Raw genomic sequence first — 72,089 nt, 5'->3', positions numbered from 1 at the left:
ACAGAAAAACAAAATGCATTATTTAGATCCTTAGCAATAATGATCCTCTGCAGGGGCTCCTGCGTCTCAGCTTGTGAGACCATCTAATTACACCCTTCAAGTCACCTGGGGCTCCTGTTCCCTGCAGAGCTCTTAGTGCTACATGTTTTTTAGCCCTATGTGCAATGATGCACTGGAAGCTCCTCTTTCTGCTGTTGTTAAAGGTGGCTTTTAAACGTGCTCGGAGCAGCTGGCTGCAGCCTCTCTTCTCTGGCTTCCTTGGCTTTCCTTTTCTGTCCATGGGCAAAGGGATAAACTGATAACATGGGGGACAAAGCACTCTCCTCCCCTCTCCTTCCTGAGAGAGTTTTAATTTGCATTTCTATTGTATGTACTCATTACCACATTCCTGGCTTCAGCTTTAAACTGGTCATTCTTGTTACAAGCCCTTTAGGACACAGTGGTAAAACTTTTACACACCGTGTATTAGAGCAATTATTAATCACAGGTACCTTTCAGTGACTGAACTACAGCAGTTGCTACCAGTCTAAACACAACACTTAAACAGAAACAAATGACAAGGCTGCGAATGGGGGTACCTGGCTATGGTGACACTTTCTTAACCCCATTAGTTTTATAGGACCCTTTGGGGGCTCTATCACAACTGGGATGACTCCACAGGCCCACTGCATTTAGGCAAGCAGCAAAGTGCCTCCCAGGCAGCGCAGGTGCATTGGATGCTGTTATTAAGGAGAGCTACTGAATCAAGCAATGGCCAAAGCTAACGATTTGGAAAGTGGTTAGGGAATACTCCCCTAAAAAGCACAGGGCTGTCAGAAAACATTTACTGGTAGAGATGGAGATGGCTGTTATATAGAATTAGTGAAATACAGAGTAAGAAGGAAAGTAAGATTTTTTTTTTGATCCTTCTAGTTGCTGTAGTAATTAAACAATCTCATTAAGTTATATGATACTTGATTTTAATAAAACCACTTAGGTAGAGCCAAGAATTTAGGCAGCATTTCATGTGCATACAAACTAAAACACATCCCTCTTCAGTTATGCCTTCAGGAGAAATTAATAAGATCTATGTGACTATCTAAACCGAGTTTTAAAACTCTCTATAGTTATAATCTCCTTCACTGACAAAATGAATGACATAGACCAAGTGTCCTAATCGTGCAGCTTTAGGCATTTATGCTCTGATGCAGAAAAGTGCTTGACCGCATGCTTTGCCTTAAACAGTTAAGTGATCACACTGAACTTAACGGAACTACATTCAGACCCAAAAGAAAGCCGTCTCTCAAGTAATTTCTTTTAGGGCCTCTCTACTTGTTTATGTCAGTCAATAAATTTTCACTCTGAGCTAAAATTAGCCAAGATTTTGAGTTCAAGACAATAGGAGACCTCTGATTTCCAAGGGGTGGAGGCTTGGCAGCTTTGTATCTCAGCCTTGACGCTCAAGAAATAAGGCATGAAACCACCCATATATATCTTGAAACGCAGAGGAGAAAAACTCTGATCTCAGTTTGGCTGCCATGTAAACCCAGGGTGGCTCTGCTGAGAAAACCTCTTGACTGATCCCACTGAAATCCCTATACTTTAGATGATCTTTTTTCATTCCCTCTCTTTGACACATTCCCAGGGTCGGTGACATCGACCAGTGCACTCCGGACATGATTCAGACTGAAAGCTCTTATAGAATGTGAGATGTTTGCATGGTCAAAGCAAGTAACCCAGTGACAAGTATCTGCTGAGTCGAAGGCCAATTGCAATTTCCTTATCAGTTTACATTTGGAGAGGCTTCCTTTTAGCTGCATGATAGTTCAAACAATAAACTTGTTTTCTGTATCGAGTTATACAGTTGCTAGGTTAAAAAAAAATAAAGACATAATTTGGAAAAAAGAAAAACAGTAAAAACTGATGGAAATGGCACTTGGAACAAAAAATGCCTTTTGCAACACACCAATGGCAATAAAATCAGTCTGTACATTTGTGATCCTTACAACAGCTTGACATTGACACGCCAAGGTAGGAATTTATTTGTATTTGAAAGAAATGTACTGGTCTCAGGGAACTGCCAAAGTCAAGAATATTTGTCCTGGGGCTGTAACTACAGCTGTTTAGATTACTATTCCGGCCAAAATGTCCCGTGGACAGTTTTTCACTTTTATTTCCTTTGTCACTAGATGTCACTGTACACACAAGTGTGTGCCTGGGACTCCCGGCGCTCTGAGCACTGATGGCCTGAGGACATGGCAAGAAGTAAGGTCCTATTTAAGCACTGCTGCTTGTCTTTCACTTCTGTCATCCGCACTTGGGTCCATTTAAGTTTTCACTTAATTCCGGGGCAGAAGTGGTTTTCTTCACTTTTGCAGCAAACACTCCACAGTTCATTTGCTCATTTTATTAGACAAATCTTCCTCTCCTCTCCTCTCCTCTCCTCTCCTCTCCTCTCCTCTCCTCTCCTCTCCTCTCCTCTCCTCTCCTCTCCTCTCCTCTCCTCTCCTCTCCTCTCCTCTCCTCTCCTCTCCTCTCCTCTCCTCTCCTCTCCTCTCCTCTCCTCTCCTCTCCTCTCCTCTCCTCTCCTCTCCTCTCCTCTCCTCTCCTCTCCTCTCCTCTCCTCTCCTCTCCTCTCCTCTCCCCATGCTTTGCTGTAGTCCAACTTCACTGATTCCTCAGTGGGGCCAACCAGGCTTCCTCTATCAGAGTGGGAGCATCCAGCCTGCAGGCCAGTAGCCATGCAAGGACCTGATGGAAACTCTTGCTGGAGTTAACAGCAGTTATAGCAATGCAGAGAAGATGCCCGTAGCAGCATCCTGCACGTGGAAGCACTTGCGAGGCAGCTGGTCCAGCGGGTTCAAGCTCTGCAGTGCCCACATCCCAAGAGCAAAAGCTCAGTAGTGCAAAGCTTCTCTTCACCACCGAAACCCTGCAACCTTCGTGAGACAGCATTCGTATCTACTGTTCATGAGTGTCTTGGGAAGCATTTGACAATCTTTTGGCCACAAATGCATTTCAAAATTTTTGGGGACTGTCTTGTGAGACTGTTGACTAGTCACATAATTCATGTGCTCCCCGATAGAAAAGCAACATGAATAAGACAGTGAAAAATCAAAGTAATTTCAAGACAGCTGCACAAGTTTCCTCATTAAAAGTCATTTGAAAATAGCTGTGCGATTTTTATATTCTGGCGCATTTTTTTCTGGACAAAGTTCACATACTTAAACATTCACAGATATTAAATGACAAGAGTCACACAAGGAATTAAACCAAATGCACAGGGATAGATATTGGCTGTTGTAAATCAGCGTTCTCTAGAGATTTCTGATTTATATCAGTTAGGAATTTGACTAGCAGGTTCATAGATGATTTCCCATTCATCCAGATTTACTACAGCTTGTTAAAACTCTCTCAGTAATTTTACATAGGAAGCTCTATAAACCACTGACTTCATATCTTTTATATAAGAGATAATACATTTCAAAGAGTTTTTATGATTTCAAGATAGATTCAAGTATGGGAAATGCACTGAACAGCAAGGTAGACTAATGTAGCCTCTGTGCATCCTCAGCATCCACTGAATATGTAAAATTAAGTGGTGGTTAGTATTTTATAAGTCTAGATCTTTTACTTTAAGAGCTATATATAGTATCATTATTGATATAACAAACAATTAATACTGACATGCTAAAGAGGTAAAAACACTGGAAGAAAAAACAGTCCTCTTCACATTGAAGATGATCTGAAAAATTCTCAGCACTAAACTTCAAATTCCTAGTTTGTAGGCTGCTGAGAAAAAAGTTGGCTTTATTTCTGTCCTGTGACCAGAGGAGTGTATGAATATTTCCAGCTTCCTGAAAATGTTCGTAGGCTTACAATGTAGTGCACAAAAACATTTGTCCACATGGTTTTGACATTTGCTCTCAGGAAATACTTATACACAGCTATTCTGAAATATTGAGTGCTCCAAGAGAACATAAAAGAGAACCAGTCATGGTGAAATGCATTTGAAATGATATTCCAATATTTATGCATTATTTGCCCAGCTATGGACAGATTACATATTGTTAGCTAAGATGAATGAATGTCACCCTATTGCAAGACGTGTAAGACAAATGATAGCAGTGTCTATCTTTCTTATCTGATTGAAGATTCTATAGATGAAAAAAAAGTATAAAGTATAAAAATATATATTTGATGGAGAAAAGTCCAGATGCTTGTAGATGTTGCACATACTATTTCTGCACAATTTGCCAATGATTATTTTGCCATGCCCATCCCGGTTTACATCCCAAGCTAAATCACCTCTGTCCTTATTATCGTCATTTTAATAAGCCATTTCATTCTACAACAAGAAAAAATTAGCCTCTTACACACTGCACTCTTTTTTTCTGTGCCACCTTCACTCTGCTATGACTTAGTTCTGTGGCAGCTGACCAGCTCAATTCAGCAATATAATTAATTCAATTTCAGCAGCATGTAGGCCTAAATGAGAACAGTAGAGCAGAATAAATTCTTGAGTAAATCAGAACTTGTCAGAGTATTACTAAAAATGCTACAGAAGTATTATCCAATATTTAACAGTGTAGACTACCACTTCCGATCAGCTCCAAAATGGTATGTGCCCCTTTCTCATACTAAAACCTACTTAAGCAGTGTAAAAGTTTTCTAGCTGCATAGTTACCAGCTAGAAGTAATAGCAGTGGGAAAAAGTAAACCTAACAAGCCCCTTGTATAAACATCAGAGTTCTAAAATAGTGAAAATACTTCGGAATTTCCCTTATATAAAAGGAAAAAATGTATATTTTTGTACCATTTTGTATTTGGTAATTTCCTAACGAGGCTCTGAAAATAATTTGGGAAGCATTAAAAAAAATGAAATGGTGACAAGGTTGTCTCTGACCACTGTGCTCTCAGTCCTGCTACTGGCTCTTTCAGTGGTGGCCTCCAGATCTTGATCCCATCTTTTGGCAGGTATCTACCCACAAGTGACATTTAGTCCCTCTGCAGATCAACTCTGTGCTACACGTCCAGCGTGTTTGGGGAGGTGAATATTGGTTGGCCAGATGGTTCGATGGTAATTGGTATTTGGAAGCTGACTACATCCCCTCCCCAGCATCTTATAACTGAACTGTACACATTTCCACTGAAAAAAAATTGTCCCACTGGGAATTCTTGTGAGACTTTCAATAGTTTCAAAACGTCCACATATAATATATCTTCACACAGCCATCTGCAAAGTGCTGTATATGTACACGAAGGACAAATCCTAACCTATCCTTTTCCTCCAGGGCACTGCAAAACTCTAACCAGAGTGCAGCCTTTGGAGTCCCGCTGTAGGAAAGACCAGCCAGGAATAGAGAGGTAAAAGGGCTGTCTGTCCTTATGGACTGCAGCTAAGCCTGGCAGGGAAGGGAGCTGAGTGCCAGAGACGGGACAGGAGGGCTCCAGCTGATGTAACTGAAGACGAAGTAGATCCAGAGAACACAAAAATCCTTACTTTGTACAAACTGCACTTAGTTCTAGAGTCTAGTGACTGCATCCATTATTGGCTATGCCAGTAGACAGGCAGCTGAGCAGTGCGATGCTTCAATCTCGGACCCTGCATCTCTACGCGGCCTGTTTGTTTCAGCCATTTAGCAGTCCAGCCTCGGAGCTTAGAGGTAAACATGATGGCCCTGTAGACAGGGATCCCAGAAAATTTTCATACTTGCTTGAATGCATATAAAGAGGCAGGGACAGCTTGCTCATCCAGTAACTCTCCGGAAAGACTTCCCAGTTCATTCCAGCCTTACCCAGGCCTGAAGTCACCTCACACAGGACTGAGTTCAGCACCCTCAGGCATCCATGGACTTTGCCCCTGCCTTTACTGGGATCCTGCTGAAGATCCTTGCCACGCTCAGCCGACTAATGCTCTTCACTTCTTACAACTGCTTTTCTTGGGGAGGAAAAAGGCTAACGTTCTCTTTAAAACCAGTGCCAGCATATCCTGTTTTTGATGACTGTTATTCCCATCTAGACGTACTGGAAGCTAGGTGACGGTCCACCTGCCATCAACACATCAGGAACTCATTCAGTTTTTAGACTGCTTTCTTTCACTGTGCAATCACTGCCCTGTGGCACGTAAAATCATTCCTGAGCAGCTGGCCTGAGGCAATTAGTGGAACCCCTGCCCCTCAGGTAGAGAATAAATAAAGGATCTGTCACCACCAAATAAAGTGTGAAACAAAGCTCCAAGGACATTTGCTGAAGCAGGTGACCAAGAAACCAAAGTTGCTGAGCCACTAATGTACTGTGATGGAAATAAGCATATGATACAACTTGGCTGACAGCATCCTTAATTACAGGACATGGCATCATTTGATTCACAATGGAATAAATGGATATATTTATATATTTGGAGGTTTGAATGAGGATTTCCTGATTTCCTGATGAAGTCATTCCTTATTACAGCAGCACCTTTCGTGGCACTTGACACCTAAGGTCAAGTCACCACTTCCATTAAAAATATCAAACCTATTTTCAGGTTTTTATTATTACTCATTTATACAAAAAAGTCTGTACCGGATGAGACTTGGCATACAGGGCCTCAAACCAGGAAGAGGGAGATCGAGTTTTTTCTCTCTTCTCTTCTTTAAGTACACAAATAAATACACAAAAGCTATGTAGCAGTAAATTATGCCTTTTAAACACTAATAAATCCTGCACAAGCTTTTTCCTACAAACCCTAAAAACAGAATTCTGCACTGGAGTACATGGCGGGAGAATATTAGAAACTACTAAGCAATTTGATCTGGGAAAGTAACTGCTTCCCATGCGCAGTGGCTCCTTTTCCAAGTGTAGTTTTTACAACGCATTTTATTAACTGAAGACTGCATAATTAATACGGCAGACTGCAGACAAGGGCTCAGCCCAGCGAACGGAGCGAGAGCTTTGTCGCAGCCCGGCTCTTGCACTGATGTGAGCGCGGAGAGCTCCGCTCCGCTCCGCGCGGCACAACCGCACGGGCAGGCAGCCCCGGGAGCGCGGCCCCGGAGCCCTCAGCCAGGAGGCTGCAATGACTTCAAAGGGGCTGCCGTACTCTTTCATGGGAATCATCAGCATACAATGCCACCTTGTTTATCCAAAGGGCTCAGGTGACACTCAGGACCTCCCGATAAAAGGTGATGGGGATGAAGGAGCGAAGGGCTCAGATGGGCATAAAAGGATCCCTCTCCAGGGATCCAGAAGCATCTCCATTTGCTGAAATTCTGGATGACAGTTTTCACAAAGCCCTCTGGGCAACCCTCTCTGTACAGAAGACAGAGTTTTGGAATTCAACCCAGTCTTGAAAGACAGATCCAACCACAGCTGGCAGTAGTGGCACGGAGACAGCGTCCCTACAGAGATGTTTTCTCCTCATGCACATGGCACCCACGCAGAGATGACACTTGTCTGGGGCCTGTGCAACGTGTCACTGACCCCCCAATACCTCAGTGAGCACGTGATCATACCGAGCCCTACACTGGGTTTCTTCCACTCCATATCTCAAGGAATTAGGATGTACAAGGAGGCTCCCTGCACTCTGCCACATCCTCAAACTTTTTAGAAATGTTATGTTTCCAAGTCAGAGTCCTGCACTTCTAACATCCAGGGAGGGCAGAGGGAATTGAGTTGTCAGGAGGTTTGCAGGCTGATAATTTCATTTCTTTCTGCTCTTTTATTTGCTACACTTGGTCAGAGTCAAGCTTGATTTTGGTGGAGCTCTACAAATTTTTGCTTTGTTGAGCAGGACTCCTGGACTAGGGCAAAAACAGCAAAATACATTCATTGTTCCAAATCAATACATCATTTTCCTCTTCCTATTTAGGGACATGAAAGATGTTTGGCAAAAAGCAGTCTGATTGATAGAAGGAAGGTTAGCTGAACCGTTACTTGCTGTCTGTGACACGGTCACTCGCAAAGATGAGCTCACAAGCATTTCACTCCCAAGGAGGAGCTTTCTGGTATGACTCTCCTCTTGGCACTAGCCCTGCATCCACTAGGTCTAACACACTCCCTGGGCATGATGAACTCAGATTTACTGAAAGCTGGTCTAATGGAAATGGTGCTTTCAAAGCCTGTACATCAATGGGACCATTTCATGATGACATGCGGTAAAGATATGCGAGAAGCTACACGATGATTAACATCCAAAGCATTTCTAATACAGGCAGAGTCTAGGGTAATTCCTTTCCTTGTAGCACATTCAATACTGCCTGGCTAGGGATACTGCCTTTTCATCCAGAACAGTCCCATATGGCACAGCCAAACACGAGAAACAAGAATGGTTAAAACAGCTGTCACAGACCCCCAAATTCTACAAAAGTCTTGAATATCTGTTGCTTACTCAGACTCTAGTGTTCAACAGAAGAAACCTAAGTTGACCCTCAAAAAGCCAGAGCTGCTACAAAATGAGTTTGCATAGTGGTACAAAGCTCACAGTGAAGCAAGAATGCATCTCTGGTCGGCTCGGGTATGAGACACGGTTACGTGCTGCTGGAGGGGCTCTCCCAGCCAGCATCAGGACAAGACGGTCACAGCCCTCCACTAGGTCAGCACCTAAGACTCTGGCAGATTTTGTGTGCAGAATCCCTTGATACTTTTTGCACAAATCTACTTGTTTAAGTGGAATCAGAGAGAGCGAAACACTGAATATCTGCAACAAATGTTTCATGTTCACTAAGATGGATCAGAAGCCAACAATTCATGCACTCAATAACGCCATTGAATAGTACTAACCATTTACAAATGTTAACAGATTACTGCTGTCCATTCTACCTTAAGTACCTACCCTGCCAAGAATACAACCTTTCCAAAAAAGAATCTTTTAAGAAAATGGGGACAGCCACACAGGAGCAGGATTCTACCTAGCCTCAGAATTGATCCTGTCGCCAACAATGACCAGTAGCAAAGGCCTAGGGACAGAGTATAAAAAATAGAGCAATAATCTGAGTGTACTTGCTCAGCTTCCAGCAATAAGCAGCAATGTTTGACATGTGTAGACTTTAGGTAGACATAGAAGACTGAAGACACTGCTTGCTATTTGCACTTTGGAAACTTTATGTTCTCTTGGTAGAGTGACCTATAGAGTAAGGAATCCCTAAGAACTCATTAATAGGTGGTGTCTCATATAGCTCCACCGAGACTGAAAATGAGAAATAAAACGCAGACTTTTGGGAAGAGTTGCCTGTATATTTCACTGAAACATTTTAGATTTCCAAATGTTTCCTATTATTTATCATTTTATGTATTTGTTCTTTTGAATTCCAAGGTAATGGGCCAAGTCTAGGAAGACCAGAACAGCATCCAACCAAACCAGAAGAGAAAATTAAACAGTCACTTTGCTAAACATGACTCAAGACCACAAAAGCAAGAAAAAAATCAGTGTTAAGGCTCAGATGCCATCCTTGTCTCTGCCAGCCATCCTTCAAGGAGTCTCCGAGGCCGGGGTGATTTCACAGGTCACACACAGCGCCTGGGCACCACAAGATAGGTTAAGGAGGGAGTCCCAGCATTAACTCTGCATGTGGTTTCAAGTCAGACTCTCAGTGTTAGTACAACCTATTTTTTGTGGTTTAATAAATCACATACTTTAGCTTATGTAATGACTCAGAGTAAGTGATTGTATTCTCCTCTGGCCCAGAGGTGGTGTGATCATATCCCAGCTCTGTAAAGCAATGGAAATCAATGGTTGCTGCTGGATTCATTTCAGGCAGGCTGGGGTGTGTGGAGGTGGTAAGGGGCTGGCTCAGACCTTAAAAGTTTACTAGTTCCAGATGGAGTTGTTTACAAAAAATAAAACATTTTTGAATCAGTTTGTGGTTCAAATCTCCTTCCCGAGCTTCCCTTACCAAAACAGACTAAAAAGAGATGGCCGACTCCGTCTGCTGACTGACAGCCCCATTACACATTATCTAGTTTTCTCCTAGTTTTAAAACATTTTGCAAGTCCCACTACCTGCTGAAGCTTAAACATCCTTAAGAGCTGCATGGGGAGATGTGAAGTCACACACTGCTCCGTGCCAAGGTTTGCTCTCCTGCACATCGAGAAGTGAAATCTGAAGCTGCTCACCGCAGCACACATCCTCCTCATTAAAAGGCTTTCCCATTACACAAAACTCTCTTGCATGAAGAACACTGGCACCGTGATTGATGAAATCTCTTTGAAATCATCTCCCTTATAACACATCGATGCCGCTGGGAGGAAGGGGGAGGAGGGGAAGGAGAGGCTCTCCTTCCTTATAAACTTTTGTGCCGCGCTTCCGAGTAGCACAACGAGGAGAGGGGACAGCAAGCGAAGGGAAGCTGCGCGCGGGGGCCTCACTCTGCTGCCGCGGCTGGGGAGGGCTGGTTTGCACCAGCCGCCGCGCGGTGTCTGCAGCTGAGCTGGGAACCTGCTCCGGCCGACGCGCGGCGCTTCCCCTCAGTGACTAGCGGGTAGCAGGGACGTTGCTGCGGCAGCTCTGTTGAAGGCTCCTTCTCCTGGCAAACTTTGAGGACTTGGGACTCTGCCATATGCATTTACAGAAGTCACTGGTTTCTCATAAATAAGACTGCAGAGAATTTGTTACAGGAACCGTGTCTGAGAAATGTAAGCTAGTTTACAATTTGAGGGGCTTTTATTATTCTTTTTTTTTTTTTTTAGGAATCCAACCCATACATCACGCGTCTGGCATTGTTTGTACTCTGTGGGCAGCTTATAAGAAGCAAGCAACAAGCGCTGCTCTTCCCCACGCGGCTGCCCCGCTGTGATCCCCAGGAAGCCCCCTGCCCTCTTCAGAAGGCAGCCCTCCCCTTTGAAAACGTGGTGCAGCCTCCACGCACGTCACACGAGCAGTTCCGAGCCATCCCCACGCGTTCCCATGCAGAACATCTGCAAAAATACTACAGGGAAGACGGATTGTGAGAGGCCAGCAATAAAACAGCAACAAACTTTTGCATAAGCAGCTCTGGGGACTGAGGCACAAGTGGCAAATGTGCCAAGACAAGAAAAATAAAAAAAATTGCACAAGTCTTGTGGAGAAGAGAGAGAATTAATATATTTGCCCAGTGTAGCTTGTGTCAATTTTCCCAATTCGTAACCATGTGACTTCTGCGTTTGAAGACGGGGGAAACACAGGGTGAAAGCCATTTCCTTGTCCAAATCCCACATCTCCTGAGCCCAAGAAATAGAGAGTCCAAGCAAAAACCTTTTAAAGTAAAACTAGTTCTCTCCAAGTGCTCACAGGCTTCGAATGAAGCAGAAATGAGAGCTCATCCTTCTGGAGAATAATGGAAGCAGAAAAAAGAAAACTTCTAAGCCGCCTTGCTCCCGCGTCCTTCAGCAAGCGCTTCACATGTAACTTTTAGCTAGTGTTTCGCATGTCTGATTTTGAAGAGCATTTTCATATTTCCCTTTGAATTATTATGTTTTCCTTGGTTCTCATTATGGCAACGAGGGGACCCGAGAGCCTCCCTAATGAAAGGCAGAGCGAGCCGGAACAATGAGAGCTGCGACTTCCCACCAAAGCCTGCGGAAAAACAATTAGGATCCGATCCGAGGAATCCGAAAGCGGGACGGGGGGCCTCGGCAGCCACACCGGTTTACAGGGTCCGTGCCCACCCCGCGGGCTCGTTCCCAGCACCAAGTACAGCCTGAAGCCTCTTGGCTGTGACAGAGCAATAATTAGGGGGGCCACACTGTAAACTATGTCAGGGAGCTGATCCTGGGTTAAAAATAAACATGGGGAAAAAAAAAGAAAATAAAAAATGCCAAACCCAGATCAATTGGCTGATCCGATTTAACAAGGCCACATGAATGCCTGTCAGCCGGCACTGAAGACTTCAGTGGGCTGGGAATAAGCACCCGAAAGGAAAGTCTTTAACCAGAACTGCTGGTGACTTAGGGGCGAAGAGAAAAAAAATCCCTATGAGCTCACAGCTCTGTGGTGCAAGCCCTGTAAAGTTCTTCCAGCAGAAGAATTTTACAGCAGAAGACAGGGACCAAAGCACTGCTGACCTGTGAGCGACCACCTGCATCCACTGCTCTTCCTTCCCTCCCTGCCTCCCTCTCACCCCCTGCGCTCCTCTGCATTTCAGTAGTCTCCCTCTTAATTTTCTTTTGTATTTCAAATAAACCTTTTAAAGAGATATTTCCTTTCCAGTGTCATAGTACAACGTAGGCCGGGGTCTGCATTTGATTAGTAAATTCATCCCATGTTGATGTTTTTGTATTCTCAGTGTCATGTACATTTAATAAAATGCCATTCCCTTCTCTGTCCCCATGCTTTTTTCTGTTTGTTTGTTTTTCTTTTAGGGAAGATATGTGTTAAGATGTAGGAATATTCTTGAATGAGTGAGTCAGGGAAAGGAAAAGGAAGAAAGAAAAGGAAAAGAAAAAGGAAAACGATAAATAATTTGGAGGCAGTTAAAGTTATTAGCCAGAAGTTTCCTAAACAGTCTTCGGAACTGGCAGGCAGCAAGCACACAGGTCCTTAAGCACTTCTGTGCTTTCCAGCCATTCTCAAAGGCAGCAAGCATCTTTGCAGACAGACTGGACGCTTTCGGCTGCCCCTGAAACTGGGAGAAGGAGATGCTGTCGGTGTCTCCACTGCTGGAACAGGAGCCTTTCTTAGGGACCAGAGCCACCAATAACCCACAGGCCGCCGGCCAAGAGCAGGAAGGGAGCCTGTAGCTAACAGTGTTAATGCAGAGAGCCAGGAGCACTTCTACAGAGAAAGGACATCACAAGCAGAACTCCCCTTTCCTTCCCTCCAGAAAAGAAAAAAAAGAAAAAAAAAAACCCCAGGCACAGAAACAGGTGCACAAGAGTGCACCTATTGGCACAAATCAGGTGCTGGGGAAAGGTTGGGGATGGAGGTATGAAAGGCAGTGGGATGGGATGCACAGAAGAGCAGGGAAGAAGATGGCAGAGGGGCAGAGAGGGAAGTAGCCGAGAAGAGGAGACACAAACGGTGCTGTGCGTGGCTCACGATTTGTGTTGTGGTGCAGCTCCCTATGTTAAGGCTTGAGAACCTGCCCCCAAGTGTCGTGCAGGCAGGCAAGGAGGGGCACAGCCATCTCTGACAAAGCTCTTTGACTGCTCGTGTTGGATGGTTTGGAACTAAACACGGTATTGGAAGAGGATGAACAACTGCCACTGCTCACTGCTGATAACCCAGCTGCTACTTTTTGCCCCCTGGAAGCATTGGAGAACAGCCTGGGGCAGCACAGAGCACTAAGACATTGAACCTGCACCTTGCATTAGTTTTCCTGAAGAGCAAGGAGAGGCACAGGGTTATGCAGCCTGTGATGTGGCAATGCTAGTGGCTGACCTTACACCCCCCATGAAATGCAGCTCACAAGTTCCTCCATTCAGACTGGGTTGCATTCATCCCTTCACACTTGTGCCCTTCTGGCACAGGTCATGCTCAGCACCAATCTTAGCAGGACCATGAGGATCTCTAACATAAATTCAGAAACACCCAGACCCTACTGCTCGGAGGTAAAATGCCTCATGATTGTGTTCATGGATGGTGTAGACTGGGGCAGGTGGGAACAGGAGCTGATCTCTCCTAAAATGTGATCCAAAGGATAAAAACTCTGGGGAAACCTTGTTTCAGTCAAATTAGACATTCTGTCAGGATCTGTCAGCATCCTTTCCCCACATTTCCCTCAGCTCCCAGATTTAGCCCAGAGCTCAGACATGAACAATGAAATGTTAATCTGATCCATTGCAGTCAGCGATTTTAAAAAAACATCCCAGAAGTCACCTCTTCTGCAAACATACCCATCTAAAAGGGATATTAGCTGGTGCTTTTGCAAAGAAACACTAAGACAAGGCTGCTTTTGTTACATGAAAGATCTCCCAGTGACGGACAGCTGCTGGGCCATGCCTTGCACAGGACAGCAGATACGAATTACCTAGCAGTGAAACATCTCAGGCATCAGTGCTTTGAATGTTTATCATCAGCTGGTGAAACAAAAGGCATCTCCAGCATTTTGGAGAGGATAGCCAAGAGTAACTGCTGACACAACATCTTAGCTGGCACTTTCTGGAAGATAGTCTCATTAAAAGTAAAAGTAAGAAGAGGAGAGCTTACAGGAGCACTTGCAGAGACAGCTTACGTGAAGGAACTGAAAATGAGCAGAAGGGTTGCTAAAAGGCATAGAGGTTTTGCACAATAGCATATTCTCCTATAAACCACCTAATTCTTCTACTTGGTATTCATCACTGTCAGGAGCCTTTATAGGAGTGAATGAAGGCTTTATGCTTAGCCTCATTATCAGCTCAATGATAGAGGGCAAGCCGTGCACATGAAGTTCAGTACCAGAGATATGTTGTTAAAATGCTGCAATTTGTCAGCATTTAGATAAACAAATGAGGGGTACTGAGTGTGTGAAGTGACCTCTGAAGCATTCATGGGATATTTTGCCACTTGTTCTGAAAAACGTATTCAAGTCGCTCTAGATTTGCTTGGGTGGAATGAGGAAACATTTATTTAAAAACGATCCCTTTGACCAAGGCAGGAGTTTACTCTCATTCTGCTTTAAGTTGTTTCTCTCCCTGTGCTTTGTTTACTAGTGTGCTTCCCATAGACCCCAGCATTCCAGCAAGCTGTCTTGGGCTTGATCCTGAGCAACTGGATGCAACAGCACATTCCTATTGACTTAATTGCCTGTCAATCTACGGTGTGAAGAGTTCAAAAACAACTAATAACCCATGCGAAGTGGTAACATATCACAGCGATGTAACTGAAGGGATGTGCTCTTCCCTGCTCTGGCTAATAAATAATAAAACACAAAAGCAGAAAAAAGGTCAATCTCTGTAGAGATTTGACACACTTTCCTTTCCATAGGGAAAGCTGATCTTTTCTGTTTTATTTTCAGCAATATTTACCCTGAAGCTTACATTTGCCTGTTTCCTGTCAATTCTTCCTCCCAGCACTTGAGCGGAGCATGCTTAGGGAGAGGACAATGCCTCTTAGCAGAGGACTCCATTTCTCAGTTTCTTACAGAGTTTTTAATGATGCCATGAAAGGCAAGCACCCGAGACATCAAATCAAATGAATTGTAACACTTTCTGAAAAGCAAGATTATGCTACAATGGGGTTTCAATCACCTCCGGGAGAACGTTTGTCTGAAATCAGGCCTTCCTCAGATTATACACAGCTGTTGAGCTGCCTAATGCTTTCACAGTTTTCCTATGTTGAAGGAAAACCTTGGTGGCATAGGATCACCATCAATCTCAATACCTCATACAAAGTGGAGTCACTAAAGTCTCATTTGCAGCCCCTTTTCTTTTTGGCCTATACACAAACTTTTCTGCTCATTTGAAGAGAATTATGCGGGCTTAATTAAGTGTAGTAACTTATTGGTAGCACAGTGCCCAATCAATGAAATGTGCAGATGTGATGTGAAATGATGGGGCAATGCTGCTGTGAAGAATACAAATCAGGGTGACGGCTATTATTTGTATCTAAAAGAAGTTATTTGGGACTCAATTATCCCATTCATAGCAATTGTGGTGCACCAGATGGTTACAATGCATAAGAGTCTTCCACGACCATAACATTTTTTCTGAACACCTTTTCTTCTTCTCTAATTCACCATACGACGATTAGTTTCTTATTGGGTGTTTATTGAAATGAAGGGGGCTAAGGAACAGATTTAGTGCATCAAGGAACAAAAGGGAGGGGAGACCCATGAATCAAAATAAGAGACTGCAGGTTGCCTCTGTTGTTTTTCAGAGGCCTCGAAATAGTCGCCTTGCAGCTTATCTGCAATGACCTTCCCTCCCCTTCTTTCTCTTGCCCCCTTCTCTCTCCAGGTCCAGGAGATGTAAAGTTTTTAAAACCTGACCGGCTGCTGCGCCGTCTGTCAAAGCCTTTCCAGCCAAGTGAGCAGTTTTTCATTTAATTCATTGAGTCGTCTTCAATAACATTAATTCCTTCTCATCGGCACCATTGAAGCAGCGAATAGGAACAAAACCAAACGAGGTTGTGAATATAGTGCTGGTCATTAACTAGGGGCACTGACTCTATCATCTGTTCATCTCTTCGTGTCACTGAGGTGTTTGCAATATAAAAGCAAAGGAGAGAGGGAGAAAATGAGAACAGAAAAGCTTAAGGAACCAGGTTCTCAGTCTGAAATCAGCTTATTTTCTTTGCAACCAAGGAAGCAACAGCCGTTTGTACCAGAAGGCAGTAGCACTGGCGTTATCCTACAGCTCTTGCCTGGCATCTGCGTGAATCTGGTGGTGGAAGGTTAAATAAAGACAAGTCATGACCTCCCTTTGCGTGTGCAGGAAAGGGGCAGCCGCTGCGATGCATTGCAGCCATATGTCACTCCCATGTAAAGGCGACAGGACCTTTGGGAAAAGAAACCCCCTGCCTGGGCTCAGGTGAAAGCCCTGGGGACGGCAGCACGCTCGGGTCTGCACGTGCTGATCCGCAGCTCCGAGCAGCAGAGCCTCGTGCTCGTGTGCAGGATGCCAAGGAGGAGCTAACCTTCTCCCTCGGCAGTCCTCACTGCTAACCTGCTTTATCTCCTGCGCCCGCAGCGTCCCGCTCCCCGCAGGCTGGAGCGTCAGGAGAAGCCGTGCACAGGCTTCGGTTTTAGTCTACCTGTCGCTAGGGCTGCATCTGGCTGTTCAACACGGGAGCAATGCGTCTACGTCTTGCCTGCTCAAGACAGCGGTCTAGCTCTGGTGGCGTCTGCTTGAAACTTGATCGTGTGGCTGCAGAGGCTGGCAACCACATCCTACTTTGGGGTTAGCCAAATAAAACTATATTTTGGTTTAGTGCTGCTAGCTTTGAGGAAATGATGGTTATGATATTTGGGCCAGAGTTTATGTTTACTTAAACTATGGCTGCCACGAGACAGAGTCCATTTTTCCTAACTTAACAAAGGAAAACAGCATGCAAAATAGGCCTTTTTAATAATATTTTTCAGAGGTGCTTTCCAACTTAAAGACACAGACATTGCAATGCCACTTGCATTCTGATGCCTATACTGAAATAACAGCAAACTGCAACCCACAAGTCCAAGTCATGCATTGCAAATTGTTTATTATTTGCAAATACATGAAGCTTGCTGACATGTATCACATACATCTAATTTCAACCATGTATTTTCTTTAATAAACAAAACATGCTGTACCAGCAAAGCTATAACCGAGTCATAACATCTGATTTTTCAGACAATGTAAAGATCACAAAGACAACTTCTTCTCCCAAAACAACAACAAAGTAGGGAAGAAAGGCAAAGTTTGGAAAATATTCCCAAACTGCCTATCAATCACTGTTTTACTAATCATATAAGCAGAGGCAGAATGTCAAAGAGTTTTAACATTACTATATACTATTGTTTTTCCCAATATTATGAATACAGCTCTTGGAATCAAGTTCTTCTCTAAAATCTCTAGGTTCAGATGGACCATGCAAGCACTAAACATTTTCAAGAAAGGTGCACCAGGATACAGAAGACAAAGAAGAATAGTCTGAGAATCCAGTGTTTCCTTTCCTTGTTGCAGGGCCCGCTATGGTGCCCGTGGGCCCCCGTAATCCTGTTTTCTATCTCAGCTACATTCTTTACAGAACAAAATAGACCCCTGCCTTGCACCGCTTGTGAATTAGACCCTTGTATTTTCTATTTTGTTTAGCTTTGGAACAATACTTTGCACTGTCAGGCCACCCCATATTTATGAATTTCCATGAATTCTCCACAACTCAGGCTTCAGGCAGCACCAGCAATTTCTTACGTTTTACAGACTAGTGAAGTTATAAAGATGATAAGCATCAGCTTGGCTACATCTCAGCCATACTGGGGTTGGGGTATATACTCTAGTCATGCTTCACCTCGGAGAGACCAGAGTAGAAGACCTTCCTGGTTTCTGGTGGCACAGGTAAGGATGGAGCCAAGCTGTGCTCCCGTTGTTCCCTGGCTAGCATGGTCAAAGGACCACAGTTATGGGAAATCTGCTTTGCAGTTTAGACATATATCTACTTTTCCATTAGCAAAAGAAGGAATAGAAAGTAGAAGCCCTGATTCCAGCCATCTTCTCTAACATCTGCATTACTGTCCTACCACTAATTGGCCATATGGTCTCCTAAGGCGCTTTCTGAGAGCTACACATGGCAAACAGAAAGGCAGCTAGAGACCAGAGACACAACATTAGTGATCTCAAAAAGTGAAATGAATCTTTCTTTCTAAGGGCGAATAACTGCACTTAGCATGTTAGAAGCAATTTGTTTTGTTAGGTGGAGAATAAAACTCTGGACTCACTTCAGCTGAATGTAAATTGGCCTTGGTCGGGAGAAGATTTCACATAGTGTTTGCTATTGCTGTAGCTTAATATTATTGCAATACAGTGGTGTAATCCTGGCACTTCAGATTCTCCATTAAATAGGAGCTAACTGAATTTTGGCACAGCTTTCCTGACCATTGTGCATTTTTGAAAATGGAAATCATGTCAGTCAAAGTGAATTACAGTCTGTACCCGCTTTGGTAAACTTTAGGATATTTTAAGAACTTATTGCAAAACCCCAACCAGATCTCATGTCATTGCAACTGGTAGACATGGCAATGACACAGTATGGCTAAGACCATAAAAGTTTGTTCCCACAATGTTTTCAGATTAGGCTTTAATTAAGACACAGTACTCACTTTGCAGGCTCTGATTTCCTGACTGTACTAATTCATCAAAACAAATTAAGACCCAGCAGGTAAGAGGTATACTGTGACCCTAAAGGCTATGAGACTGTCGAATACAGGCAGGCAGCTCCTGAACACGGCAATACATGTGTTAAAGCCCCAAAGATTTTGTCTGCCCCATAAGTATTTTTGTTAAGTCTTATTCATTACCCTTTACCATAGGCTTCCACCAAACCTGGGTACTATTGAGTTGCATCTCAGTAAACACATTATAAAAAAAGTGATTTTCTGTCCAGAGGGATGTAGGCTGGTTTCTCTGAGAGGTACTTAAATACCTCTGAAGAGCCTTGCTTTATAGTCTAGGAGATGGGACGAGGGCACTAAGAAGTACTCGGGCCAGGACGGTCGAGTCGTGAAAATAATGAGAGCTTTCAGTGCAGGTCTCCCAGGGAGATTGTATCCACACATCTCTCTTAACTTTGGTTTTCCCAGGGACATCCAAGAGACAGCTGGACTTTGTGCACCAAGTCAGTATCAGAAATTATCACAGTTCCATGATGGCTTGTCTTAAGCTTGAGTTGCTTTGATGTTTTAACTTGACAGTATCTTTTTCTTTCAAATATTATTGTGGTGACATTTTGGTTTCAGATTTCTACTGAGACTGTCCATAGTATGTACACAGAAAAATAAAAAGAAACAAATTTATGGTGCTGCTTTGTCTCTCATACAAGGAGAGTTTTTCCTATATGTTTTGTTTTGATCTTATCTATTAATAGCGATAATTTCTTTGCTTTCTCCAGGTCTCTTATTTTTATTTTTAGTAAGAATACACGCATGCAAAAGTATCTGTGCTGAAGCCTGAAACCCCCTGAGGCCTATCTAAGTGCTATGAACTTGAATGTACAAAGGAATGTCTCTCATTAATGGATATTTATATATCATCTGCATAATCATATTTTTCTATTTCCTCCTCCAGCCCCCTTTTATGTCTTTTGTCATTTGGGTTTGGCCATACACTAGCTGTCAGAGGTCAATTATGAGACCAAAAGGTGAATGAGGAAATTATAGCTCACCCGATGGAGAACCTAAAATATATAGTTGCCGTTGACTCTGTCAGAAGTTTTTTTTTTCTGTATTTAAGGAGAGAGTAGAAAAGAGTTTTGGATTTATTTCGATCAGTGTTAAGGTCAAAACAGTCATAACTTTTCATATCTGCTCAATTAATTACAAATACTAACTAGTTAGGCTGGATAGTTCTGTGGTTTCCATGTCTTTGAAAATCTATTTCCCAAATAACTGAAAAAAAAAGTTATTTGCTTTGACTTGTACCTGAGATTACGTGTATTTATCTGCTTCTTCACAGACTACTTAAAAAAAGATCCTAGCTACTCTGAAAGTTGACTTCAAAAAAGGTAGCCATTCTTCTGTTTAAATCTCATGCTCTTCCAACTAACAAATAAACATTTCTTTTTTCTTTTCTCCTAACAGCTCTCCTGAAACAAACAGTTTCACTGGAAAAGAAGCGTGACATCCCAAATCTGCATTCTCTTGGATTTTACACTATTATGAGTGGAGTTTGCAATCAAAATAAGGGCCTCAGTTCATCTGGAAATACACAGAGCAGAACAAAATCTGTCATTCATTTAGAACTGCTGTGTCTCGGCAAGGCTAGGTATTATGATATTTAGGTAGGGAAGTAATAAAGGTATCACTTTGGGGCCCAAAGTACACCTCCTGGATGCTTGTATATTCTCAGTAAAGTCATACAAATATTTGTGAGGCCAGATATTTATCCAGGGTAAGTTCTTTGACCTCAAGGCATGACACTGATTTGCACCTACTGGGGATCTGGTCCTAAATAAAAAGGCCAGATTGCTACAGCCTTCACTTAACCACACAGGAAAAAAAAAAACAAAACCCACCTCCAAGGAGACTTAGGGAGAGGTTCCCACAAAGGCAGATGCGAGTAATGAGGTCTGAAATAGCACTGGCTAGGAAATTGTCCCTGAAATAGTTCAGATTGCCTCCCAACTGCAGTTTCAGAGAAGTCTTTTTAAAAAAAGAACTTTGCAAATACTGAACACCAAATTTTGACATTTTGCAGAAATGCATAAGCATCTGCATGAGCAGAAAATTTGATTTCTCCCTTTCAAAATTAGTTTTCTTTTCTGAATATGTTTCATCGTATATACATGAAAAATAGAGTCAAAAACAGACTAAGCTACAACATGCCTAAAGCCACGCAATCTTGCAGTGCCTGTGTCATCAAGGGAGGAAGAAGAAGCCATCAGTGTCAGACAGAGCTCCATCCAGGCCACCCTGCTTTCCCTTTCCCGTGGTTGCAGTCACAGCTTGGTACACTGGGACATACACATGAGCAACCTTCACACAGCGTGTGGTGCCTATTGCACAGTCTCACAGCTAGTTTAAGCACAGACCAGTTCTGCGGGCATGGGAAGTTTGGGGAAACAGCCCTCTTGAGCTCATACCCACAGCGCAGTGCTGAAAAAGAACTTTGCATGTCCTTTCATATGTCCTTTTGCACGCCCAGTCTTCTTCTCCTCTAGGGCTGGGAAAGGCAGGCTACAGACTGCATTCATGTTCTTCCCTCTCTTAATTAAATACATTTGGTTAGCTGTAACTTGGGTCCTTTGAATGAGATGGAGTCCAAAACTTTCCCAAAGTTACAAGCTTTCATATGGCCTGAGAACTTCCTCAGTGCCTGATAAAAGTTGTTTGTTGAGATTGGAAGCGCCTCGACAGCCCCCAGCGACCCTGATCCTCTGAGCCTCTTTCCCTTCCCTCCCTTCTAGGTCCCCACCTCTGCTGCCCTTTTCTGCATCCCCTGCTCCTGCCCCAATGCCACCCGAGGCTTCTCATCAGTGCTGGGGGGCCGCTTCTTGATGTGCTGCAGATGTGGGGCCTTGCTGGTGCTTTCACATGGAACTCCAATCGCTTGAAAAGGTCTCACCCTGTGACTAAATTCTCAAACCTGCAAGCTGCAAGCAAAGCCCATGTTCCCGTCCCGACTGAAAAGGGCAAGCTAATGAAAGAAACCCCCACCTACTAATTCACAGGATGCATGAAAAGAAACCTAAACCCCCCACATTCTCAATGCTAATTAAGCAATAATGATCAAGGCACAGAGTATTTCCTGGGGATTAATAACTAACTGGGAGGAGATGATGACCCCAGACAGTCATTAATCCTCAGGAAATGCCCTGCATCGAAGTTCTTATTGCTTGTTCAGACTAAATATGTGAGAAAAAAAGTTTTTAAAAAGTCTACCTGCCAGGAGGTTTTTCAGTGTATTTTTTCTTTAGTCATGATTATAAGTCCCCTGGAGTAGGAAATCTCAGGTCCCTCAGCCAACTGCACAAAACTGCACTCCTCTAGGTCCCACTACGGTCAGAAACACAAATCAAATCAGTCTCTCGGATTCTCTCTTCTGCCAATGTATCTTGCGGCTCTGTGAACGTTCAGAGGCCAATGCTGAACCGCGTTACGCTGGGTGAGGGCCATTTCGGGGCTGAGCCTCAGCACCTCCCACATGAGCGTGACCTCTGACGCTCTCCTCGAGCTCCAGCCCACGTCCACTCCTGACTACAGGGCTTGACCCTGCTGCGTGCTTGACTTCAAACATTTCAAGAAAATCTGCATGTTTCACTGACTTGAATGATTTAATAGATGAGGTCCCAGAATCAGAAACCCTTTGCACCTGAGTTCTCACCCCTATGTCTTCAACTCCCAGCAACATGTAGCCAATAACAGGGGACGCAGGTGGAAAGTTGAGCACACGTAACGACACTTTCAGGAGCTGAAACTGCATTTAAAAGCACCCGTGCCGAGCAGAGAGCAAGCGCCATGCCGTGCAGACGGCTGGCAGCGCAGTGTAGGCCCCAGGCCCGGGCATCACTTTGAGGGGCTTGCACTGGAAATCTCTTGTCTTGTGTGTGGGTCTGTGGGAATGGACATGGCAGTTGTCAAACCAAATGATTTCTGTCGCAATTTCATAAAAGATAAATGATCGGATCATGCTAATAGCACAACTACTTATTGCAAACTGCTGTTCACAATGAAGGCCTCAAGAGTCACACACATCCTTACATAAAAAGAGAAGATCAAGCTCCTAATATAACGATCCCTCACACATGGATATTTTCATGTCTACCTAAATCAGAGTTGAACTTCTGTAAAAAAAAAATGGAAATTAAACAAAATTTCTCTCATTATTACTGGTAGTCTTAAAATTCTACTGAAAATAGATTTCATAAATTTTTGTATGCCATTAAGTACTTCCTTTAGCTTAGGAATAGGAATCACACAAAAAGAAAATAAAGGCATTATTTTCATCTTCCCAGATGGGTTAAAAGAATGGTAATTCAATAAATACTATAAATGGTATAAAAAGTGAAATTCTCTTTTCTAAAATATTTGCCGTTTAATATTAGAAAAGGTTAATAATGGTACAAGGAAAAAAATATTTACATATATGTGATATGCTTATTAAAATAGAGTTCATCCTTAGTGTCCTTCTTTCAGATCTTCTGTATCATTCCTCAAAAAAAAACAAAGGATGAGGAAGAAAAGTCTGATAACAATAAGCCCTGCCTGACTCCAGCTCCCACATTAGCCTGAGACCAGGGAAAGCATTCAGCACCTAACAGGATTAAGCTAAAGAAAAATACTTAGAAGGAGCCAGTTAAAATTCAGTTGGCATACTGGTGATATTTGAGTGATTATTTTGTCCAAAGTAGTCTTACTCATCTCTAATGAGAACATCTTTAATCAGAAGATGAAAAAAAAGATTCATAAATCAACACAATGTATCACACTACAGAAAGTAACCTAACATATATCTGTATGAATTAGCAAACTCCATTTTGCATGGAGTTCTCCCGAGCTGCTTTCACAGGACCCCTGCTTTATCCTTCACATAAATCTCTTCACTTTGCTGCAATACCAGCCCTTAGTGTTAATAACACAATGTCAGCATTTTGGTGAGATTTATATAGAAAAACTACACTGAAAATTGCCTGGTCATTATACATTCCTTTGGAATCAATGAAATGCTATAAATCTTCTTTAGATACTTAGGTGCTTGTATGATTCAAACACTATTCCCTGACATTCATTAGAGCATACTGAAGCATGGTGTTGCAAAGAAGAAAAAAAAATGCAATAAGGTTGCTGTGCTAAAATTGTTATTTTTTAAGAAAATCAAGTACAGATGGAGTATATTCTGAGTGGGCGGGGAGACCTGTTTGTGCACTGAAAACTAATAACTTGTCCAAAATACAACCAATGCTATTGCTCCTCCATACCATGAGAGCAATCACTTGGTCTAAGGTTTCACATTGGCCTATTTCTTCTTAGCTGGGCTAAGCTGGCATCGAGGGGCTATCATCTGTCAAAATATCAGCAGGAGAAACAATTGACAAAGCCACCACTTGAGAATGTTGAGTAAACCGGGTAAAAAAGCAGTGAAAGAAGTTAATGTGCAACCTGGCACACAGTACCAGCCCAAGCCGTGAGAACCACTTACGTGATAATTGGTGCCTCACAATATCTTCTGCTCTGTAAAACATTGTCTTGGGCTTGTCTTTCAGCACAGGAACTGATCTCTTTGAGACGCAATGAAACAAACACCCACCCAAAAGCCCCCTCCAGCTGACAGGGGAGGGATTCAGGTGGGAAAGCTTGCAATTTCTGAACAGGTACAAACAGTTTCAGGTAACTCCAGACTCACCCAGGGTCAGCGGAGAAAAGCAGACCGTTTTTTGAAAGAAGCAGCAGCAAATTTATAGGCATTCATTTGTTCGGTTCAGACAGAAATGAGTAGCCTCTAGGGTTCACAGTATCTCTCTCCCTGTTTTACCCTCCTTGTTGTCCAACCTTAAAAAAATGCTTATTGTACTGACTAAGCATTGCCAGGGGAAGAAATGTAAAACCAGGAATCACAATGGGAACAGAGAAAATCAAAAGCTGGTCTTTCTACAAAGTAGGTGTCTAGGCAGCAAAAAAAAAAAAATCAGAATATATGAATGGATCATGAGACACCTGCAATACATGTCCTTCACACTACATCCAAGCTTCCTTACCCTTTGTTCATATATGCATATCCACATACATATAGAGAAAGAAACCAAAATCAAAGCTAGCAAAGTATTACCATGTTACATATACATTCATATCTATACACTGTAAACACACACATGCCTCAGAGAGGGCAGCCGCTCTGCAAGGCAGCATCACTGTGCAGAAGAGGGGGAGTCTACACTTTATGTGAAACCTGTACTAAAAGATTTGATGATACAAAGGCTGTAAGTAGAGGGGTGAATTTCACCCTATAAGGCGAATTCTTTTACTGTCTAAAGTTGGTTCACTTAGAGTTTGTGAAAAAACCTAGGAGACTGTTCTAAAATGGGATCTTCTTGAGAGAAAGGTTCTGATTTGTAGCTACTGGAAAATATGAAATCTGTGTATGTTTTGGCATATCTTTAGATTCTCAAGAGTCAAGAAAAACTACTCATTGTTTTTTAATGATTCAGAGGGTGGCAGCCAGTCCTTAAAAAGTGGGAGAACTCAATGTTTGTAGAGCAAATATAATTTCATTTATGACAGAAAATTTCCCATAGCCAAATTTGTTATTTCGTGGGTTGTTTTTAAAAAACAGTGATCCTTGTTCAGGCTTGTTGCTAGGAACAAACATGTGGGCAAATGCTGTTTCTGAAATATGCTCAACAGCAGGGCAGGTGAGCTATTGTATAGTTTTGGGGCTCTTGCTGTGTTAAAAATCATAGATGAATCATCACAAGTTTCCTTCAGAGTTCACCAAAGCTTAAGACAGTCACAGTTTCCTTCTCAATCTGTGCTAACTCAATCCCTGTTCCATCAAATGCGCCATCCTTTTCATAAATAGTCATATAGGGACAGGACTCTCAATATGTCAACGGAAAAGTAAAAGCACAGTGTGTGTTTGGTATCCAAAAGGAAAAACAACCATTATGGGTTTTCCTTTGATGAGATCATGCACTGTCTCACAAAAATGGCAATGACACAGCCAGAACTACTACATGAAAATAGCAGAGATAAAAAGAGAGCACAGAGACTAGACTAAAACTACCTCCCTCGTGAATAGGACTGGCATACCCTGCTCTTATGCTTCACAAGCAGCCCTGAGCTGTGTAGAGAACCTGAAAAAGCCTGATGTACCTGGACTCGGTTCAGCCACTGCAAGGGAATTAAAAGGCTCGTATTTGAGGACCACTGTCTACATGCCAGTAAAAGGGACTCTCCAGGGAGAACGAGATGCAGTGCTGTGAAGATACCAGTCAAAGATGCAGCATTCCATACTATCTTTAGGTATATATCTACACTGATGTAGGGGTCCAAAAAGTGACCTCAAACACTGGAGCCCTGAACATCCATAATATTTACCAGTTCACTCCCTGCCTATTTCTCAACTTCTCCAACTAGCTCCCTTCAAAAGCAGGCCCAGGTACAAGGCTAGCAACAACACACTTTGGGGACTGCTACCAAAGACATTAGGTATGAGGCAGGATTTGGTCAAGTCATCAGCTCCTCACCTTTGTCCTCACAGGCAGTTCAGCCTTAGGCACTCCCACCTGCCCTCATGCCATAATCCTGTGTATGTATCATCAGCTTGTGCTACAACACCAGCAAATTTGAGAGTTGGGATTTAGCCTCACTATGACAATAGACATTTCATACAGAAAAGGTCAAAATGTTAATTTTGTTACAGAACTGGTTTAGACTTTGCTTATAGGTCAAACAAGGCTGAGGTGGTCTAAATGGTGCAAGCTGGTAATCATCAGTAAGGAAACCATAACTTTCTGTACCCTTTCCTCGGCCACCACTAGCATACGTATGCTCAACAGATGGATTGGTGCAGACATGCACATCTGGAATGCAGGTGTTCCACCAGATACTTGGTGGCATTCCAGCAGCTGGATTTCTCCATAGGCATCCTCCATTGCTCAGTGCCAAGAAAGAAGTTTGTCCCTAATTGGCATTAACAATAACAACGATATCTCCTCCTCCTTAACAAGCTGAAGGCTGGAGTCAGTCACACATCTCACTCTGCTTCCCTTTACTCTAATTCTCTTACAATTAGACCACCCTCCTCTTCATCTGCTTGGCAGACTGCTAGAGGTGGTAATCAGGGCCACCACCAGCTGCTAGTTCTTTATTGCTCATCAGTTCTTCATTTGAGAATTTTTTTTTATCCTTCAGCAGCTGGGGAAAAACAGAGGAGAACAACAGTGGCTTCTTGAGCTTGAAAACATAGCTCCAAACATGGATACATTAAATAAATAAATCTCTTTGGAGCTAAGCCTCATTCATTCACATAGCCATACACCTTGTCTGAGTTTTGCTAAATAGCTCCATGATACTACCAGAAAAGATAGCAATGTATCTTCTAAGCAAGGCAGAAAGCTTTGCACACACACTCTGCAGGCCGCTCCAGCCAGTGCTGAAATGCACATTCGCCTGAAAGGAAACAGTGGTACTACAAAGAAAGCACAAGCAAAAGGGGAATTATTTAAAAGGAATGATCAGATAGCTCAGCAGCTTGCTAAGCCATACTCCAGTGTTCCTTTTTTTTCCCCACAGATATATTTTCATCCTCAAATGTATTAAGAATAGACACTTAAAATTCTGCCTCCTATTTTTAACACCATATTCAAGATATAAAAACCTGTCTTGACTATCTGGAATGTTTCATCTGAAGGTCTCTTCCCAAAGAGCAGAGTTGCTTCTAGTTGATTTTCAAGTGGTAGCAAGATGCCACAAATCCTTTACTTCTGTAGCACCTTTCAGAATTCAGCCAAATAAAAAGTCTAAGTTGTCACAAGCTATCAGTAAATATTTAGTATTAGTCTTTTGACCAAATTATTGTATCATTATGACGCATACCACGTCAATAACAGAAGATTTTTGAAGAAGGAACTGAAACAAAATATTAAATATTGTGTAGTTGTTTAGAAGTAGTTATTAGAAGGAGCTGCTTGGTACTCCCTATCAGCACAACGGGGCTTGCAATGTGCCCCCTATGCAAATACTGAGTCTTTCTCCTTGGTTGCACTTGTGGCCATCTACAGCTATGATGACCACCGAGAAAAGTCATTTCTGAAAACACCCTGCTGCTTGTATTGCTATACTATCTACTCCTGCTGTCATTAACTCTTTTTCATCGACTTCATCTTGAGTGACATGCAAGAGCTTTGTATAGTACCAGGAATGAGATGACCCCGATTCCTGTCCAAAGACTGCACACACCATAGGAACAACATACAGAAACATAAATGATTAATTGCATTCAAACCATGAGTACTTATACATGTCTTTAGAAACTAATTTCTGTCTTCTTTTTTCTTTCCCTTTAATCCATGTTTTCATAGAGCTCCTTGCTTTTTATTCTATTTTCCATGTTGGATGAAGTTTTAGTTCCTTCTTAAATGCCTTACTGGAGTTACCCAGATCTTGGTTAAAGGGGAAAAAAGAGTGATCAGTTATTCCTTGGCTTGTTCTTTCCTGTTGCAGAGCTTTGGTTGGGAAGAGATTCCTACTGTCTTCCCCCCACCTCCCCCAAGCTGCTGAGCACTGTGATCTGGGAGCAGCTAGTAATGCAACAGGCTTACCCAAGGCAATCATTTACTAACGCACTGTTGTAGAAGGGAAGCTTATAATTCATAGGCAGGTCTTGGACACAGTGACTCTGGGCATTTTTACTAGGCTGGTGCTATACGGACGGTCGCAGCCTAGTCTGATAGGAAACCTGTTCCAGTTTTTAGGACATCTGCCCAAGCACCGGGAAACACTGCATCACCCCATGAGCTTGCTTCCAATGCTGTTGAAAAGGCCGACTTTGGGTGCCTCCGTTAGTTGTCGTAGTTACTGCGGCATGTAAGGCCAAAAGACAAGTTCAGACATCTCTACTCAGCCATGAAGGGAAAGTCCTTCTGGTGACCAATGTAGGCATAGTGATAAAGAGAGCTCTTACTTAATTTTTCTTTCTTCCAAAATATAATTGTTGCCATGGTGGTAAATGCTTTGAATGAAAGAGGGCTTATCATAGAACCATAGAATACTTAAGGTTGGAAGGGACCTCTAGAGGTCATGTAGTCCAACCCCCCTGCACACACAGGGTCACCTAGAGCACGTGGCACAGGACTGTGTCCAAGTGGGTTTTGAAGATCTCCAGAGAAGGAGACTCCACAACCTCTCTGGGCAGCCTGTTCCAGTGCTCTGTCACCCGCACTGTTAAGAAACTTTTCCTTAAGTTCCTGTGGAACTTTTGATCCTCATAAAACTGCAAAAGTACTGAGTATCTGTGGTCCCAGCCAGTCTTTTAGTGCAAGAGGATGGAGATCTTAACATCAAAATAAATTATGTTCAGAATAATTTAAAAGCTACAAGATGATCCCATTGAAAGCTTGTTAAAAAACAGCCTGTGGATTCAGCATGTGTAATGATCCAGCTGAGTCCAAAGTCTTTTTTTTTTTTTTTTAAGCTAGGAACCTAAATTTACATTCCTAGGTCCAAATTTGGCTTCACAAATGCTGAAGCAAGCTCACTTTCATACACATTTCTCATGCTGCAGCAGCTACTGGAGGCATTACTGAGAGGTTTTCATCTCCTTGACTATTTTACTGGGACAGAGGCTGTTGTGACATGCCAGGGGCAAGGAAAGAAGTTGCTTTGGGGAATTTCAGTCAGATCTGCGTTACTGGATCACAATTACTTCTGTTGATCCCAGGTTACCTCAGTAACTACACTGTCACCGTACCTATTGGAAAAAAGAAAAAAAATAGGAGAGAGGGAGAGACAGAAGCAGGCAGTTTGTTCAGGGATCCGGACAAAAGGAGTGTCTCAGTTTTCCGTGACTAATAGCTGAGATGCAAAGGGTCGAAAGCAGTTTATTTCACCACATAGCATTATAGATGAGATCCTTTGACTATGCTATCCCTTGACCCATTCTATTAGTGGAAAGCTTCTTAAGACTTTCATATTCTCCAAGGCCTCTCTTTTCCTTGACCTGGACTGAAACCAAATACCATACCACAAACGTATGCTATTTCAGGCACTTAGAGTTTTACAATTCCAGGCTGTGATCAATTACCAACTATTGAAGATTTATAACAAGCCCTTTTGCCACAGAACTGAAATCTGATGGTGACTTCAACTAGCAACTCTGAGAAAGCTGAGGAACTGATATTTAAAGAAGAAGCTCCAAAGGGATCCCTATTTCCAGATTTAGCTGGACTGGCTGAACTCAGAATTGGAAACATTGGTGCTAGATTTTATCTAACAAAAGACTGAATGTCAATCACAATGGGAATTGTCTACATGTAAAAGTTACACCAATATAACAACAGAGTGGGAAATTTTAGTTACACTTCAAATACACTGGTATTGTACTCCTATGAATATGTTTATTCCAACCTTTTCATTTTATCTTGCTACAGGGGAAGCAGCTTAATTCTAACCTTATTTCTAAGAACATACACATACAAAACAAAACAAAAAACACAGTTATATTCTGAAAGAAGGGGCACAGATCAATGTACGCAACTAGTGCATTCAAATTAGAAGTGTAGTTGTCTTTGTGGTCAAGAGAGCCTGACAGTTTGGTAGGACAAGTCTGCACGTAAGACCATTTCACCAGGCTACATATGGAACTAGCCTCCTAACTTGAGAACAAAAGTGAAATGCCTAAAGTTGGTTGGGATGAACATGGGCCTACAGAGGTTGCCTTATACTAATGGGGATGAGCTGACTGCTCTCTCTTTATGAATTATCCATTTCAGAAATAAAGGATTTGAACAAAGACTTCCCTGTATTCTTCCTACCTATCTTAACTTCCTCTTGGTCTAAGCTTACTAATGAAATACGACTTACTCAAGCGAACAAGCTACTTGGCCTGAGGCTTTACAATGAGCCTTGGGGATAATGTGCATTTCTTTCCCACCCTCCATCACTTCTTTCGGAAACATCTTACAAATTTTTTAAAGAGAATTCTCCACAAAAAAAAAAGCCTTGTTTTCTGAAGGACACCTGTAAACCTTCTTACAAATTCTGAAAATACACAGTTCTGTTCACAAAACACTGAAATTCCCTGTTTCTGTGATTGTGATGGTTTTATATGTGCCTCCACCATCATGTCTCACTAGTTCTAGAACCAAACCTGCCACGTCACAAATCAGGTGCATCTGGATGGGTGATATAGATGCATTCCAAGCATTCAGGATATAGCTTTGAAAGTGCTAACTTTCTTGGCAAGCCTTCACCCTCTTGAAGCTTCAGTTTTTGTATCTGTAATGCTCTTCAGCACATGTAGCTAAAGTACCACATAAATATCAAGCATTTTTGTAAGGACAGATCTGGATATCCTCAGTTATAATACTTTCATCCTTGAATTCCTTCTGATTACCTTGAAACCAGATATATTTTTCACAGGTATTTCCAAATCTGGTTCACAGTGAGAAGTGAAGATTAGAGTCAGTAAATTTTTTCAGCTAGAAAGGATTTCCCATAAAGAGTCAAGGCTTCCTTGAAAATGAAATTTTTCATAGCACTCAAGAGTTACATTTGTCAGAGTTGAAAGCTCAGGACTTCCTATTAACTTCACAAACACTCACTTCAATCTCACTCTATCCAGGGTGTCAAATGCATCAGAAATATAGTATGGACATTCATATTAAAAATTAAATCTGACAGGCAAGGCTATTTTCTACAACAATAATAATTCAAGACCTTTATTCTTCCCCTGCATAATTAATATTTTCGTTTTGTCTAATCCATAAATACAGCCTTCAGCAGTTTTAAAATATGTTAATTATTATCAACATCTTTTCCTGAATTAAGTGTTTAGAAGTCCTAAATTTGGTTGAGATCTTCCTATCTGAAAACCTTTCTGATCTCTGATATCTTACTTAGGAGTTTTTTTCTGAGTTTTCTGTTTAAGTACTGTATGATACTGTTTGTAATTGCACCACTTTCTCTCTTCCCAGGATCTTGGACTTTCAGCTTTCTTTTCCATGCCAGTGCAGGCCAAGGATATTTAGATATTTCAAAATATGTCCCAAATATTTCTTTAGTGCTTCCTTCATAACTTGCCTATTTTCAGTTACTGCAGCTTTTCAAGTGGATTGGTTGCCCACCTGTCATTTTGTACATGGCTTTTGTATGACAATTGGAGTCACATTTTTCCTGCTTTTTTTAATAGTTTAATTTTCATAGAAGGTATTTGTCAAGGTTGTGACACTGTGACTCGCTGAATGAAGTGCTAGTGTGTCTGCTCGTCAGCGTGTGTGCTGAGGAGCCAAGCCTTGTCTGGGTGCATTCCTAAAACTTCATCAAACTAGACACAAACCTGCACCGTTTTACTGCTTGCTTTGTTAGTTCTAAACTCTCCAGAATCCTTACCTCATTCTAGCACTGGAAAGCCGGGAGGAAAGCTTTTAACTGGACATATATCATAAAAACACTATAATTTAATCCTCCTTTATATTATGAGAGGAGAGATTTCAAATTTTTCAAAGTTGTAATGGATAAAAGGTTCACTACATGTTCTAGATATCCTCTTCCTCTACACCATATTCTCTCTAGGGTTGCTTGGTATCATCACAATTCATATATAATATTACAATCTTTTTAAATATAGAGTTTACACCCTACTCCAGAATCTAACTTCTCTTGCTCTTTATTTACATTTGCCAATACTGAGACAAATGCTGTGTATCTTTTTATAGTTTCTTTGTAACAAAACAGTTGGACAAATTGATCATTCTCATTTTTCTAAAAAAGTTTCCTTCAATAATATTTCCATCTAACAGTCAGCATGATCTCAGAGTACAGTTTATTCCTGCTCTTTTTTCCCTTTCTTTACAAGATGCCTTTTAAATCTCTGAGAACATGTAAGTAGTGGTTCTTCATTTAGGTTTGCTATTTGATAACTCTGAATCCACAACAGGCAAACACACACTTCATTCATATAAAATTGATACTTGTCAATACACAGATATATAATAAGTATACTTTCTCACATTTAGCATGCTGCACTGCATTCCAGTTTACACTAAAAGGTTAGACATCAGTCTATTAAAAGTCTCTAAGGTCAAAAAGTCCAGCTATAATTACTAACTCAGAAGACTAATAGGAATTATGAGCTAAGGTCTTTCACGTGTCTTGAACTCTGTAGAGGATTCCAGGCTTTAAGATGAAGCTGGACACTTACTAAAGAAGTCTCACAAATTGATGAGGCTTCTTATGTTTCGCAGTTGCATTCAAACCACGTGCTCCCTAGGCTTCATACTGCTGATCTCTTGCCTCTTCTATCCTATCGGTTTTCCTTCAATTTGTAGGCAGACTCCTGTACAGCAGTTATTATTAATTTCCATAGCATTTCACTTAGCTGCAATCCATGCAAGCTCCTGGCTGTACTTCACCAAACAGGTATAGTGCCAGTCTTGAAGACACAAAACGGTAGGACTATAATCAAAGCCATATTTACTGTGATCTTGTCACATCACTCTCCCTGATCTCTGGGCAAAGAGCAAATTTTTGTAGAAATAAATGGATCAGACCTATTTCCAAGAGGTCCTATCAGCAGTGGCCATCTAACTGCTTCACAGAAAGGACCTAATAGCGGGCAGTTATAAGATACCCAGTGGTGTTTTCCTAAATTTTGTTATCGTTTCCTTTACAAGATTTGGGACCGGGAAGTAACTACCGTAGCTGTGCCAGAGGTCCTTGGTCCTTGTTCAGCCTAAATCACTTTTGTGGGCCAATATAACTTCGATTTAACAGATACAAACATCAAGGAGAATATCTGGAAGCACGCTCAGAGACCTGGATTAGGTTCCACATGTTTTTTTTTGGCAGAGTTGATTTTGGAGGTGGAATTCAGCTGATCAGTCTGTAATGATTAAACTGCCATCTTTCCCAGTCGATATGAAAAGTTATGCAGCTGTTTCAAAGGCAGCTGTATAAATTCAACTAAATCACAGGAAAAGCAGTTTATTCATTATAATATGGCTTGAGGCAAAATAAAGCTGAAGTTATTAAACTGTAACTAAAAGCTAAGCACAGTAAAATATATTGAAAACAAGATTAAAAGCATATACACAGTATGAACTCCTAGTCCAGCGGGTGGAGGTCAGGAGATAGAGAAAACTAATTCCTAAGTGGAAAACTGCAATTCCTGAAATATCTATTCCTGCATCCAGTGTGGATTATGGGATTTGAAATTGATAAGAAATGACTGCCACTATCATTCAAAAGAAAAGAGAATCAATCCAGTAACTTTTGCTTATAAAAACAATAATAATGACATGTTCTTTCAACCGTGACCTTGATAACTTTTTTAAGAGCTTCAGACAGCACTCGGTGTCAAACTGTAGTTTTTTCATGGCAGGGTTGAACTGTTTTGAAAATGCAACAGTTGGCCAGGATAAATCTTTATCTTCATTCACCCATTGTTGCTTGTATTTTTGTAGCCTTCTGGTAGCAAGAGGTCACATTTCCATGAAGATAAATTCCCTATTAGACCCAACTGTGGTCTGAGGTCATTGCATATCTGTGCCAGGACAGACTTAAAAGTGATGGCGAATAGGAAGTTTTTGTGTTGTATTGTCCTGGTTTACTGTGGCTGGAGCCAGACAGTTTTAGGACCAATATGAGCACGGGCTAAAGCAGGCACATCTTTCTACTTGCTCATCACACAACAATGAGTAAATAAACACTGTCCTCCATCCAGACCGAGCTGTCAGCCCAATTAGGCATGTGAATGTCCCAACGCGCCGCATTTCCTATATCTTCACCTACACTTTCTACTGCTCATTTGCCTGGGGTGATTTCAGAGAGCCGGGGCTGCACTGAGGCACAGTCACGCTGCTGGCAAGGGTCAGCTCTCCTGTGTCAACACTAATCCTTCCTGTCTGCTATCAGCTAGTTTGACATTTGATTTGTGTCAAGTCTCTGTGTCCACTGGAAGCCAAATATCACAGCTCTGAGATAACATTTTGCCCCACTTTCCTCCAATCACTGAATGATTTTGTATTTTCTTCACTCAAACTCCTAACCAAGGAGTTACTAAGGAAAAGTTGTGTGTGCCTGAGAAATTATCCTAGGGTGAACAGTAGTTCACTTCATAATTACCGTGGCATTTTGGTGTATATTCAGGTAATTACAAAGGAATTAAACAGTAAATTTATCTACACAAATTGTATGCCTGGTATTTGGAGCCTGTCACTGAAATGCGCTCACTGGTTTACCCAGTGCAACAGAACGGGTTGGTACAACACTGAATTTTAGTCCCATCTCAAAACTTGACACGAAAAAAAAGGCCAGTCACTCAAAAATATCTCAATGTTCACATCAGACTTGTCCTAATCGAAGCCAAAGCCTTCTCTCACCCTCTCCAACTCTGCCGAATTTGTTTGTTATGACTCCCTGATAAAGATCTGTATCTACTGAAAGATAAGCCAGGACCACCACCATTTTGGGCCTTCAAAGCATGCAGAAGTGCATTATAGCACGGTGTGAAGGGATATGCCTGTCAGGAAAGTGCCAGTTCTTGTCACAAGGCTGTTCCTCCTATTTTTGCACCAAAGGACGATTTTCCCATGAACCTCTGTAGTTGCAAGCTCAGCATCTAATTGTTGGCTATATATTACTTGATGTATATGGTCCACAGTTCTAGCAGGCATAATGATGAGCTAGCCTTAGGTACATGGGTTCAGATACAGATCAGCACATCCAAACTACAAAATTTTGATGTAAGCAGTCTTAAATCAAGAGAATCTTTCATGTACGGAAACATCTTACTCTTAAGCACCCAGACACATGCAAATACTAGTGGAACTTGCTTTACAAAAGCAGCACCTAAATAAATTCCCTAACTTGATGGTATGTTTGCAGTACAGATATAAGTTGGAGATAGAGGAGTATAATGTCCCTGAAAATTCAGTCATTTCTTTGAAAAAGAAATCATAGAGTAAACATATATCTATATATATTTTACAGGAATATGGCCAGCCATCTAAGGCAGGTGTACTGGTCGCAATAAAATATTCCTCTTTTGTCTTGGCATTCACACTGTTGAATACTTCCAAAATCAAAATCAAACTTTTGCCTAAAGGAAAAGAATTAGGAAAAGAAAACCAAAAAAATCTCATCTGTATTATGATAGCCATCAAATGTGGCAGCACTTTAGACCTAGTTCCAGAATGATGTGAGCAAAAATAACACTGCAAAATACACGTGCAGTTTATTTGATAGAGTAACTATGGATACCATGATACATTATATGCAATTCAAGGTTTAAATACAGCTGCTTGCACAGACATTTAGTGTTTTCTTTGGTAAACCCTGTGTTAGTGCAAACAGCAAACAGTAAGGCTTTTTGCTGAATGAGTCTGTCTCCACAATGTAAGTTAATTACATCGTATTCTAGATTTTTTTAGGTCAAATAAATTTCAGGGATAGATTAAAAAAATCACAGTTAAACGTTCTTTAATAAGGTTGTCCTTGGTAGAAATAATTTTGAAATTAGAAGCTGCCTTTACTGCAACATCAGTGTACCTACCTTAGAGGGTTTTTTTTCCCCCAGAAGTTGTTTAGGCATTTTTCTATGGGATGTTACTAAAATCTCACTCAAGTCATATCTTGTGGAGACAAAAATACTATGGTTATTGAAATGAAAGAGAAACCAAAAAACATTTAAATTTAAAATTGTAGGGGGAAAAAAGAAGAACAGAATGTTAATTCTTATATTTCAGGTAACAAAAATAATATTCTGCGTCATTTATGAGTGTAGTGTTGAACAGGATCAGCCAATGTCTTTAGCTGTGACTGATGAAAGGACCAGTACCAACAGAGACCTTTGTGGAAGCCATTTCAGAAATGGCACCTCAAGAACATTAGCTTTAAGAGTTAAAAAAAAATGAAGAAAATGGGATGAGTCCCAAATATTAGAGATAATCCTCCAGGTTATCTGCAGGGGAGGGAAAATGTGACTTAAAATTTCTGGTTTTGTAACTGCAGGAGTCAAAATCCTACATTTAAAGGGAAAATAACAACAATACAAAGTTACGAATATGAAATCCCATAGCTCCAGGCATGAGGCTCTCCTAACATCTACAGTTTCTTTATTTTAATAAAGCCCTATAGTTCCAATGTCATTCCTCTCCTATACTGAAGTTACTAAATCATTCAAACTTTTCACACTCCTCAAACAACACAAAACACGTGTGACTGCAGGCAGCCCCAGAAGGGACATGTACCCTCTCCATCTTTGAGAGATCTCACTCTCAAAAAAAGCAAAACAAAATCCCATTGTAATCTCATTTGCGTCTCTGGGAAAGACTAATTTGGGGGATATGGAAATCCAAAAGGCAAACACTTCCTTCGAATTTTCAATCAACAGAAAAATTATTTTAAGTACTCAGAAAAAATAAACAGATTAGAGTCTCAACAATAAAGAAAAGAAATCAGAAAAAAAATCTAAGGAAAATGAAAAGTTTAACAGAAATTCTCAGGAGAAAAAGAGGCTTTAATCTACAACAGAACCTTAAAACATACAATAACTCTCATTAATCTTACTAGTGAGACATAAATGCATTGGTATCTCACCAGTAGCGGTATGTCAGAATGCACTCACTTCCAGATATATTTTCATTTGCCTCACTATATTTTTGTGTATACTGTGCTCAGTCTTCCAAAGTGATTAACCTTCTCAAGCCATTGAGAGGAGGGCTCACCTAGAGTTCTTGTACCACCCAAAGTTCGTGTTGACTTCTGTGGGAATTCAATAGCTAACAAATAATCAAACTGAAGCTGGAACAGCACTACGATGGCTAAAACACAGGTTTCTTGGGAAAAATCACAGCATTTTTCCCTTCTATGAAAATAGGGACGGTGTTAGAACATGCATGCTTTTGTAGGTCAAATGGTCCTCAAGCTTTTATTATGGGCCACTTACTATGAAGGATTGTCAAGCAAAAAAAAAAAAAAAAAAAAAAAAAAAAAAACGAAAAAACTAAAGAACACCACCACCTACATCCTGAGTTAAAAATTGACTGTAAGGCCACATGGCTGGACAAAATTATTGGTTAAAATTTGTTCCATGTCTAAAGGCTTTTAAATCATTACATTTCTTTGCTTCACTACTAAAGACAGAACAGCATATAACATCTATAACAAGGTAAAAAAACAAATCACCCTCTTATTTCTGGTGTTACGTAGAACAATGTACACCCGAATGAGACCCTACTCTGGGACCACGGACAAAGGAAAAGACCAAAGTCAACTGGATATTAAACTTAGTTTTGCTACTCTAGATAACGTGATAATTTAAACACATAAAATGTCAGAAACATATGTATTTTGGGGAAAAAAAAAGCTTGATAGCTGAGAATAATGACCTGCATATGGTGAAAAACATAACAGCATCACTTCCCTATTACATTTACCTGCAGTATTAATGGTTACAAAGTAACCACTTTTTTGTAGTCATGAACATATTTGCATGTGAGAAGACACTTAGCATCTAGCCTGGGGACATAAAGCAAATAATAAAAGAAATTTGATAGTGACAGTATCCAAGACAGACATTATAAATCAAACCACTAACAGGTAAAAAGTTGCAGTCAGAAATTATAACTCTTAATTATTTTGTCTTCACAGATTTTTCTGTTCCTTTTATGATGGAAAATTCACAAATTGATCTGTCTTGTGTTGTTCCCCCTCTCACCCCTGACAGAGCACTGAAAATTTCATATCAAAGTTTGAAGCTTGGAGCCACCAAAGCTGGTGGAACTTCTTATCATTACCTATACTACCTTACCTGTAATGAGCTTCATTACAGGTGATGCTCAACCTACACTCAGAGGTATTTATTTTTGTACATGGTGAGTAAAATTTGGTACCCTAAGGAAAACTTTAAAATTCACATTTTAAAGATTTATTTTTCTACCATATTACTACCTTTGAAGCTTTAAAAGCATGGAGAGAGGACAGAAGATGTTATACATCCTGAACTCTCTGGCTGACACATAAAACACTAAACAAACAGAACGGAGCTATGAGTACCCATGGGACAGCATGACGAATAAAGTGTGAGATTTCTTCTGAGCAAATCTCAATTACAGGTAGGAACCATTTCAGTTGATCAACAGGCTTTTAGTCCTTCCAAACAATACTTGATAATGTCCATCCTTATTCATTTAATAATTATTATGAAAGGTAGGCGTGCATGCATGTGTGTATGTCACTGAGCGCAGTGTATTTATAAGCAGAGCAGGAAAGCAGAGGAGATCGACAGCAAAGCAAAGAACAAAAGAAGGAAAACAAGAAATGACTCTCTTTCTCCTCCTGATCAAACAAGACAGATAAAGATAAAAGAAATTTTGCTGGGAAACACGGGAGAAAACAGGATAAGAGAACATCGGGAAAAACAGTTTTGAAACGTTTATGCTAGGACTGGGTCATATATGATCTTTGAACCAGAAGTGGCCATTCCCAGTATGAGATCTTGTGAAGTATCATCTTATCCACATTTTAATTTCTACTAGCAATACCTTACTGCATAATATCATTTCATATCAGGTGATATCAGATTGTGACCTCCTTTTACAGTGAGGAGCTAAGGACCATTTCTTATATCACCCACTCAGAAGAGCCTCTCAAAGCCCACCCCTAAAGAACTCTAGTGCTCCAAGAAAAAGAAGTTAAGACAACAACGCATGTTGTACAGCACAAACTGCTGGGCAAAATGCTGTGACACTTGGTTCCACATGCACACAAATACTCTTGCACAAACTTCAGCATTACCTACATTAAGCACATCTGCCACGTGCTTTGACAGTGATGGCTGTTGGGATATTTCACACAAGTTATTTCTCTGCTAACACGGAGATGGACTTTTGGCCAGCGTATGAACCCAACCATTTTGAAGCACTGCTTTTCATTGAAAACATTTTGTCCACTTGATCTTCCACTGCTCATGCCCTTCATTACAGCTGTTAACACCTAACAGGGAAAACAGCAACACGACCAGAATGGACTTCTCCCTATTCTGAGAGGTTTACAAACAGCTTTCCTTGACTCTTTCACAAGCATTTCAGAATTTCTTGGGGTTTTCCAGCTGCTTTTTGATCGCTAGTTTGACTAAGTCACAGCATGGCCCAACCAGCCTCTTTTCCCAGACAGGAATGGGAACACATGGCTTGTGGTTGCGGTAAATTAATAAGGGGGAGAAAAAAAATAAACAGAAGGGACTTTTCCCACGTGTTTTACAACACTGCAAATCTGTCGACCATCCAGTTCCTGTAGTGTACCATTCTCTTGCCAGTCATTCCTGTGCTCACTTGCTGTAGGACACAGCACTATCCAATGCACACCTTTTTTTCTGAGCTCTCTGAAACTCAGGAGACCAGATTCGCTGACAGTGTAACCTGGTGTCACTCTACTGTAGATTTTTAAACCAGTTCCAGATCTGCTTCCAAAATATGCTTAAATTTATGAGGAATTTCTTGCTTGTAATGGATATAGCCTTAAGCCATAATTGCTGCAACTGCTTTCACAGAAATCTATTCCTACCTTCTTCTATTATCAACATTTACGCAAGTTTGCAATAAAAAAAAATGCTCAGGGAAGTATCTTACAGTAGAAAAATGATTTAATTTCACTTTCTATATCATAAGCTAGACCCCAAATTCATAGCTAGGGAGAACTCAATACAGTATTATAAATTCTTAAAATGCAGTATTTTTCAAAGGTGAAAGATTCCCAGTCAAATGCAGGATTTCCTGAAACAGGCTTTACAACAAACAAACAAAAAAAGCCTGTGTTGTATTTTTAACCTATATTCTCATCACTATTGTTCATTTTTCAGTACAAATACTATTAAAAGTCTCTTGTGGTGTGGCTGCTGCTTCATAATTAGTGGTGGAATATCCCTGGAAACCACTTTCCATTCATTTCCTCAGGCCTAAAGAGTGCAAGCAGAACTGACCAATTTCAGAAGCATGGTCCCAGCAGCTACCCTACAGGGAAGCACAGCTACTCTTCTTTGGCCTTTGGCAAAGATGGGGTCAGTTTGTGGTTCTCACAGTCCGAGAAACCATTCAAGAATGATTCAAAATTATAGTGATCAAGAGTCACATTTCAGCAGAGGAAACCTAAAAGTCTATATAACTAGTTTTCCCACAGTCCACGAATCTAAAACTGGAAGCTTAGTGCAATCTCACCTTCAGCTTTATACTCTTGTACAACAGTTGTAACCAGCTGATCTGTTGTGTATCAAAGGATCCGGTCCTATCTTCCTCTTAGCAAGATTGTAAATGAAATAGATCATCAACCACTTGAATGGCACCATCCCTTTTAGGATGTACATAGTGTATCACACAGGATCTACGTGTTGCCCTTTACAATCACTCTGTTGCTACACTCCGAGATGGTCAGGCCTGCATGTTCTCATAGCTCTCTTGCTAAACAACATATGAGATCAGACCCTGGGACTCAATCCAGAAGCTCACTGAACCCATGGAAAGAATCCAACTCATTCTCTGCATTTAGGGCTGCAACCCAAACGACCCTTTGAATGCACCTGAAGTATATCCACAGTCAAGTACTTAATCTCCATGCATGGAGCTTAAAGCCATAGGTGTCCGCATATTCATATTCTGTGCATTTACCATAACATCACCAGATACATTCTTCTTCCAAGACATGACTTAAGTAGATGATAATTGCTGGCAGCAAGAACGTGTATTATGGTCATGCCCAAAACTCATGTTTATTGTGCCAAGCGTTATATATAATTAATACGTGATATGTAATTTGTGCCACATACATCATCATTCCTCCTTTTCCACTGTTCTTCAGTAGTACTCACTACACTTTTTAACAAGAGTAAAAGTAGAGCTTGTTGACAGGTTTATCTCCACAAAGGCTGATGCAACTCTAGACCAGCCATTAACTCTAGACTCTGTATGCAAATTGCACTATTAGAAAATAATAGTTAAATAAACTGCTAAATATAATTTGAAGGGAAACAAAGGAAAGAGCTTGCTGTTGATAACCTGCAACATACAAAATTGCTGCATACCTTTAAATGTGCTCCACTTCTCATACACAGTCTTTTCTAGCAGAGTAATTTTCAAGACTACCCAACTATTTCAAAGGCTATCCATGCACACCAATGTTCACTTATTATGACACTGAAAAAAAAAAAAACAGAGTAAGAGCACTACAAATAACGAAGGCAAAATTCTGATTATATAAATATGGAAGCTTCTGAAAGTTAAGCCACCACGTTGAACTATTCCTGGGACCATGGGTGGGAAAGTTGTTTCTACAAATGGAACAGGCAGGCAAACATTTCAGCAAGGCTCCAAAAGTAGCCACAGATCTCAGCTGATGTTGAGAATATCTGAGTTTGGCATAATAATGAATAATAATGTAAGTTTGGGAATGGAAATTAAATCTCATTTTCTGAAGCTTAACTCAGACCCCAACTGCAAGAAATCTATGAGATGACCTAACAGTGAGGGGTAGATTACCCCACGCTTTGATATTAAGCAACTTCTAAACCATAAGCAACTTCTGTGGGCATGTTTGGTTATTAGTAGACACAGGCTATAGGACTAACTGAACCTTCAATTCAGTGTAGTCCGGCAGTTCCTATATACAAAGCACACACAGAAAAAGAGGAGGTCTGAACACATATGAAGCTATATACGTACACATTAGGTATATGTGGTCACAAATGATCAGATGAATTGGCCGTTATCTGAAAATGTGCGGCTTGCTCTCTGTGAAATCTGACTATAAGCACTTGCACAACTGGATGTGTAAGAGAGGGAAAAATGTATCAAGATAGGAGGAGAGAAAAAAAAAATCTCCTTTAAGAAAAGATTCTTCTGACTCCTTCTACCTCGCCCAGCGTGGGGTTTTATTGTGATTTGCATGCACACATTGAATACCCTCTTTTTAACTTTATACCTTTTACTGTGGTGGGTTAAAACATAATGTTAGAGAGTTTACATCTCCCATTTTAAACTGAGGTATTTTTAAAACTCTTTGTATTGAGAGATTGTTCATGATTTTCTTCTTTTGTCCTCCCAAATTTTAACCAAGGGATGAAATAAAAATGTGCTGAAGAATTATGAAAGATGAATCTTACAACTGGGTACAAAATAGGGACTGGCAGGTGCATGTACCTTCAGATGTCTTGTGAAGGAGGTGGTTAAATTGCTACGAGCTCCAAAACCAGTGATTTATGATAATGGGAAGCTATACAGCATGCTCTTGAAATGCATTTTCAAATGATTGATTGAGCTTTAGTCTGGCTGAACACATACAGTAGATAGATTTCATGTCTGGCTTATCTGTCTGGTCCTGAGTGTTCATCAGTCAACCTAACTAACAAGCTAAAACTCAGGATTGTGGTCAGCAAGTTCATATTCATCTAAAAATATGGGGTCTGTAGCAAACTCTTTCACACAAAGAGCCCATATTGAATCTGTTTAATGCTTGCTTACCCCTACTAATGCTCTCCAGCTAGGAAAGGAAAGAAGTGTGGGCTTGAGAAGCAAGCTGACCCCTTGCATTTGCTTTCCCCTTCATTACTTTTAAATGTCACCTTAAGTAACAACTGCTGAAAACCATTAACAAAATCATTTTATGGTGCCAGAAATCTCAATAGCTCATAAAATTGTATTATGAACCACGTTAAATTTTGCACAAATCAAATGTGATTTAATGGCTTTTAATCAAAACAGTGGTGTTTTCTGTGTGGCTAGTTGCCTTGCAGCATGGTACATGAAACAGCTTCAAAGTACAGACTCAGCTCATAAAGGTGAAATGAGGTAAGAAATGTGTAGTGTAGAAGATCTAGAAACAAACTCCCAGCTGGTGAAGGGCAGTATATCTCCACAGGTCTCAGATAAAATCCCAGGTGCTGTATCTACAGGTACATCTAGAGTCATTGACCTATTCCAATGATAACTCTGACATAATTCCACTAATTTGAACTGGGCAAGAATATGATTATTACTATTTTTATAGGTCAAACAAGTGTCATAAGTATGTACTATGGACCATATGAAGAAGTCGGCACAAGATGAGTCTGTTTTGAAAGATTAGCTCCCTGCTTCTGCCATTTACCACTTGGGAAAAAAGGATCAATGAATTCCAGCCCCCTTGGCTGTTAATCTGTACTGAGTTTCAAACAAGCCTGTGGAAGGACAGGACCTGAACGGGTATTTGCAAGAAAAGAACCAATGCACACAAAAGTATACTCTGCTAATTAAAAACTTAAAATTATATCACAATGACTTTAAATGAGAGTGATCTCAGTCTAATCACATAATACTTTCTTTTGTGCTCGGGTCACGCCGTCACTCAGATGCAGCATTCAGGAAGCACATTTCATTAGACTAAATAAAGCTTCAATCATGTGTAAAATTTCCAACTTGAATAGGCAGCCATCATATCATTCATCAGTCTAGATGTATTTAATGGGTATAATTTCTTCCTCATATTTCTGTGTGTTGATTGTTTCATTTTCATTACAGAAATCTATCAAGATTGCTCTTTTGCTATTCTTCTGGTCAGAATAAATAATATTTTCTAAGTTGTGCCCCAAATACATTTCTTTCTGTTTGTCAAAGAATTGGGTGATTGAGGTAAATTTAAACAGGGAGACAAACAACAACAAAACAAAACACACACCCTCTCCTGGGAATCAGATAATATTACCCATCCTTTCATGTTTTGCAATTAATTAATTATACTTAATGCAAAACAAATTGAGCAGCCTTGTTCAAACACCATTGGCCCCTGCATACTGTGACACTGTTTCTATAGTCGAAAGCAAAGGGATTAAATTTAAAAATGGCTTTAAAGCCAGCTACAACACTCGAGAATGAGAGCACATCTCCCTCTCCCTTGTATGCGTAAGTGGGAAACTAGCACAATAAAATTGTCTGACTTCCAAATTTCAAAATTTGTTCACGAGTAGGAAGAATTGATAGATTTGCAAAATCACCAGAAAGATGCTGTAGCATGCAGAGGCCCTAAATCTTTTCCTTCTAGCTTACTTTCAAAAACTAATTATTTTCTTCCAGGCTTTAGTCTTACAATTTGGAGGCACAGTGATCCTACTTATCAGAGACAAAATTATCGCATCAGAAGTATAATTCTAAACCATTTAAGTGGTCAAAGTTTCAACACCAAATAACATAACAGAGTTGTCCAGGTAGGGTACTATTTTTTTTTTAAATTCTGTTTATTCCTCTGCGTTCCTCCACTGAGGATATAAACATGAAACGTTACACCACTCCTGGCTATTTAGCCAGAACAAGCCTTGCCTGCTCTGACTAGCCAAAACCTTTTCCAGTGTTTGCTCCTTTTAATGTTCCCTTCTCTTTATGTGCATTCCACCCATCCATTTCTCTGGAGACCTGGTCCCCAAAACTGTCGTCTGAGATCTGATCAACTCATCAGGCTCAGCAGAATCAAGCAACATCATCCATTTCAAAAACATGGCAGTCTAGTTGGGCCCTAAACCCTTGCAGACTCATTCTGATTAACAGCACTGCCAAATTAAAAGGCAGATGAAAATACAGAAAACCTTACATTTACTTTTACTGATACGTGAACATTTTCCAGGATCCTGGATCAAGGAACTGAGATAGGGGATTTTATCCATCAGACAGCAGTCTCCCGGTTGATGACTTGAAGTCCTGAAATAATAATAATAATAAAAAAAAGAGCAGTGACTTAATACTATTTCTTTATGCCCACAACTCTGAATAGACACTAGTTATTTGGGATGCCTCAATTACTTTTGAGGTCTGGGACAGTGTGGGTGGAGAATGACTGTCAGAGCTGTACAAGACACAGTTTAATGTAACCTTCATTGCAGAAAATGTCCATCTAAAGCAATAACTTGATTGCAGTGGAAACTGGAAGAAATTCGACCAACAATAAATATGATCTGAATGAAGAGGGAAACTTTCTCACAAATAAAATTCTAAGTGCCACCTTTATTGCCAGGATAAGTAACTACTGATCAGATAATTCTAGTGATATCACAGCTGTTCTTCCTTTGGATATACAACCTAATTCTCATTCAAGCAGATGCAAAGACTCTGCAGACTTCAGTGGATGCTGAAGACTGGTGTTCAAGATCCATAAGACAAAGTGAAGGAAGAAAATCCTTCTCCAGGGATTAAGGGGAAGCTGGAACCAATTTTCAGCTCTGCCAAAAGGTTCCTGTGTGACCTCCTGCCAACTGTTAATTTTCTCTGGCCAAAAAGCTCAAATATATTTTAAACACCTAATGAACTTTATAGGCCAGTGCCTCTGTGCCTTAATTCTCATAAATAAAATGCAATAATAGTACCTGGGAATCTTTCAGTGCAAGAATTCTTACATGGTCATAGTAACTACTTTTCCTTTCTTTTGTGACAAAATGGAAGCAGAAACAAAACTTTTGTCATCTGTAATGTCACATCAATATAGAAAAGACTGATTAAGAACTCATTGATCGGAGCAATACAGTATGAATATAATCTACTTAAAACACATTTTGGAAAAGAAATGTCAAAATTTCACAGAATATATGCATATCGAGAAAAACTGCAAAAGTACAGGAGCATATGAGTGGAATATTCAGAATACAGATTAGCTCAGGTCATCTGAAGCCAGAGATGCACAGAATTTCGTGCACTAGGTACCTCAGCAGGAGACTTCCTTTATATCCCAAGTCACCACCCACTTTGAGGCAGGCACTTGCCCTGTTTTCCATTGTCTTTAGGATCCATGAAGATACCAGCATATTCTCACCCAAATTGCTCAGGTCTGTGATAAAACCATGCCAGAGGATTTGAGGGACTCAGGCAGGATCTCCACACCACATGCACACGCCGGGCTAAATAACTTATTTCGACACACACTGCTGCTTTCCTCCTTAACTCAACATGCATGACTATTTTCATTCCTATTAGCATTTTTGGTTAGACAGCATCTACAGACCCCAGCATAGCTGTGGTCTTGCTGCTGCCTTTGCACAGTCCATGAGATCTAAGAATTGAACCTAGATGGACAGATGTCCAGCTTAGACTTATCAGCTAGACTGTAATTTCTTGGCAGGACATGTCAGGACAGTCCTTGCAGAGCAGAGCACATCCCCTTTCCCAAAGGTTAACAAGAGTATGGCCATTCTACAGTGGGCACAAGACCAAATATGTATTTCCCAACGTGATCTAGCTGACCAAAGTATTTCAGCTCTCTCAGGGGCCAGAAATGAGGACATTAACAGAGGAGATCCTAAACCCTTCCCAACACCAAAGAGCTTCAGACTCTGCCTCAAATTTTCCAATCATCTGTTTCTCTCGTCAGGCCCAGTAGATACAAAATATTTCTACTTGTCATAAGTAGAAAGGGTTAATAAAAGCTGGAAGTTATTTACAGTTAATGGCAGTGGAAAAATTGCAGAGCAGCTTGGTCCTGTATCTAATAATAAAAAAGAGTTTCTTGTAAAGAGACTTGAGGGCAGAGGCTTTCTAAGTTCTTCACGTTCTTCACATTTTTCTCCAAGAAATAGAACAAAATGCCAGTAATCCCAGCATTTTGGGATAGTTTTCCATAGCTTTCTAATGACCTTGACAAATCAGTGACGGGTAACTATCAGCAAAAAATAATTTGGCCCAATCTGCTGCCAGTTCAACAGTGGAGTCTTGACTAATGAGAAATTATTTTGGTCTGTTTTAAGTGTGCAAGGACACTGCAGACGGTGGTGGTATATCGTTAGGATAACTATTGCTTTGTAATTCTGGCGGTTAGTTCTAAACATAAAGGTGAATAAATTTAATAGAGGTATGATAATAAAGTTTCTAGATTCTAATTCAGAAAAAAATCAATAAGAATACAAGCAAGTGAAGAGTTACAGGAAAGTAAGGAAGAGTTACACTGATGCCATATTGAAGCATCTGAGAAAACCCTACATAATTAAAAAATTAAGCACCTTCAGTTCCTTTGAATTCAAGAGAACTAGAGTAACACTGAGAATCAGGAGACATTGCTTAAGGGCCTGCTTTTAGAATCATACTTCTACAGTGGCGAAAACTTCACCTGCAACATTCAAATAAAGGATTGGAGCCTATGTCCAGTTGAGTTAATTTAAAGAGTGCTACTAACTTTACGGCACATTAGATCCAGTCTTAAATCAAATCTGTAAAGGAGTACATATCTACCTATCTAATTACTATTGAAATAAAATATTTGGGTAAAGTAAAACTTAACAGAAAAAAAAACCAAAACTCGAACTGGAAAATTTACTGAAGCCTACTACTTTTATCCAAAATCTAACTGTACCACTGTTTGAGATCACTTTATTTTTTCAGGCAAAAATGTTTAGTCTGAACTAGCGCTGAGAAATTCATATGCAATTAATGACCCGAAGCAATGGCTCTCATAGAAACCTCTGTCTCTCAGCATATGTTTGCGTAGTGCCCTTGTTTTGTCCAAGGCTTTCAAACGCAATAATCATGACAGTGACAATGGGGTTGCAAGTCATTGACCAAATACAGTTTGGGTCCAAATGACAACACAAATTCCATGTGCATACAACCTTCCTCCTGCTCTTAATGCTTTCCAACATTATTACAGATAAAATAATTGCAACCATTTATAGTTGATCTGTTGACAAAAATTATATGGAGACATTTCCAAAACATCTTACTGTGCAATTAACTAAAGGAAGATTTTCATCTCTTATTTTGATTGTTTTTACTTCTGTTGATATCAAATAATTTGGAGAATGTAAGTTTATGAAATAGATGTGGGGTAGGTTCTCTGAATCTTCTGAATTCTCTGAAAAATTTCCACTGGTCTGACTTCAAGGCTAATAAAAATGCTTTCTTGTTTCTTCTGCTGATCCTCCTAACTGGTCAGCAAGCCCCTAGGGCACAGTTAGGCTAGCAAATTCAAGTCTGAATGCCTAGTATCTCACACTCAGCTCTAGTTAGGGATAAATTTCTTGTTAAGAATAAACAGTGCACTGAGGACTTTGGTAATTAATTTTCTCTCTCTCTCTCTCTTTTTTTTTTTTCTCCTGTCTATTTGCAGTAAAAGTTCCCAATGGCAATCCAGAATTTTATAAAATAACATTATTGCTAAGTGTTCAAAATATTCATTCCACAATATATCAAAACACTGGAGCTGAACCCTGCCTGCATTGATGTCCTCTGCCTTCACTGAAAGCATTGCCTCTTGAGGTGTAGATCTAAATTTGGCTATAATCTACATATTTCCTATTAAATTATCACAATGAGAAAACATGAAACACACTAAATTGAGACAGAAGCATTTAAAAAAAAAAAAGTAAAAAAATCCTGGCTGGTATTTGAGATTTTTTTCACTTCACTTGGCAACTGGAGGCTCAGGTTAAAAACACACTTCTACCAACCTGTTTTTGGATTCTAGAATTCTCTTTCCCTCACTGAAGCATGATATAGATAGACAGTAATGCGGCATCATTCAGACAGCCTCGGGTACTGTCTGATGCTCAGAAGCACAGGCACTTCTTCATTCCATGTGTGTTTATGGCCGAGCATACAACCATTTGCAATTCACTTATAAATAGTAGAAAACGTTGTATATAATTATCCAGTACTTTTCCAAAATTAAGATTCGGAGACTCTTGCAGATCAGAAGCACAAGCAGGCAGTAAATCCCGTAAATCCAGTATTCTCCTAGCAGAATAGTAAAAAGCACAGAATAAAAGAGGGATTCTGTTTTGTGCACTGAGCAGTCTTTTATGTCACCTTTCCGATACAGCCTTTCTGATTTCCCTCTGAGTTCTGATGGAATAAGGAAACACTAACCTGGTTCTGATACAAGTTCACCAAGTTCAGTGGGAGTTTTTCCAGAGGGATCCAGAGGGAACTTCAGAGAGATTTGGAACAGACTCAGTGTAAATAAGAATATCAGAATGGTGCAAAGAACACAACCGTACTTTTATAAAGCCAAGAAAAAAAACCCTACTGTGGCGCAAGCCAGCTGAATAAAAAAACAAAACGCATCCTTCTGAAATGGTCTGAAACAAAGAAATCGTGCTACTACCTGTACTGTCAATTAATATATGTTTATTTTTCATATTTCTTAAACTTATGGTGTTTACTAAAACATGAGAGATGTGGGAACAACAAGTAATGATCTATTTTCTGCTTTCAGGACTTGGAACAAAATTATAGCCTGACTGAAGGTAATAGAGGCTTTTTATTGATTTCTATAAAGTCAGAATTTCACCCCCCTGAAAAGAAACTGCAACCCGTTTTGAAAGGAAAAATCTGTAAAGAAAGCTGGCACAGCAACATAACCCAACAAAGTACGCCGGGGATTTCAAATGAGATTAGAGGCATTGCTTTGACCCTGTGGCTTCCACAGGGGTGTGAGAAAAACCCAGCAACGCAGCCCAAGAAGCCTTTGCAAACCAGGCGGCTGAGGCGGATGCTTTAACAGAACTGGGGAAGAAAGTCTGAACGGAAACGGAGCGAAATGAAGCCCAATAGCCACTCGGATGGAGCTCTGTCTCTGCGGTGGTCGAAACACACGCTGGAGCAGCAGACAAAGGGGACGGGGGAGTCGGAGTTACCCTATGAGAAAGGAAGGGAGGACCACGGCCTGGCGCAGACTGGACCCCAGAAGACCAGTGGTCCACAGTACACAGGAACATGTGGCTTTTTTAGAGGGCCCCTTTGATGGTCACTGCTTTGTAGCCTTGTTTTCCTTTCCATCCTTTTTCTCCTTTTTCCAGCTCTTCTGGATAACGTGGCCTCCTTCCACCTCTGTGCTTTACCTGCTGTGAAGGAGCACTAACGTGCCTTAATCACTAATTAATTGGTGGTTCCCAAATTGCATACTATCCTTTATTTGTAGTTTGAGACTGGCCACTGAAGACTTGATCTCTTTATGACTGATAATTTTTTCACCAGGAAAGGCAAACTAAAATAAGTGGTAAAGACTCAGTAAACAAGTAGGCACAGATGCTGCCAGATTTTGTTGCTTGCACTAATTGTGTTATTCATGCAAAGATGTTCCTCCAAGAGCAGGGTGGGCAAAATCTCCTATAACTCCTTTTCACAGCAATGCCCAAGGTAGATAAGCAAACAAGAGTGAAGTATCTCCACGGAAAGCCAGTGGGGCAGCTGCAGCAAATGGGGAGCTGCAACCAAGAAGCAAGAGGGTGGAAACCAAGCAAAACCTGTTTTCTTCAGGTTTAGCAACCAGAAGTACAGGGTCCAAGGCAGAAAAACCTGCTGCATTCAATCTTCTGTTCAGCACAAAGCCATTCATTACCACTTTGAGAAAGGAAAGTTCTCAAGGACTGCGAGGTTTCTGCTGGAGGAGACGTTTTGCAGGACAAAACTGTGGGAATCTGTGGGTGTGCAGCACGCTGAGGTTTGAACTTGGGAACTGTGAATGCGATCTTGATATCCAAAAGTAGCAGCATGCAGAAGGAGCCAACACCACAGACCACCTAATCTCTGAGAAGTCCGAGCTGGAGCGATGGCCCACAACAACGTCAGCCCATGTACATGCCACAACTCCTACAGCTCTGCTGCCTTACAGGCACATCTGTGCCATCAGCCACATGGGCCAGTTCCATTTCTTGCACTGCCTACGGCTTTGGATGCGTGCTTAGCAAGACGATGTAGGCAAGTGCTTCTTGCCCTGCCCTTGCTTCCCTCCCCCTTTTCTTTTGGTCAGGAAATGCCAGCCCCAGTGAGTCTCGCAGAAAAAAAATGAATGGGAAATCTGCAAATTCCTGTAAACACCCACAAACTTTCTCATGATCTCTTGTTACTTTTCAATGGACAGTCCTTCACTGCTCCAACAGAGCCGGGCTGCTGAACACAGCACTCATATTGTGCTGGCCTCAGAAATGAGTGGTCATTAGACAAGGAAAATGCCCACACTACCTGGAGCCGGGCAAACACACAATCACTTCAGTCTAGCACAGAAACTCTGGTCTTTTTATTAAAAAAAAAAAAAAAAAAAAAAAAAAAAAGACGAGCAAACAAGCACTGTTTTGTTGAGATTAACATTTACAGGGAAATCCTTGCAACCGCCTTAATGCACAGATAGATTCAGACTTGTACCACTCGTTGCCTAGAGGGTTGTGGCCTGACGTTTCACCAGGATGAGCAAGACATCCAGCACTGATTTTCTGGAGCTAAACTCAGAGTTTTTAAAGAGCCAAATGTGCAGCAATTCCTAAAGATAACAATGCCACATCCTCCTGTACTCGGCATCCTACAGGCACAGACATCTAAATTATGGTGGAAAAACACTGTGAAACAATTTCACACCGTGATTCAAACACCCCACAGCTCCTAACTCAGTGAAACAGCCAGCTGGGAAGGATACTGCATTTGGACCCCAGTACAGCAGAAAGCATGAGCCAACTGCATGGGACATCACAGGGTGTCTCATCAGCAACTGCTCAAAAGTGCCTACGAGTTACTGGAAAATGGCATCTGACAGAATATCCCGGCTGGGACTGTTCAAGAGAACTAGGCAAAAAAAAAAAAAAAAAAAAAAAAAAAATCATTCCTTTTGGACTATATCACTAGTTCGAGCTTCCACAGAGCCTCAATCAGATGACCTTGAGACGCCCTCACAGACTCATCCGCAGTTCAGCAGCAGCCAGAATAAGGAGGAAATTGGGGCCTTCTCAGAAGCTTGCCAGAGCATAACAAACCAATAACCTGGTTGCCACTGCCAAAAGCTGCATTTGGAAGTTCGGAATCCGGATCCTGCAAATGCCTCATTTGCCCCTCATTTGCCCGCATCTGCTGAATTTACAAATTAACCTATTAGAGGGCATGATTTTCTATTTTATTTACCAGAGGGATGTTATGATGGTAACAAAAGGAGGCCGTGATTGAATAAATGTGTCTATGTTCTTCCTGGTTTTTTTTTGGGTTTTTTTTTTTACTGGCATGTCACTGTATTTAAAAATAGAACTTAAATTTTAAAATAAACAAAGCATAATATGGAGGTTTCCGTGTAAACAAAAGATTTGTACATGTGGTGATATGATACAAAATTTCATGCTCAAGAAACTTCTCATTCAGCTTGTCTAATCAGCCAGAATTAATTTGCAGTCAGTAGACTTTAATTATAATTGCATCTAATTGATTTCCCCCCCTTATTTTTAATCTGTGGTATTGCGGTGCTGCATCAACAGCAGCTCTTGACACAAGAATGTTCATTAGGGACTTGAGGGCAGCAAACAGAAAGAATCATATGAATAACCTTCCCGTATCCACTATTGAGTTTACTTGCTATTTATTTCCATTACAGAAACATCAACAACCCACATCACGTGGTAGGGAACTGGCAGGCCAGAAATTAGTATACACATAAAAGTTGTGTAAAGCACTGTTGCCCGATCAGTCCACTTTGATACAACAGACATAGGAGCAGCTGAGACCCAAATCACCTTAGGAATTAAAGATCTTTTGGGAACTTGTATCAGATTGACAAAAAGCTCAAGAGCCACCATATCCAGTAGGTGCAAGAGTGGATGTTGCAAAGACTCACCTTTAGCTACCTTGCAGGTTCCTGACTTCTACAGCACTGAGACAGGCACATATACTCCAGATACCTAGAGCAGGAAGCTGAAGATGGAGATCCAGATGAGGCAAATAGCAAAGCAGGCACCTGCCTAGACTAGATCCAAAAAAATCCTTCCAAACATGTCAGCCCATAATTCCAGGCAGCAGAAAGATGATCCACTCTACCTGTGATTCAGAGAGGGACCCGGTTTACCGGTTTATCCTTCCACAGTGGTTGTCCTAATGCAAAAGGACAGTGGATACACAAGTCCTAAAGTCCACGGCAATGTGAAGACTTCAGCACTGCTGGTTACTCAACTGCTGGTTGCCTTCTAAGTTACTCATCTTGGGAAAACTACCAGCTGAAATACAGGGACCTTCAGGCTTAACTGACAAATAATCAGAATTTTCCAGAATCCAGTACTGAAATGCAGACTCCCTTCAGGAGTTTACATCCTTTTCTGAAAGTATTCCTGCAGGACATAAGTCAGCACCAAGTCCCTGTGACAACTGGAAACTGGATCTAAATTGCCTGAGTCATCCTCAAAAGCGCTGCTTTTAGCACAGCAGCTAATATGTTCAGCAGTAGCTAAATGAATTAGAAGCCTAAGCCATCTTCTCAAAGGATTTTGGCATAACATCTCATTAAAACAATGGAATTCAGGCTCTTAACTCGCTTAGTCACTTCGGAAAATGAAGAGAGGATTAACAAGGATCATGCTACAATTTGCCTATGTGCTTGACATATACTTAAGGCTTACTCCCTGCATATGCTCTATCAGTCTCTTGACCTTGATGGTATTGAGAAGACACTCAGATCTATCTATCCTTCTGGTGCTTCTGTGCCATCATGCTAACTGGCGCCTAATCAGTTAACACTACTTTTCTTGACAGACTTTTCTAAAAGCTCATGAAAACAAAAAAGACACTAAGAATCAAATGGCACTATAAAAAAAAAACAGGACTCTCAACAAAGATGTTGGTGACTCAATGGTTCTCAGTAACCACTGCAAAATAAACATTAGACAGTAATTGCTGTGTATGGGTTGAACATCTGCTAAGAGGAACCATATTTTCATTGAATATGATTTCAACAAAGCGATCACTCCCCAGGAGAAATATGGCTAAAGGGCAATACTTCAAAATGCGGCGTGCATTCATATATAGTGGTCTCCCCTAGTGCACCAAACACCATGTGTTCAACTATAAAAATATCAGAAGTCTTTGTTTTAAAAGAGAATGCTTTACAATAAAAGACATTTTTTAATTTCAACATTTTTCCCATTGGATGTGTGGTTCATGTTCCCTGAAGCACTGCACTAGTATTTGCTAACACTAAAGCTAGCAGATGTCTCCAAGGGCACCTTTACAAGCGCTTTTGGGCTGAGCTGTGGTATAGAGCCACACGCCAGCACCAGCCCAGCGCTGGCAGTCCAGGCGCACAGAAAGCCCCTCCTGGCAGGAACGATGAGCCCGGATGTCGTGGTCAGTGTCCGCAGCCTGCTCCTCCGTGCAAGCTGGCTCATGTGGTCTGCAAAGATGTCTTTGTGCCACATGCTGCTCCGTGGTTATTTTGGGGAAAGTCAGCTTAAATGCCATTGCACTGTACAGTCATGACCATCATCTCTGAGGCAGGGCAGCGCTCCTGGGAAAACACACTATTTTGGGCACCCCGGGCTCCAAAGAAGCTTCTTTGGATGGTGATGCTATGGTAAACTGGAGGAGTGTTTGCTCTCCACCATAATCTCTGATAATAGAGCCAGCTCTCTAAACAGAGCTGTGCTTTGGGAATCAGCTATTCCTGTCAGACCCAGATTCCTCGCAGCAAGAATGCTTGCAATCCTGTGCCTCTCGGTCCCAGGACAGTGCGGTTGTGTAAACAGAGGGCTTCACAGTGGGATTATACTGAAGTTTCATGTCATTCTCGCACAAAAAGACTGATTTCCAAAGACCCGAGTCTCTGCTTTTACCTGCTACAGGATATAACAGTGCTGGAAATACTAGCATAGAAATCAATCAGTGTGCTTTTGTTTCTCTGCATTATGTGAGAAATAATACAAATCCAAAATACATTACATTGAATGGTACATTTTCTTATTTTTATTATGCACAGTGTGTAAGTATACAGTGCACAGGATGCAGGGGCTTGGCTTAAGCCAAGTTTGGAAAGCCACCCAAGCTTGCACAAACACCCAGGCTATGCTAAGGACTACTGAAAACCTTGTATCTGCACAGTTAAGACACCTAGATATCTTAGGAAAAAAATATTTTGGCTCAGTGCCAAAACTTAAGCATTTGCCTTTGCAAAATGAATGGCAATATTGTAAAAGTTCTACAATTGTTTTGTATACAAAGGTATATGCAAATTCTGATAAATTTAAAAATTAGTGGCTGTCTTCTCTGCAATTCTTTAATGGCAGTGCAGTTTAAATGATTCTATTGGGCTTTGTAGCATTAGCATCAATATTACGGCATTTAAATTCTTCTGCAATACCTTTGAATAAATAATGCTTTTATATCTACTTCTACTTGGCATACCAAGCTCTATTATGGAATTTCAATATGGAATGAAGACAGTATTTAGTGAAAACATTTTTTAGACTGGCTCTAAAATATTGTTTAAAACATTTTCTAGAGAAAACAATATGAAGCAAACTAATAAGCAGAGCTGATCAAGGGGAACTGGGGCGGACTTTTATATCATATCAGTAGTGACAAGTAACTCACTATCGTAGAGTAATCCTAACAATTCCTGTCAGATGCAGAAAAATCAGAGAGGTTGGAAAAAATAGAAGTCATGATTCAAAGTTCCTAAAAAAAAAAAAAAGAAGTTTTGGAGAGTGACTTGGTAACAATGCCCACCTCTGGCCATCAAGGCACCTGAAATGGCAGCAAAAACAGACTTGGAAGACAATTCCACTGAAATCCCAAGGATTTTCGTCTCTGCCTGCCTTTTATAACATTGGAAAACCTCTATGTATTTATTACACTCTATAAAGTGTAAGGAAGAAAAGGGTTTGTGCATGAGAGGTGGCCTGCCTGGAACAAGGTAGCGAATAAGGGAAAGAGGTGATCCCTTCCCTGCAGGGTCTACAACACAGATGAAGAAGCAGAGCTCAGGATAGCGCGGGGAAGCAAAAAGGCTGTCATGATAGACCTTGTCACAGTAAACACACTACCTATGGGCTCTTCTGTAGCATCCTGGCCAGAAACTCTGCAAACCACCCCACACTTCATCTGAGAAAAGCAAATCACTGCTTGCCAAAAACCAGCCAGCCTCCGACCTTTGCAAGTCTTTTATAACCTTTATGAAACTGCGCTTCCATTTCTGTAAGAACAATCATCTTACTGTTTTATTTAAAATACAGTATGTGACCTGTTATGTTGGGAAATTAATGAATTGTTGTGTTGTCAGCAGTCGCTTTTTTTTTTTCCTCCACACCTCACTACATCTAGGAATCTGTTCCCATGTTTTAAGGAAAAATGACACTTAGGAGGGTATCAATTACCTTCTCCAAAGTTAAATAGCTACAACAGTGACAATTATGTGACCTGGTTTTCAGTCATTCAGCAACTCCTAACATAGGTCAGATTTTCATCTCCAATTCACGTAACTTATAGTAATGTTCTAGAGTTGATGTTGCCCAGAAATCCCCATTTTGGGCACATAGTGGGTGCTTGAAAAAAAATGGCTATTTATTAAAATGCCAAAACAGAAGCAGTGCTCTTCCAAACATCTGGCCAGACTGTGGCTATGTGACTCAAGATGACTGCATGAGAAAATACAGGGTAGGTAAGACAGTAACAAAGGATGGTGAAGAAAAATTCAGACACTCATTCAACATTAGACATAAAGCCCATCTTCAAAGACTCATCACTTGCTTCAAGTTCACTTAAAATTTGAAAATGTCCAAAGGATGTCAAGGATGAAGGTAAAACTTTATTCCTTCATTGTTATGGTTTTGTCTCTAGTCCTTGAGAAGAGGAATACTTTGGATACCTTTATTGTTCTTGATTAAAAAAAAAGAAAAAAAAAAACTATTCCCCTTCTCAAAGACTAGAGACAAAACCATAACAATGAAGGAATAAACACTTTTGAAAAGGGATCCTTAGAGTCTAAAGGAATTTTGTTTTAAGAATTCTAGGAAAGGTTTTAAGCATTCATGAAGAATATGATATGTTCTTTATGCAAATTTTTCTAGATTAAAATACTTTTATCAACTCAGGAAAAAAAAGTTCTCTATTTTGTGATAGCAACTGGATGGCTAATGGGCAAATTTATGCAAATGCAAAATGCAAAGAAAATATTTTTGCAGGTTGGATCAGTTCATAAATGAAAGGACATGTCTGGGAGGTATAAGTATAAACAGTCATGTCTGGGACAAAATACTCTGGGACAACCCTGATTTCTGACCTTATTTATCCATTTTAGCTAATAGCATTATAGCCTGAGGCAGCCTCCCTTTTACCATATATAACCTCTAAAGAATTTTAGTTTAGAGGAGGAATAAACTTTTTTGACTGGTTTTGATCAGCAATCTCCCTTCAGCCACTGCTTCCAAGAGCTTCTGGGAAACAACCAAAAATATTAATCTGATTGCTGTTTTGTGGGATATGCTTATGTATCACAAGAATGCGATAAAGATATCACTTCAATGATATAATGCATATTTCAGTCTCTGGGTCAAGAATGACTACTCTAAGCCCTGAGACTTTAACCTACAAATTGCACATGTTAAGAAAGCCCATCAGGGCTAGGTTAAGAAACATGAGGCACTCCTAGCACGCTACTTGTAGAAAACAACTGTGAATACGTCTGTAAATCAGACAGAAACACGAGTAGTCTAATGAGAAAAGAGCCATCAACAAATAAAAGGTATATCACCCAAATACCGAGCCCTTCTCTGAACTAATGAGAATGACATTTCAGAGTTTTTCACTAAGGAAAGAAGGAAAAGGAAAAAAAAAATCATTCCACATAATGCAACAGCTCTTCAGTTTAATGTAAACTGGCGCCAGTTCATTGAAGTCAATGGAGCTACAGTGATACATCCCAGCTGAGGATGGGGCTCTGAATTTGTGGGCTGTTGGCAAAGTGCCAGCCTCTGTCTACACACAGACAAGTATTGTGTATGTAAACACTGTCTGACTCGCTAATAATCATAATTTTTTAAAAATGCTTTATAGTTCTGAGGAACTTGCCGTGTAAAGCAAATACTGGGCTTCCTGTGTTCAGTGCCTCCATTGGAGCGGCAGATATTTGCAACCTTGTGTGCTCTTATGTTTTTGCTCACTGAATTAATTCCACTTAGCTAAAGGATGGCCCTCTCGAAATCCCAAACCTGAGCAGATTCCCAAAGAACTTCTGCTTCCTCTATTCTACATAAATAAAATTATCATTATCGTGCTGACTCTGGTGCATGAAGATCAGATGGTGCTGGTAGGGAGAAGGATGGTATTTCAGTTCTATCATGCTAAGAACCAGTAGGGTTTTCAGGACACCTTCTGAATCATCTTTTTTTTTTAATGATTTGTCCTCACCCCGCAAACTAATACTTTACTGCTGTCCCAGGCCAGCCCAAAGTCCCTCCTTCATCACAACTCAGATATGTCAGTGGATGAGAGAGTAATTTGCCCATGTCCTGCCTGCTTCCTGCACCTGTCTTGGGAAGGAAGAGGTAGGACCTAGGCCTCCCTAACCCTTGATACTGGCAGTCTGGGTTTCCACATGGTTTCCTCTGGTATGTGGTATTATATTGCCGTCGAGCTAACAGGAGTCCAGGGAAGACATTTACTCCTCTCAGACATGACACCAGCTCTTCAGGTGATCTCTGCAAATATCTCGGAACGTGTCTTTTGCCTTCTGGATATGTCAAGCATACCGGCCAGGCTGAGTATGTCTAGAAATCTTATTCTGCTCTTTTCAGGGGATCACCATGCTAAAGGAATTTGGATTAAGCCATTTGCCCTAAAAACACCCTTCATACAAGCCAGAAAAAAGCTAAAAGAAAACAAAACTAGTTTGCTACTAAAACCAAAAAATATAACATGTTTTATAACTGCATGAGCACACAGAGAAAAGGTAGAGACATCTAAAGCTACCAACTCTAGGTTCTAAAGCTCAAGTGGTGCTTGTTTTGCTTTCCCCTCCTGCATGGCTTAGGTGTCGAACCAGTCATTTTGAAGACTCTTTTCAGATGAGCAGTGGGACAGAGGTTGATCTTTACAATGAGGTCATTACTGCTCAAGAGGTTCCTTAAAGGTTCTCATTTGAGACTAGGCATCAGGTAAAAACACGGACACAGGAAATACCATTTTCTTATAAGGTAAAAGCTAAGTATCGGAAAACAATCGCATGAATTAATAAAATCTGTAGAAGTACCTGGCTGGCAAGGCTAAGATGAGAGAGAGACACCCAGTTGGACCTGACTTGTTTTCTTCATGGCTTGAGTATTTCAGCCTGATTTAGTCTGAGATTCACAAAAAACAAACAAACCAAAAAAAAAAAAGTAGAGCCTAAGAAGCCATGATTCATTTTTATCAATATGATGAAAAAGCATGAGAGAGATTTTCATAAGGATAGATCACTTAAGAAGAAACCAACCTGAAGCCAATGAATAAATCCAATTCCATATTAACCATCACCACTTTTCCCACTCATTTACACTAAGTCATTTGGATTTACAGGCACCTGACTTTGCCCAAGATTGAGCCTTAAGTTTAATACGCATTAATTGGCCAAGATTTGCTTTATAAATCACAACACTTTGCAGGGAGAAGTAATTTTTTAACCCTTATCTATGTGCCAGGTTTAATGGGTACATCTATAGCAGATTGCTAACACAACCACATAAAATATTTGGGTAGAATCTATTCCCACTTAAATATATGCTATCATTTAACCAATAAAAAGTAACTATAAAAATAACAAATTCACCTGATTTATGAAATCTTTACATCTCAATTTAGGACCAAAACCAAATATAATTAATAACTATAAAAATGAGGGGAAGAAAACCACTACTGTTTTGCCATACTTTCATTTGTTGACAGTGGCTTTGCTTAATAGAAATATGTGGTATATGAAGACTGGGGTTTAGGGTTTTATTTAGTTCATAGTAAGAGATGGGAGAAACAGTTAATAACAACGCATGAGAGATTTCACCCAGAACTCAAACCAACCAAAACTGAAACCTGTTTTGATTGGAAAAGAGGAAAAGGAAGTGGGTACTCAAATCCAGATCTAAATTAGGTTTAGTTGGTGGTTTGGGGTTTGGTTTCATGACCAATCAAGGCTAGGCTTCTCGTACAGATCTGATGATGTTGAAATCTTTTAAAGTTAAATCTTGTAAACTGAAATTTTGTAACTTGTTGTCTTGAGATCCGGTCCCAAAGACTGGAAGTCTTTTTATAGTTATACTCAGTTGACCAGCACCACTGTTTTCTATGCTCTTATGGGGCTACATTCTTGACACTTCTTTTCCTCAATCACTCTTTCCATAGAAGGAAGGTGAGGTACTCAATGCCTGCTATGCCACAGTTTGCAGCAGCTAGATCTCTGCAGTCTTTGTTTCTATGGACAGGGTTCAAGGATGAGAGGAAATACAAGCAGTGAAAGAGGACTAAGGCATCTGTTAGGAAATCCTGACTCATGGAAGTCCATGGTACCTGAAGGAACACAGCCAAGCTTGCAGACAGTGCTGATGGCATTTTAAGGTGACTCTATCATTGATGAATGGTTGTGGAGATTGAGGAAGGTCCCCAATGCCTAAATAAAGGCAAATTCTCCATCTATCTTTGGGAAAGGGTAAGAAGAATGATTTGGAAACTACAGGCTGGTGAGATTCAGTTCAGTCCCAGTTTTCCTTGGAAAATCAAAGGGCATCTTTTTGGAAGCCATTTCTGGACAAATGAAGGAGAAAGAGGTGGCTGGAAACAGCCAGCATGAGCATGGGTAAATCATGCCTGAACAACCTAGCCACCTTCTAAGATGAAGTGATTAGATCTGTGTGTGAAAAAAGAGCAGCTGATGTCATGTGCCTTGACTTTACATGGGCTTTTGACATGGTCTTCCATGGTATCATTGTATCTGAACAGGGATGTTATGGTCTAGATAGCCTTAGTAGATCTCTACAAAATCATATTGACTTACCCTTTGCTCTAGCAATAACATGCATAATCCTCTCTTTCCCATATTTAGGAAAATTAAAGTGTTCAGATTACATTAATGAGAGACAGCAAGTAGCACAGCATGACATGATCAAGGGCAGGCCAAGGCTTTCGCATCAAAACATACGAACTATAGGACTGCAGGCTTCGTACTCTGCCTTCAGCCATAGCCAGCATTATCTGGTGGAGGAGAGGATATAGAGAGGTTTGAAATTCTCCACCTCTAATAAGACTTCATCATAATCCTTACTAACTGGAGACTGCTTTAAACCCCTCAGTGGAACACCTTACAGGATTCCCTGGAGCACTTCCCTGGATTATCTCCCTTTCTGGCTTATCTTTACTATCTGTACTGCAGATCCTGCTTGGCTGCCCTGATTCATAACAGTGGCAGTGTCAATTCAGAAAGGGAATAAAATGTGCAACCAAGATGAGCATGTGAATGAAGGAAGAAAATCCATTTTCACATTAGAGATACAAGACTCTGCTATTTCCAGTGACTCTTAACTCAGCGTTCATAGACCACACAGTATCAGGGTAGCCCTACAATCTATCCTACTGAAATAGTTCTATAAATGGAAGCACTTATGTTGACAATTTCTGTCTTTGGGTTGAAACCAATATGTGAAAATATGTGTTTAATGTACAGTTCACCTCTCTATAAAAAATGAGGTCCCCCTTGCAATAGATCCAATCCTTTTTTCTTCTATGTGTAAACACATGTATAAATATATATATGTGTGTGTGTATATATACACACACATACACACACACACACTCCCTCTCCATATAAGGTCTTGGTAAATATGAACTGGATTCAACTTAGGAGGGAAAGAGACAGTTTAATTTTAATAGGCAAAACACATATTATCAGACAAAATGAAAGGAAAAAAGAATATATCCCAAACTAAGACCATGTAAGGTATGTACCAACCGGTTCTAAAAAGGGTTCCACTGGAATTATTCCAGACTAAAACAATGAGTCATCCTCTAAGGAATCTTGTCCTCACATGAAATATATAAATCATTGTCCATTTTGGAAGGATTACATCAATAGCACATATCATTAAAATGTTATTCCTTTAAAAACTGCTAAGAGAAAATTTTTGTTCTGTAGTTCTCGCTTTGCAAGGTGAGCAGGAGGCCCACCACAGAGCCTCCAGGGACTAAATGCACAAAGGCATTTAGTTCCTTCATAGCCAGGGTAAGTTCCCATATGCCTCTGCAAATCTGGGTGAAGGATCACAACTTTAAGAGGCCCAGGCACATGGAGGACAAGAAGGTGCTCAAGAGTAGTCAGCACGGATTCACCAAGGGAAATCATGCTTGACTAACCTGATAGCCTTCTATGATGGAATGACCAGCTGGATAGATGAGGGGAGAGCAGTGGATGTCATCTATCTCGACTTCACCAAGGCTTTTGACACTGTCCCTCACAACATCATCCTGGGCAAGCTCCGGAAGTTTGGGATAGATGAGTGCACAGTGAGGTGGATTAGGAACTGGCTGGATGGCAGAGCTCAGAGGGCGGTGATCAGCGGTGCAGAGTCTAGCTAGCGGTGTCGAGTCTAGCTAGCGGTGTCCTCCAGGAGTCTGTCCTGGAGTGCAGAGGTCTGTAGCTAGCGGTGTCCCCAAGGAGTCAGTCTTTGGTCCAGTCCTGTTCAACTTATTCATCAATGACCTGGATGAAGGCACAGAGTGCTCCCTCAGCAAGTTTGCTGATGATGCCAAACTGGGAGGAGTAGCCGATACCCCAGAGGGCTGCGCTGCCATCCAGAGGGACCTGGACAGACTGGACAACTGGGCGGTGAAAAACCTCATGCAATTCAACAAGGCCAAGTGCAAGGTTCTGCACCTGGGGAGGAATAACCCCAGACACCAGTACAGGCTGGGGACTGACCTTCTGGAGAGCAGCTCTGCAGAGAAAGACCTGGGTGTCATGGTGGACCACAAGTTGACCATGAGGCAGCAGTGTGCGCTCGTGGCCAAGAAGGCCAATGGGATCCTGGGATGCATTAAGAAGAGCGTCTCCAGCAGGTCGAGGGAGGTGATCCTGCCCCTCTACTGAGCCCTGGTGAGGCCGCATCTGGAGTATTGTGTCCAGTTCTGGGCTCCACAGTACAAGAGGGATGTGGAGCTGCTGGAGAGAGTCCAGCGCAGGGCTACAAGGATGATCAGGGGCCTGGAACATCTGCCCTATGAGGAGAGGCTGAGAGAGCTGGGCCTGTTCAGCCTGGAGAAGAGAAGGCTGAGAGGGGATCTAATCAGTGTCTAGAAGTACTTCAAGGGAGGCAGTGAGGAGGTGGTGCTGGCCTCTTCACTGGTGGTCACCAACAGAACTAGAGGAAATTGTCGGAAACTGAAGCATCAAAAGTTCCAGAGGAACTTAAGGAAAAGTTTTTTGACAATGAGGGTGACAGGGCGCTGGAACAGGCTGCCCAGAGAGGCTGTGGAGTCTCCTTCTCTGGAGATCTTCAAAACCCGCTTGGACGCAGTCCTGTGCCACGTGCTCTAGGTGTCCCTGCGTGTGCAGGGGGGTTGGACTAGATGATCTCTAGAGGTCCCTTCCAACCTGAAACATTCTATGATTCTACCACAGAAGACTGGGGTAGTAGGGGGAAATACGTAAGATACTAAAGTAATGCTCTAAAATCTCAGTAATCAAGATCAATGCCAAAGTGCCTTTTCCAAATCCATTGACAGTTCCACCAGCCACACTGCTCAAATTGGAGAACTGCTGACCGTTCTGCAGACCTGTTGTGGAAATTATTAAGCTGCCTGCCATTTGCCAGGGAGAGCAGAAAAGCATTTATCACTAAGGGAAAAATAAATTCTCTAAAATCTTATTGGAAGGCATAAAGTTAATGGCACAGGAGCTCACAGAATTAGCACATTAGGAGACATTCACAAAGAACATGCTTGCTTTCTATAAACATTTCCATTACAAATTTAGAAATGACAAATACACTTTTCAAAAGAGAAATCTGAAGACTTCAAGTGATACTGAAACTTCATATAGTGCGAACTGTTACCCTCATATACCACTCGGCTTTCACACACACACCCCTTAACGCTTTGCTGAAAACTGAGGTCTCATTGAACTACATATCAAAGGGAATGCTTTGTTCTTGAGCAAATTTGCCAAAGGATATAAGACAGAAATAAGAGAAAGGAAATGTTACAGAGAGATACACAAAACAGAAAGACCTGATAAAGATTATCCAACAACTGATTCCCAAGCCAATATCTGCATCCAGAGTTTTACTCACCAGGACCTACTTTCCTTCACAGTTTATCAACAGAAAAGGAAGACAAATCAAATGTTCTCTAATTCCCAGGAAAATTTCCTTTTCAGGAACGCTAGCTGACCTTAAAACCCTCTACTACCTGGCCTTGCTTGGGACTTTCTTGCTCAAGCCAACAATCTGCTACAGATAAACTGCCTTGGTAGTTTAATCTTCTGCTTCTTCATGATGCCAGCAGGAATGATGATTCCCAAGTTCCATGCAATATTCTGAGATCGAAGAGAAAGCAGACAGGCTAGTCCATCGTGGAAAGGAGAGACACTGACCAACATAATTCATACTTAATAAAGACATCTCTAGCATGTCTCTTCTTTGTGGCTTTTTATTTTCTCTCTCTGAAAGGACTCCCCTTGTGGCATTTGCCAAGCATTCACTATGCGACACTTAGGAAAGCTGCACCAGTTTGTCTGCATCCCGAAGGGACGGTGACCACTGGTCATGGTCAAAAGAACATTTTTGCCACTTCTGAGGCATCTATAATATGAAGGAAAACTGGTTTAATACTGGCAACACAACTTAGTCACTATTACTTCATTCTGGCCTGGTCTTAACCAATTACATCACTGTTTTGAAATGTGTGGCTTAGATACTGTGAGGTCAGCATTTTAAAGATGTTCTCCTACCACATTTTCCATAAAGCAGAAGTATATAATTATTTTTCTTTCTGGAGGTTAGTCTATAACGTTAAATGCATATGCTACAAAATCGCAAGGTAAGGAGATTTTTTCCTTTCATGTGAATAACTAAAAATAACAGATCAAAAGAAAATGTTACACAAAGATTGTATGGCAAAGTATGCACTTTGGTCAGATATAATATACATATATAACATATATAGTATTTTGGAACTTTTTTTAACAGCTCATCAACGCCTTTTTGACTGTTCCAAATCAAGTTTTAATTCTACGATATGCTCAATAGCACAATATGAGTTATAGGACTCAGGAAAGCAAAAAGCTTAGTGATTAAGTCATCAAACAAAACCATTTCTCACCACCACCAACATAGTTAGCTCCTTAGAATATATTCTTAAGTATTCTAATTCACTTTAAGTGATGTATTGCATACTTCCAGTAACACTTCCCTTGGGAGAACATACCATAGTCTAACAGCTCTCACCATTAGGAACATTTTCCTGATGTACAGCCTAAGCATGCTTTTCTGCTCAGTTTTATTCCATTAGTTCTAGTTAAAATGCCTCTCTTCCAGCTGAAATATTTCCTCTGACTCTGTGGCATTTGCATTGTTATTAATTGTAGACAGCTCTCCTATACATCATTTAACATTTGCATTACAGTTCTTTCCTGATAATAATCACATAACACAGTAACACTTAGTAATATGGGTAAAAATTATGATTGCTCCAGACCTCATTGAGAAACCACATTTTAGACCTCTCTTACGGACTTCAGAATAAGCTGTAGCAGCAGTGTAATATTTCATAAAGCAAGTAATTTGAATTTCCTGTGCTGGAGGAAAAAAAAATCTATCTTCTTGCATAATATTCACATAAATGCCTTTGACTTATTGACTTTTTTAAAACCATTATGTTTACTAAAACTAGTATCATAATATACAGAAGAAAAAGCCAGTATTCAACCATTACCTAGCCTCAGATGTATATGGAAGTACATGAAAACTTGCAAGGACAACAGTTAACACAATTAGTCCTTTTTGAAACATGTTGTAGGTGTCCCTGCTTGAGCAAGGGGGTTGGACTAGATGATCTCTAGAGGTCCCTTCCAACCTTAACCATTCTGTGATCATCCATAGGCGCTATATGATAACTGCTTCTGTTTGAGAGAGAACGTGTGAGCTGTCATCCTGCTTTGTACAGCTGTTTGCTGTAGACGCCATAGGAGTGATACTGTGGGTTTAAAACATAGCTTTATATGAACGACAAAGAATAATTATTGGCATATAGTTTGGTACCGAAAAAAAAATATCAAAGACTGGATCCTCAGTTTGACTGAGTTATCACAGCAGTCTCCTTGGGCAAATTGCTGAGGATGAGATCTGTGACGCCTGGAAGCAATGCAGAGATTCCCAACTGATACCAATAGGCTACAGATGAGGCCTTTAGGATCTTTTTTTTCCATTTGTAAAGTGGAGATAACATTTTGTTACCCAGAAGAAATATTGTGAGGATGATTTTACTTACCTATACTCGGTTAATGGAGTGAGGCCATGTATGTATCTATCTATAAAAAAATTCCCCAAAATAGAGTGAATTGAAAAGATGCCCCAAACTGAAAGCTATAAGGAAACTGTTCTAATACAATATCATTAATATGCACAACCTGAAAACAGGAATATGTGTCTCACAAGGATACCAAGGGCAAGTATTTACGTTCCATTTTGCATGAAAACAGTTTGCACAAGCAATATTTGACTTTCCTCCTTCTTTTTTTTATTATTTTATTTTAAGATAATCCTCCCCTCACCCCCAGCAAGAAACTGGCAAGAGACATGGAGCATCTGGGTTAGAAATGACAGCTGGTGGGGGAGACAGTGTCAAGTTCTTTACTGCCTTCTGCTTTGGTCTTTTGGGAATGAACCAAAATGAGACTTCTTCGTAATAATCCCCTGATCTTTTGCTATTGAATAAACTCCAGGAGTGATCATGAGCCAAGTCCTCTTTGGGCAGAACCAAAGAGGTTCTTCATAGCCCATTACCAGAGCTGTATGAAAAACGGGATCTCTGACCCGTGGGAAATTCCAGTGTTCCAAAATTTGGGTTGTGCTCCCAAGTCTGTGCTCCCTTGTTTCAGAATGGAGATTCCCCCCCCACCACACACACACAAGAAATTGGAAACACTAAAAACTAAACAAAATATTGCTTAGAATCAAAGCATGATACTGACATAAAATACTGACAGAAAATACTGAGTGGAATATGAAAGTTACATTCTAATATTAATATTTAATATTAGATAGTATTGATAAAGTCAAACAAAAGTGAGAAAATTGAAAACAAAACAGAAAATCAGAAAACAGAAATGTGGAAAATGTCAAAACTCTATAAGTAGAACTGCTATTTCCAATAACTAGCCAGCCTGGTACCGACCTCCGTGGCACTTCGGAAGGGTCTCCAGAAAAGAGCCTCCCTGTGATCAAGTCATCGCATTCTCACAAAGCGTTTAAAACGCTGTTGGACAGATATTCATCTACGAGGCGTTAGCGGAAATCTTATGGCTGTAATAGTCTGATTTAAACTGCGACCTCACCTGTAACACCAAGCACAAAATTGTATTTTCCTGTCAGTAAAAGTTATCTCGTGGCTTTATTGACACTGCAGGCACGCAGCATTAAACATGATTGATTTTGTTGTTTTGATGGGAAACATGTCCCATGCAAGCATTCAAGCCCCACACCGTGGCCCATTTTGGGGGAAAAGGGCCTCTTGCAGATGGGCCCCTGCGTAAGGCCAACACGGTCAAACCTCCTTGCACAACCACAGGAGTATCAAAGGCGAGCACGGAGTAAACGGAACATCAGACACCGAAGCGCTTTCGCAGACATTTGACTAATCTGATGATGTATCCCGAGCGCTATGTGTGCTGGAGCGGCGGACTTGCCTATACAAGTAGTAACCTTTTGCCTGTGAATGAGGTTTATCCAAAGGGAAGTGCCACCATCGGATTTTTCCGGCAGCATTTCACGCCAATGGCAGGCAGGTTATGAAGACTGTGGTCACCAGGTTGTAAAGGAAAAGACCAAAATGAGTCCGTGTGTGTGCATGTGACAGATGCATCTACACAAACTACCCAATTAGCTGCAAAGGGGCTTCAGAGAGAAAAGGAGGAGAAAAGTGGGCCAAAATCCCTTAAATACACAACAGCCGGCATACCCATATGCTCCTGCCATATCAGAGGACTAGATACTGCCATAGAAAAGTTAATGGCAGCTGCAACAAGTGGAAAATTGGGGCATGCATGAAGAGGCACCTCTGTATGAGAAATGGATGGCAGTAAGAACGCAAACTACTCGAGGTGTAAAGTGCTCCTTTGGGCATGTACGCTCATGTTTGCAGGCTGAGATGTAAACAGGCAGCCACTGCAGCCCAGATCCAAGGCTCTTTGAAGCTACTGGAAGATTTCTACTGAACCCAATCAAATTTGGATCAAGTCTTAAGTGAGTACAAACATATATTCTTCCGTTGGCATAAGATCCTGCTCATGACTTAGGCGTCTGTCACTATCTGCATTCCCCCGTGCTCTTGGTGACAGACAAGAAGCTTTCAACACACTCGACTTTGTTACCCATCTTCCCTGTACCTGATCTTTATGCCGAATATTACAGCCTGTTTAGGGCCGGCTTCCTTTTCTCTCCAAGACGCTATTTATTCGCGCCGATCCACAAGTGCTCTTGATTTCTCAGGATGTTGTTCCTCATTCCATTATACAGTTTCTTTTTAGTTTCTCCATTTCTCAAGTTGCTCCTCCAACAGCAATTGCTTAGGAGCCAGGGATTATTTACTGGCAACCATGAGCATGTCAAACCCTCCAGATGTTTATTATTACTACTGCTTTCCAGAAGTGTCATCCAGCAGTTCTGCTCGTGCCTCGCCCTTCATCAGCGCCCCAGATAACAGCAGCTTAACAGTCCTGAGCTTGGCGTGGGCCACCCTTTGACCCACGATTCATTTTGCTTTCTTTTCATTTATGCTGTAGAATGTTGCAGTGGAAGTCCATGAAAGTTGTTTCAGCACTTTGCTGGTCCTGAATTAGTAAGAGGACCAAGAGGACATTATGGACTATTAAAGACTGATTACAAATTCATTGTCTGACATCATGCAGCACTGCGTATTAGCAGCAGCCATTCCAAAATCAAAAAATGCTTTAATGGCACAAACTCTTTCCAGTGCCCCAAACCACCTTTGTTTTGGGAAAGGTGAACTTTCCGCCAGAACAGGAATGCAGATAGTGTTCTTTTCATTTTGCTTTCATTATATTTCTTCCAGCAAATTTATTTCCTCAGTGAACAGTTTTCTACTGTTCTACTTAAACCTTTTAACTGGAAATTTCTCCAGGGATGCACCCTTCAAACAACCAATGAGTTGAGACAGCCCAGGTTTGCACATGCAACTCCGTGCACGCAAGTCCAACTAAAACCACCTTTTCCTGAATGCAAAAGACCAAAAACTCGTTCTGACCCTCTGGTGAGGAACATCCCACAGACTGAAAGTGCCCTGCAAGCACTGACTTGGCAACACCAATTCCTACAGCAGCAGTCTGCTGCAGAGGCCATGTGCCAGGTACTGGGTGGAGGTAGTGCAGGAGATGATCGACGGCCTCCCGGGGATTTCTACCAGCTGCCTGCAGCTCAGAACTGATCTAACCTGTGCCATGGGTGCGGCGGAGACTCAGGAAACCATAATCACCTCCCAGCTGTTCCTTCCTTCCTCCACCCATGCTTGTTGCTGTGCAAGCCAAGCGCAGAGAAGGTTTCTGGCAGAAAAACAGTAATATGCCAATGGCAGAACATGTGTTCAGCTCATATAATTTGTCTGTAGATGCAAGGATCAACTTGTTTGTGCTACTCGCCTAACTCCTTGTAAAGGAAAAGTAGAACACCAGCTTACATAAAACAAGGCAACAAGGCAACAAAGGTAAGGAGGAAACAAGTGGTGTTCACTTGCAACATTTTACGGACGAAACTCTGTTTTGTTTTGTTTTCACTGTGGGAAAATTCCTGCTGTAATCACAACTTTCACTTTTATGGATCCCTCATGCTTAACAAATTGACAGACTATTTACTTATGGACCACTTCACCCACCACGGAAATGGAACAGTCTCTTGGGTGAAAAACGGGGTCTATTTTGCAACCCTACTGAAAATCGTTTTTTTTTAATGAAATAGACCCAAAGTCACATTAAGTCATGAAAAGAAAAAAAGGACTCCAGGTTACTTCCTTGGCATCCTTGCAAGATGTTTGTGTTCTCACAGATCTCCACAGCAGCATCATTCAAATCCATCACTATTAAGTTTTCAGACATGCTGAAAAACTATCTAAGATGATACAGCTGCAAAATTAATAGGTACGACCAGAATTTACAATGCATGTTTATTTTTGTAATGCTTTAACAAAATCTGCAGGCAGCTTAAAATTTCAGAGGTTAAATCAGACCTTAGAAACCTTCCACTTGAGAAACCATAACTCCTATACCTGTGATATGGGGCTGAAGTTCAGATCTGCATTTATACAAGCAAAAGAGGATTAGTGGTGGAAAGCTTTATACAAGTATCTCCTTTCTCTTGCCCAGAACAGCCAAAGTCTGTCATCTTCTGGCTTGATTTCAAAGCTATTACCCATAACCCTCCGAAAATGGTTGCTGATTGGGAAGGCAATTCTAAAAAACTACTACCAAGGTAAAGAGTTTTAGGTTTATATATCATCTGCCTTAGCAACGTGAATTAAACTGTTCTCTCAGAAACATAAGCCTCAAACAGTTAAACATTGCATTTTTTTAGTTTCATTCTGTATTTTAACTCTTCAGAGTTCAACCTTTTCCCTGAAACTAAGATTCATCAGTGAAAGTAGAACACTCCAGGTTCAGGAAATGGGGACTTTAGAAACTACAATATCCCCAGTAAAAGTAAAGAAGTTTTAACCAGGATTCTACTCCTACTCTGTTTTTACCTTTTGTGAAGTATTGCCAGAAAGTAACAAAGTCATTAACTCATAATTAATTGCCCATCCTAATATTTCTAAAATGCATGAAAATTAAAATGGCTAGTTATACAGCAACTGGAGTATATTTTTCCTACCATGCACTTTGCAGGGCAGAATCACAAGTCATATAGCAGAGCTGTGTAACATTCCCACACGAATCCTCTGCAGACTCACTCACAGGCTGAAGTCTTTTTAGTGCCAAAGTGATGTCAAGCACGGGTAAAAGACCCAAAACTCGAGCCTATCCAAGCTTGAACACTTACACCGAAAGAGTTCTGAAATATTTACTATAAGACAATTTCCCCAATGAAAAGCAGAGTTGAACACTTCAGTTTCCAAGAGAGAAAGATGGAACAAATCACGCCCTCAACTCCATAAGGGAAAGAGAATTTCCGTATGTAGCTTTCCCCTCTCCGGCACCAGTAAACGTAACCACAGACCCAGGATACCTCTCTCCTACTGCGATGGGAGGGAGACATCCCAGGACAAGTCTCATGTTCATTGCTCGGAGATGAAGATTTCAGCCCAGGCAAAATGAAACCAACTAAAGTTTTCCAACTGCCAAAATCAAGTTTACGAAATCCAGCACGCTGTTATCTTGCGTTCCATTACAGCAACACAGAGAAGAAAACAGGAGAAAACT

The sequence above is a fragment of the Tinamus guttatus genome, unplaced genomic scaffold, assembly GCF_059628265.1.
Source record: "Tinamus guttatus ecotype Peru unplaced genomic scaffold, ASM5962826v1 Tinamus_guttatus_pri_ptg000403l, whole genome shotgun sequence".
Taxonomy (NCBI): domain Eukaryota; kingdom Metazoa; phylum Chordata; class Aves; order Tinamiformes; family Tinamidae; genus Tinamus; species Tinamus guttatus.
Note: the sequence above shows the minus strand (reverse complement) of the source record.